General features: G+C 44.9%; 3 protein-coding genes and 2 long non-coding RNA genes across 6 annotated transcripts in view; all 5 read left to right on the top strand.

Annotated features, from left to right (window-relative positions):
* Positions 1-4,429, top strand: part of LOC119383356 (uncharacterized) — a 46,914-nt gene extending 42,485 nt beyond the window's left edge. Inside the window, exons 2-4 of one of the 2 annotated variants that reach the window (XM_049412483.1) lie at positions 87-155; positions 2,472-2,525; positions 4,159-4,429. In XM_049412483.1, the coding sequence (XP_049268440.1) occupies positions 87-155; positions 2,472-2,525; positions 4,159-4,350 (315 nt within the window). In that variant the 3' untranslated portion in view covers positions 4,351-4,429. The remainder of the gene's footprint in view (positions 1-86; positions 156-2,471; positions 2,526-4,158) is intronic. The other variant, XM_049412484.1, reaches the window with a different exon arrangement.
* Positions 4,430-15,870: 11,441 nt separating this feature from the next.
* LOC119381733 (uncharacterized) lies at positions 15,871-18,533 on the top strand. The gene is made up of 3 exons (XR_007415265.1): positions 15,871-15,943; positions 16,783-16,836; positions 18,315-18,533. It is a non-coding gene; the product is annotated as an uncharacterized LOC119381733 (long non-coding RNA).
* A 2,501-nt stretch (positions 18,534-21,034) lies between these two features.
* On the top strand, positions 21,035-31,502 carry LOC119381732 (mediator of DNA damage checkpoint protein 1-like). The gene is made up of 7 exons (XM_037649498.1): positions 21,035-21,218; positions 22,194-22,246; positions 23,169-23,226; positions 23,536-23,621; positions 25,606-25,671; positions 26,465-26,596; positions 28,332-31,502. The coding sequence occupies exons 1-7, from the start codon at positions 21,035-21,037 to the stop codon at positions 31,500-31,502; spliced, it is 3,750 nt and encodes a 1,249-aa protein (XP_037505426.1).
* A 12,017-nt stretch (positions 31,503-43,519) lies between these two features.
* On the top strand, positions 43,520-54,335 carry LOC119381730 (uncharacterized). The gene is made up of 6 exons (XM_037649497.2): positions 43,520-43,660; positions 44,749-45,021; positions 46,443-46,496; positions 49,292-49,661; positions 51,101-51,422; positions 54,308-54,335. Exons 2-6 carry the CDS (start codon positions 45,007-45,009, stop codon positions 54,333-54,335), a joined length of 789 nt encoding a protein of 262 aa, XP_037505425.1. The 5' UTR covers positions 43,520-43,660; positions 44,749-45,006.
* A 13,931-nt stretch (positions 54,336-68,266) lies between these two features.
* Positions 68,267-71,907, top strand: part of LOC119383352 (uncharacterized) — a 3,857-nt gene continuing 216 nt past the window's right edge. The window contains exons 1-2 of the long non-coding RNA XR_005181649.2: positions 68,267-69,250; positions 71,646-71,907. The exon at positions 71,646-71,907 is cut by the window's right edge and continues 216 nt beyond it. This is a non-coding gene — a long non-coding RNA (uncharacterized LOC119383352). The remainder of the gene's footprint in view (positions 69,251-71,645) is intronic.

Here is a 71,907-nt window from a genome sequence, read left to right as displayed (position 1 = left end):
TTATTATTATTATTATTATTATTATTATTATTATTATTATTATTATTATTATTATTATTATTATTATTATTATTATTACATTTCAGGATTTTCAGCTCAAGCGTCTTCTATACAGCAGGGGACGCTTCGACAACCCAGAGTACAGCGCGAGCGTAGTAAGTTACAGCATTTTGGCCTCGGATAAGATTTCAACACGACGGCTTCGGGCGTTATACATATATATAGTTACGATGCGTTTTGGGTAATGTTCAACACATTACGCGTGAAACTGTTTTCGCATTAGCGTCCAGAATTCTATAGATATGTGCCAGAAAAGTGGCTTCACCTGATGGTATCGTCGACACCCGTTGTTGTTTACGCTACAGTGGTGTCAACCTCAGTAGGATTCCCAACAAGAAACTGCGATAACAAGGAACGTGCCCAGCGAGGACGCATTTTCTGGAAAAGTAATATACCTTCGAAAGATTTAAAACAAGATCATGTAGTGTCACATATCTTAACTTTTTCCTTTTAATGAGGGATTTCAATAATGTTTTATTAAGTCAAGTTGTGGGGAAAACGTATATTTGTTCGCTTGCAAGCCAGGAAAATGTTTTACAACCAGCAGTTGACTCTTTACGTCGTGCGTGAAGTTTACGCGCGGACAATGAAACGTTTCAATCAGAAACCACAAAAGTGAATCGACCTCCTCCCATTGGAGTAGAGTGGGGATTACGATCGGAGTCTATGCGCGTTTAATTAAGGCCGATAGCAAGGAACAAGCGCCAAATTTCATTCTTTTTTCAAGGGAAGGCAGTATTGATTGCCTCGATATTGCCCCGATAGTGAGACCTTGTGCCGAGTAGGCTGGTGTCGTCTAATAAAATCGTCGACCGCATTCAGCGGCTGCACCATGACCGACGATAGGGCACAATGCACCGCCTATATTGTACAAAAGTAGAGAAAAAAAAAATCAAGGAGCGATCAGACGCAAGCGAGCTTGAAATACAGAAATAGTAATTAATAGAATCCCGGTTAAGCCGAATTTTCGGACATGCCGGACAGCGTGCAAGGGTTTTTGCTTCCCACAACTCGAGTGGAAACAAAATTAACCACTAATATTAATAAAAACACAAATTACTTAACGCAAGCTTCATGTACTGCTTCGTTCCCGGAACACACGCGCCCGGCACGCGCTCTCCCGCTGCGCCGGTTTGTCCGGCGTAGGATGCAATAACTCGAATAGGCAAGAGAAGAAGAGATAGAAAGAGAGAGAGAGAAAGAAAGAGTGACATAGAAAGAAAGAAAGAAAGAAAGGGACGAAAAAGAAGAAAAGATAGACAGACAGAGTAAGAAATAGACTGAGAGAGAAAGAGATGGAAAGGAACAGACGGAAGAAAGACAGAAAAAAATGAGATGAAGACAGAAAGAGAAAGGAAGAGATAGAGAGAATCAAAGAAAGAGAAAGAAAGAAAGGGAGAGAGAGAAACAGATAGAAACAAAGAGAGAGAAAGCTGATTAAGCTACTTGGGGCTATGATTGCCAAGCGATACCCAATCGAACCCGATCTATACCCAGCCAATACTCGTGGTTTGCAATGTGATCACGCGAACACTTCGTGCATCGGCGTGTGAATGCACGTGTGCCTAGTCAAGCCAGGACCAGCCGAGTGTCGACCAGCCCTGCTGTTCCCCAGCCTTGCGTGACTCAGTGCTAAACGCGCAAAAATTTTTATGCTTTTTTATTTAATTCATTCAGCGCCTTCTGCAGCAGAGATTTTGCTTCTTGAGCTACAGATTTAGGTGCACCTCGTAGTCGAAATGAATACGGAGACTCCGCACTATCCGCTTCCGTCATAACCTACGGTGCCAGTTATTATTGTTAGCATATATATGTATGCGTGTGCTGTCACAAATGCTGACACTTCGCCTCACTTGCTCAAAAATCACAGTTCCTTCGTGTTGCTGAAAAAAAAACACTATGCTAAAGTATTCCGGACATTGTCATGTGCATCACTCGTGAACAACACTACATGGGTCTTGTTAGTTTTTCGTATAGCGACTTTCCTCACCATTGTCAGCTCGCGCCCTAGCACATCTTTCTCAATTTCTTTTCTTCATGCTGTCACCGCCTCGCCACCTTCGACAAGTTCGTACTTAATGTCCACCGAAACACTATATGTGCTTCAATATAGGAGCCGCTGGATAAGCCTCGTAGCAAGCATTGGTGCGTGGCGATCGCGGAAGTTCGGCTTAACAGGATGAAGCGTTTACGTAAGAAGTTAGTGTTAAGCAGAAGTCGCTGACAGTTCGGTATGGAAAGCACGTCATCGTCGCATAGAGGCAAGGACTGCGCGAACTCGTAGCCCGCTGGAAACGTCTTTGAGCCACGAAGCAGCCGAGGAGAGGGCCCCATTGCATACATTCAGTTGCATACGCACTATGGTCTCCTTGTTTAGCGTACGTTAAATGAACCTATGTACATGATCGCAGGTGTCGAGATACGTAGGATTTGCCATCATCAACTTTCTGACGGCCGCGTTTAAGGTAAGGTATGCGTTATCTTGAGCGCATATGGGGTGCAAAGTGTGTGCCAGTAAACTTTTTGTCAGTATGGTTCACGGCAGGAAAATAAAAAGAAGACTGATGTACACTGGAAGCTCTAAAAGAAATTTCACTTTAAATTTTTGTTCTTAGAACAATACTTTCGCTGGGTGTGACGTAGTAGGCGGCTGCTCTCTGTCGACCGCGATTAACTGAGCAGCGGAATCGTAGCAAAGGCTTTACACGGTGCATCCTCTTTTGCCGTATAGAGGCGTTCTACGTTACCTTGCAGTTGAACAGCGCAGCACGAAAGGAACTTTTATGAAGTGGAATTTCTTTCATGAAGTGTTCATGGTGCTTACTTGAGCCCGTTTTAACATGTATGTTATAAAACTGGTTATTCATTGATTATACTTGCCCTAGATGTTGTGCTGTAGTGAAGCTGTTGCTTTACACGTTCAACTTATGGAGCTTAGCTCCGCTTGCTGTGACAAGTCAAAGCTATCCATCTTCAGCATCAGCATGTAACAGATCCTTTTCCTATTTCTGTAACACACACTATTTTTTTCGTTCTTCTTAATTGCTAATTGGGCAAGATTAATTAACCAACTTTTGAAGCAACAAAGCTGGGCGAAAAATTCCAATGAGAAAGTTGTAGATCGATTAGCAAAACGTCCGGTTAGACAGTTTCTAACTTTCTATCTATTAGGTATTAGTGTTTTTCTGCTTACCACAGATGCCCGCGAAAAAAAAAAAGCGGGTCTATGCGCGCCGTTGTTTCAGGGCTCCCCAACGTTCCGCGCTCCATAGCACTTGGCCGGGTGTGCTGCCACTTAAAAGGCGACATGACAGTGACGACGGTGGCGGCTGTGCGATGACGCACCTGTTGCTTGCGGCCTCGCAAGCAGTAACCGCTGCATCAGCCTATCGCCATCATGAGCTGCCACGAGGGAAGCATATCGTTTGTACACGGAACGAAAGGGGACATTGCAATCACGGCGCGCAAGCGGGCGTGTCACGTGATATATTTTTGTATTTCGCGGGCACCTGTTGTAAGCGGGAAAACGCTAATACCTAATATACAGAAAGTTAGCAACCGTCAAATAGGGCGTTTTGGAAACCGATCTGCAACTTTCTCATCAGAATTTTTGGTCCTGCTTCGTTGCTTCAAAAGCTGGTTAATTAATCTTGCCCAATTGTGAAATTAAGCAGAACACAAAAAAGTTAGTGGGACATACTCCATGCAATAGTCAGCAACATGCATTTGGTCCCGTCGACATAGAGTGCGTCGGCATACTTTGAAACTCTGGCTAGAGATAGCTGGGGCGCCCTGTACTATACGGGCTGTAGATCGATATGATGCAATCACATCGTGATAGCAAAGTCGCAATCGACACGAGAACTGGTTCGTTATATCTGATGTTCTTTATAAACGTTTGTTTGTCAAGTAACGGCACGATAACGTATTCCTCGCTTTGTTATGTCTGATAATTCATTATATTTGTTTTCGTTAGATCGATGTTCGTATGTTCGCGCCTTTCACCACAACGGCGCGGACACGTGCACTCCCGTCATATCTTGTGTATGCCTTTGACATGCCCTGTGCTCGACTTATCCACCTTGTCTAATATTTCAGGCCGTCATCATGGTACGTCTGTTCGAGATGTACGACATGAGCGAAACTATCAAGGATGACACGACACTCGCCAAGCTTCGAAGCAAACTGCTCTATGCGGACGATGACTACAGCGAAAGTCCTCCCCGATCCAAGGAGGCCACGACGTTCAACATTTCGGTCAAGATCAGTCCGATTCGACGAGGCGTCTGATCACGCGTCCTCGCATACGCTATCTTTGAATGATTATCTACCGTACGACCAATTCTCTGAATTAAATAACTACTCGCCATACCGAGTAAGAGCTATTCTCACTATGTCACTGCGGCCAGGAGCAGATACAGCAGATGCAGGATTGTTCCCGAAGTAGGGGGGGGGGGGGGTTAGCACCCGAAACGTGCGAGTTCTTTACCTAGGGGGGGTGGGGCGGCAGGGAGGTTGCAGGGAGGTGGGAACTTGTGCGTTGTGTTTCGACTGTTTGATCTTGAGGAAACAGTCGAAACACAAAAGAACGAATGATAGGTGAACATCCTCAATCACCCTTTAACATCATCAACCTCCCTTTACGTATGTTCGTGCGTGCGTTTGTATGTGTGCGTGTATATATATACTCACGAAAAATTAAAAAAATTTGGGGAGGGTTCTGAACCCCCCCAAATCCGCCCCCTCCCCTATGGCTACGGCAATCACGCTTCCTTTCCTGGGGTTTTTCTGTTTCGCGCCTTCTTGAAGGAAGCACGTAGCGAGCGATTCCCTGGAATCTGTCCAACATCTCGGATGTGTGTCGACACCTGACGGTTTCTAAGCAAAATGTTGCTCGCGTCCGAGTTTTGTGCGCTCACGAATAGGTGGCGCTAAGCATTGTTCAGAACTGAGGTATGAAATTAGTTGCTGTTTATGCTAATGCAAGCCAATACAACAAGTCTACCCAAAGTGGGACGGCCAAAGGATGCCGAGACACTTGATGTGTTTCGTTTTCGCCATGCGACCATGGGCTCCGCCAGCCCTACGTACTACGTCGGCATCTCGTGCTCAAAGTATTGAAGTGGTACTCTTTAATTAAATAATGTATGGCGTTTCACGTGCCATGATATGATTATAAAACACGCCGTAGCGGTAGACTCCATATTGGTTTTGACCAGCTGGAGTTCTTTAACATGCACTAAACTCTAAGTATACGAGTGTTTCTGCATTTTGCCCCCATTGCATTTTTGGAGGCATCGTTCATGAAGACTACGATCTCAAATCGGTATTTGAATCTTTTGTTTCAAATTAAAATAGCATAGAGCCAATAATCTACAGCCCCAACTCGTAGGCCCTTCTGCCATTGTTCACATCAGGGGCAGCTTAGGGCATCCGGGGCTCTCTGATAGTGCACACTACTCCAAATCCTTTACCATTGGTTCTAAACAAGCAGCTCCCAAATATGCTCCGTTCCATATGACACCTCCCCAGTAGGAATTATTGGCTGAGTTTCCTTCTCTGCATTTTCCACCTTCTACCCCGCATCCGATGATGCCGTGCGTACGTTGACTACTGGAGAAACGTTCCTATCTCTCTAGCCTAACAATGACTTTTGTTTCTCAAAGTGCTAGCGTACAACCACGAATTTTGAAGGGATCATCGACATCGACGAGGCTTGCAGCTTTACTGCATCGCCTCTTGTCCTCTTCCTTGGCAATTTTCTTTCTCAAAAGGAGTTGGAACAGAAGCGTTGACTATGTCATCCTACCTTGGAGTAATAACAGAAAATTCGATTATGCAATTAGATTTTAATACCTCTCTCTCTTTGTTCAAAAGCGCTATATTGCTGTTTCAATTTATTCGTTATCGTAAAATTGTTTATGTAAGTTCTTTCTCCATTCCGTATTCCTGCTTTCATTTTTTTATTTCTATTATATTCTTCTTTCTTTATTGAGATTTTATACCTCATAATTCGAATATTTTTTTATAAATAATAAAACTACCCAGTTTTATAGGACAAACTTCGAAGAAAGGGCGTGTACTTTGTCTCACGTCGTATCTTCGCTGTTATACTACTCGCTCTTATGTTTATTTTTGTTTACGTTAACTGTTATGATCAACCACCAGTGTCTTGGCGAATCCCTCGTAAAGTGGGTAGTAACAATAGCTCATTAATGAACAACAGAAGCAATCTCAAGGGTAGGTAGGCACCATCGTGAAGACGTGCGAGAAAATACGTAAAACCAAGAAGCATGTAGTATTACACTGGTGAATTATATGGAATCTGGGAGTAGTGGTAGCTATAGCGTGGTTGTCGTTCTTTTTGTTCTTGTTCGCCTAGTAAATATGGTGATGTAAACAGAGGTTGGTTGGCTGGGCTGGGCTGGGCTGGGCTGGGCTGGCTGGCTGGCTGGCGCAACCCACCGCGGGGGATTGGCCATGAAACGGACACTAACTTGTTTTAAAAATGCAACTACTTCATATCCTTAATAGGTTTAAAGATAAATATTTTTCAAACGAACTAATTCGTGCTATAATCAAGGAAAAATTCGGCCAGTAATAAATCGATAAACCAATGCGGATTGTTCTTATTATTTGTCCTCATCACTGACTTAAACCCCCTACCGGGAATTGGCCAAGAAGGAGGCGGTTTCACAATTGTTTTAAGTTAGAGATCAGGAATAATCTCGTAATACTGTGTACAATTTCGACAAAATGTCTAAACAAAATTATAGGTGCGATTAATTTTGATGTAAAATGGAAAACAATCATCAATAAAATATAGAACGAACATATAGTATCTGGAAATTTAGCAAGGTATTTTTTAGTGTCCCAGTTAAAGACGCAAACGGCACGACATGCATCTCTATGACAGAATCTTAAGTGACAATGCCACAAGCGAGAAAATGATTAATGAAGTTAATGTTGGGCCAACTTGACGAAATGTATGTTAAAGTCTTCTAATCAAAGTCTTCTTATCAAATCATCTTAATGAGCCGTAATTTTAGTAGCAGGAAAGAAGCATTTGTGTGGCGTCCTGTCTACAAAAAAGGCTTCCCCTCTGTGCTCTTTCTGTAACCAAGAGGAAATGATTGGTCACTTCTTTCTATCATGTCACCGTTTCACGATTCCGAAAAGAAGAATACTAGTACCACCTCTTTGACAACTGTGCCTGGAATTGACAGAACCAGTTATTCTTTCGTTTGGGGCCACTACTCCAGGATACAGCCACGGGGTTGTTTTGTTCGCCGTTGAGGAATTTATCGACGAGATGGATGTCTCGGTAAATTCTTCCGGCTTTGAATATTTCATTACTATAATGGGGCTTCATAAATTAACATATTTTCTAACAATGACATCTAGTAGTCTTACCCTATAGAACTTAATGGAAAACTCCACCCACTGCTCGGCCAATCCCCTTCATTGGGTATGAGCCATCCTCAGAGGTCAACAACAAGAGCAATAACAAAGAAGGAGAAGAAGAAATGTTGAACGTTTTGAACGGGCTCGAACAGTGATTTGCCTTGGAAGTATACTTGAGCGTAGTTCAGTGTCCTCATGACCAGGGCAGTGGCCCTCAACTTGATAGTTGCCTTCTGTTTTGTAAGTTGATTTCTATGTTATTTTGATCTATATACTAAGCGCTGCGATGCCGCTATATTGCATGGCCATGCGGCAGTGATATGTGTCTGAACTCTTGAAGTGTGGCTGAGGCCGCTCATGAGGAGAAGGTTTATCGTGGGTCACTTGAGCTCCCATAGACTTCCTGGGGAGCTCAACTGAAAGAAAGTTAAAAGCGGAAACGGTTTAGCGACAGTTTTACGTCGCAGACACAACTAAAGCGAGGCTAGCTGATAAATAAAGATTCAACAGATTTTTACCTGCGTGAGTTTCTTGCAAAGAAAGAAGAAAGCAAGCGAAAAAGGACACCTTGTTTTGCTACCGGTGGAATTGACGACCGACGTTTATAGCCCAAGCCGAAACGTTTTGCACAATGTACAGTAGTTACGTGCGTTTAGCTTACCATTGTTTAGGAGTGATGAGAAATCACTGAACACGAAACGTCGCCAGCGTTTCGATAAGTGGGCTAGTCTTCGCTGCCCTGGTAAAGACAATTAGGCTCGTCGAAACTTTGCCCCCGGCGACAATCCCCGTTGAACGATTTCTCGTAAATTTCAGCCTCCGCCTTCCCCTGTACTTCTGCCTTGACTGCATTGTTTACAATGTGTTCAGAATCGACGAGGAAGCCTGCTAAATTTCTCCAGAATGGTCCTAAATGCGCAGTGACTTCTGTTTACCGCAGTGAATACGGGGTCGTTTTTATATGCATAATGAAACTTCAGCGCACGGAATTGACACGGAGAAATAGACTAGACAGGACGAAGTGCTGACTTCCAACAAATGCTTTAATGTAAAAGGACCTTGCATATGTATAGCCTCCTAGCCCACGCATGCGCGTGGACTCACAGCAAAGTGAACAATAATGCAAAGTCATAAATTACAAGAGCTACGCTCTGCCACCTTGATCTCTGTGTTGTCGCGCATGTCTCAAGAATTCAAGTTCTGTGCTTGAAAGTTCAATCGATAAAGTGCTGATGCACGAGTATTACTCTAACAAGATTCTCTATGGTTACACCATTTTGAATAAGCGAATGCCAGAGTTTTCAGCATTTCGTGCAAAGCTACTGGTGTTGACCGACATATTCACAAAATTCACAAAAGGGGGCGTTCCCTAGCGTCTGTAACTTGTAATTCAGTAATGGGGGTGGTGAATGATGAAAAAGTTCTCCTTATTATTGTTTCGTCCTTAGTCATTCACTTCCTTTCTTTTTCCTTTCAGTGTTTTAATTGCTTCTCGGTGCTCGAGAATTCTCAGTCTCTCGCACAAGGAAACCGGCTTAGGGTCAGCCTGGGCAATGAGTCGGCGAACACCTTTAGTGGTAAGCACGAATTTTCATTACTATTAATGCAAAACGCAGCTGGGATCCGGGGCAAGGCTTATTCGAGGGTTAAAGCCACTGGCGTAGCCAGGAGGGCGGGGCTGGGTGGGCGTGTTGAACCTCTCGAAAGCTTTAAATTGTATATATATACACAAACATATAGAAAGGTTAGCTGATCCCTCCCCCCTCCCCCCCCCCAAAACAAAAAAATAATAAAAAATTGCCTACCTCCCAAGTTAGAGCCGCTGTCTTCAAGTGATTCACAAAAGGAATCGCTTTGTTCTTATAGAAAATCGCTCCTTCATATTTTTTACGTACCTGTCACTGCCTTATTTTACTGATCAACAACCGCTACCGTTTTTTATAGCAGTGGTGGACACAGATTACTCAAGATGTGGGTAGCGTTCAGCCCTTGCGCATGGGTTGATCGCGATTTCCACCTATGCATCTTCAATGTAATAATATTAGTGAACTCTGCTTCTACGCGTTGCCTAGTAACATTACTATATATCCACATCACTGTTACTGTTAGTAGGGTAAACTGCCTCACAAGAAAGCTAGCTTGAAGATAAGGACGCTAAGCGCGAGGGCGTGTTCGATTGACGGCCACTGTGACCGCATCTCGATGAGGACGAAATGCAGGAACACCCGTGTACTTAGGCTTAGGTGAACGTTGAGGAAGTGCAGGTGGTCCATGTTAACCCAGTGTCCCCAACTACGGCGTGCCTCATAATCATATCGTGATTTTGGCACGTCAAATTTCCGAAATTATTATTTTGTTACGATTTGGTTTAGGGAGTCTGCAAGCCCTAATCGGACGTTTGCGAGTGAAAATTGTAATTAGTGTGTCTGATGAACAAAGTTACCGCATGTCACATTCTGCCTGGCGACGGCAGCAGTCTTCGCGATGTAAATGATAGGCCTTGTAATTGTAAACCTCACAAGGAATGTGAAGAATGAAACTTGTAGCACCCTCTTACGTTTTAAAGGGGTACTGACACGAATATTTTCAGTTGTCGTTTTTTTTTTTTCGTCAAATGAAAGGTAAAGGCCTCAAGAGCACAGAAAAGGTACTGCTAAGCGCGAGTGCGCCCTGAAAAAGTAATTGCAGTATGTTTTTAAAAGCTAGTTTCGGTTCCTACTGTACCCTGACGTCAAAACACGGTATGAGCTTCTCGTCACATGCTCGCACAATATATGGTGACGTTTCCACGGCTGCTCCGAACGGTGGCTCCGTTGGTGACGCACAAGTGGCCATTTTGGAAGTTTTGATGACGCACAAGCGGCCATCTTGGAAGTTTTGGTACCTAACGTCATCACAACTAGCCAGACTGCTGCGTGAAGTCACCAGAATTTTTACTGTAGCCTGACGTCAAGCTAGTGTCCATGTCAGTAGGTGCGCCACAGAAAAATTGACTTTAATATCAAATTAAAATATCTGATCAGTATTTGCTGAGCTTCACACATGCTCAGAGCCGTCTCTGCACACAGGAGATTTGTATGCCAGAGTAAACTCGCCTTCGAAAAAAGGTGTCAGTACTCCTTTAAGAGGAAACGCACAGAGCTTCTCGAGCGACAAAGCGTGGCCTTGGAGATTTGTAAACGATCTCGGAGGCTACGGGCAGCGTAAAAAGCCGTCTTCAACGCCTGTATGCGGCCGAATGGTCTGTATCAAATAACAGCTAGCCAACGACGGAGACGGTGTCGGAGCAACGAAATTATTTTGAAACGTAATTATCAGTGACTGTAAAATAAGTTACCTTGCGCATTACCTTCCTTTCTAGAGTTTATTTCGGCCAGTATTCTGCTTCTTGTACTTCTCACGTCGCCTGTAAACGTCTCCGCATTGGAGATCAGATATGTATGGGTGCAAATTGAATATTTTGTGGTTGTCCGCGTCAGTCAGGTCCTTGTGGCTAGGATCAATTTTAGCATCAACTGGCCCAAATACGTTCGTGCCTTACCCTTTCCTTTAATAATTTATACGATATTAAAGTAGAAAGACAAATCTCTGTACAAAGTCCGGGTATAGCGATGTATAGCGTAGGAGCCCCATCGGTTATATAGCGAAAGTCTTCGCTTCATTTCTGGCAGTGCCAAGACAAACCCCGAGGACTACTGAACGGTGTTAAAACACCTTCTTTCTGCTTTGCTGTTTTTTGTTGTACGGCTCCACGCAGTTGCTTGGATTAGCATACATCTACAAAGCTTTCTTTCTTCCCTAGTTGGCTCATACTCAGCTATATGAAAGCAGAGATGTGTAATCTTGGCCTTAATGTGGTGTGACACTGTACACCCCGAAAACGTTATAAAAACACCTCTAGAATATTACACCCTGAAGTACAATGTCTTGCCCCCATCAAAGTGCCGTGTGTATTGCGCGCATATCGAGACCCTACACCCCCCCGCCACACACACACATACACAAGTGCCCAAGATTAAGCCAGGATTCCCCACTATGACGTACCTTATAATATAGGATCGCGGTTTCTGTTCGCGAAACCGTAGGCATTCATTTTGGAGCCGGAAACTCGTCACACATGCCATGCAGAAGAAGTTTGGATTGGGCAAGTTGATTCGTTGTCGAACGTTTGGGAAGCAGCGCTAAAAAAAACACGGGATATAGAGCCACGGCCGGAACAACAGGAGCTGTCTTACAGCTCGCCTTATTGCCATCACCCGTACAGAATAATGTTCCACGATCGCTCCACTACGAAATCAGGATCCGACAAAGAAAGTTCGAACGAGTATTATAACGGATGATGGCAATAAAGCCGAGTTGCAAGTCAGCGTCCGTTGTGTTTGTCATGCGTCTCTGTCCATGTGTTTTTTAGCGCTCCTTTCAAAATAGACGCCACGTAATGGGCACCACATACTGCGCACCGGTTCGCAGCTTGAGCATTCTTCGCAGGTCTCGCAGTTCTGGCCGCCGTGCTGTACGTAATCATATTCTCCTCAACACTCAGCTGCATCTCCGACGTGGTCTTCATCTGCTTTCAATGCACGGTAGTGTCTCTCGACTCACTCTCAGTATGTTCCTCGTTCAGGGGCATTAAAATGCGTGCAAATGAAGTCTACCAGACAGCCATTGCCTGCTATCGAAACCGGTAAATGTTGCCCAACGGCCATAGCGTCTTATACTATAAATGTAAAAAAAAAAGCTAATAGAAAACGCAGAAAAGGCGGAAAAATTGACAGGACACTTGTTTGAGTTGTTTTCAATGTGATAGCATTAAAGGGCCTTGAAAGATCTACTTTGTTTTGATGTACTTGTGCAAACGAAAATGGGGGAATACCAAATGCTGAGTCAAATGCCCTTGCATTCTCCATACCGCCTCATCTTTGTACTGCGTACTCATCGTAAGAGCCTCAGCGAGAGCGGATTTGGAAGAGGGGGTGTCTGCGGTGAAATTGCACCCCCTCCCCCCCCAATAGAGGACACTGCCCACGCCTGTGACTACAGATGTGTGAGAAAGTGCACGCACTATTCATATTCTGTCGTGATTAAGATGAGTTGACTCAAGACTCAACTTCCCTCGTCTTAATTTTCAACATTTTCAGGGGAACCATAACTGTTTCAAGGTTTTCTTAATCTGGAATGCCATCGACATCCTCATCACCTTTGTGTGCGACATCGCGCTATACTACATGGTGCAGTCCGTGACCAGTGAGGTGAGAGCGGCATAGGGAGAGCATAAAAAATTAGATATACGTTAAGTTGTGCACTTTTCATCACACTGTGAATGTGACAACCCGGAATATTTACACCGGCGTTACGTGTTTGTAAAGAATACGTCACAGTATCGTAGAGGCATCACGATTGTTGCATGGCAACATTGAAACGTCTGACTTATATTTAATGCGAATACAGAGTACATACTTATGCGTGAATAACCTACAAGCAAACCTATAATCATATTGAGACTGATGTGCTGTCTTTCGCCAGCTATTTGCACTCAAGAAATTAAGTTCAGTGCGCGGCGAGTAAAGAAGAGCTGCATGGATTTGGTATAGTGGCGCACCCTCGTGAATAGTATATGAAAGGAAACACCAAATTGGCAATGGACATAATCTAGCAGGTTTAACACCGCAACTAAACAATGTAAACTAAACAATCTAAACTAAATGCTCAACGAGACACGCACTTGTGCTACACGCGCAAAACAGAGCAGAATTCATATTTCAATTTCGTTCAAACAAACACAAACTTAATGATCCCTCTCCCACCGCTCTCAAGTGTGTGCGGTACATACATCTGTCTCGTAGCAGGAACGCAACACTGGCAAGCGACATCCACTGTTTCGGTAAACAATGCATGTACGAAACGATTAACACCGAAACACACTTCTTTCAGCATTGAAACTAAGCAGCGCCTGCATTTCGTGAGAGCACTCTGAAGCTGGAGTTGTTCGTAAAGGAAAGTGCCAGCCAATCGTGACGCCGGACATGCTTATTAACGAGGACGGTCGGCCAATGAAAAGCTGCTAATTCGAAGTGCGAAATCGGCCCCAGGAGAACTCGAACATTCATTGCAAAACAAGCCTCCACAATCTACAGCAACCAGTTATCCTTGACGACCTGTATTTTGAAAGTTTATACACGTCTTGCTGCGCACGACGACATCTCTAAATGCAGGAATCGACACGAAACTCGATTTTCCTACAGCTTTTCTGTGTGGACACCTATTCCGATTCTTGTCGCGCTGGCAAAATAGGAGCTTAAATTCAAAATAACGACAACGAAAATAAGCAGCTCCAGTGTTTTATGTAGGAAACATTGATCACTCTTAAGTAACCGGTCCATGAAAATAAAAAAGAAAAAAAGAAGACGGTAATGATAAAGCAAAGCGAATGCGTCAGGCCTAGTAAACCCTGCTTAGTGCGTCAATCCACTGTGACGCATATGACGTCAGGGTTTTACTGGAGTTCATTTTCTTCTTGTCGTTTCATAATACGGGAGATGGAAGGGGATGAACATAATGATATGGTATGTGGAACTCTGCCTCTGGCACTTGAGAGAGTTATTCCGATGCCTATACGCGGATGGATTAGTCAGTTTACCGGCAATGTAGAACATACAGCTGGGTGATGTTTGTTCAGACTCGCTCACAAGGGCTGAATGAACATAGATAAACTGGCATAGAGTCATACTGCTGTAGGCTGTGTGCAAGCCCACCATTCGGGACAAAAATGATACAGCAATAAAATGTCTCTGAACATCGTTTTGTTGCTCATACCTCTGCGACAGCAAGCGCTGTATCTAGATATTTTATGTGATAGCTTCTCAAGTTCACTTTCACTTCCTGAATATTGGCGTTGTACAGTACATGCAAAGCTCTGTTTGTGCTTAAGGTCCTGGCATTATACTGGGTCTAATCATGGTTGGCTAAGACGTCTGTTAATTGGCACCTGTTAATTGATAACTGGTCAGTTATGATCAGCGATGATGCGGATATGTAAGCGCTCTCATTTTCCCGTGAACGCTCTATCTGCTTGACGTCCTATTATTCTTTGATCGAACAGAAGTTAGAGTATATAAGAATTACACTATACGGAGAGCCGCAAAATTATCGCGATTTTGAGAACTTCGTTCATATGCCTAAATGTCCGATTCCGCCGCATCGTAGGCGACGGTGCCGGTAACAATGCACGGAACACTTTTTAAATGCGTAAGCATTTCTCTGGTGATTCGACGAGAAAACTGTGTGTAAAGCAAAGCAACAAGGCAACACTATTTCTGATTAACACTATGGCATTTAATTAATTGATAATTTATTCATTGTCACTAGGGTTACAAAGCGTTGCAGGCCGCCACCGATACTGCGGAGGAAGAGGTGGGTATTTTTCTCCCTTCTTTCTATATATAGTAATCTCAGCTTCTTTATGTTTTTTAAGATTCTTACTATTTCAAAATTTAAAACTGAGCTTCACAATAAAGCCGTTGTGACTTCACTCGTATGGCGAAAACAAATTATAAGTGATGATAAATAATGTAGATATATGTAGCTCGACACTAAGAGATAGAGGTGCACTCGATAAGGCGTAGTGTGGGTTGTTAAACTTGACGGTAATCATATCGCAGTACATATACAAAGCTAAGCGAAAAACTGCGCTCGATAAAGAAAGTAACCCATATTAAAAAAAAAACAGAAAAATGAGTTACACAAGGACTTTCTGAGGGAATACATGTCAGGCAACCGTCGCATTGAGCGACATACTGCTAATAACGAATCACCACCAGCACACTAAAAACTTTGAAAAATCAGTCAGCGTAGTCCACGCGACACAAGCCAGCAGTAGCATGTTGCATCGACAGCCGTTCTATAAAGACACGAGGATACATCTATTTATTTTTCTACAGAAAAGTATGTAAGACATCATATGAGCCTAACGTTTGCTTATACCTACTCGATCACATGGACTCATGTCTGATGTCGACCTTGAAAACGAAATCGTCAATCGAATACAGGCTACTTTCAGAGGTTAGAGCACCTAGTTATGACTAACCGACTATGCTTAGAGAAAGGCTACAGCACAGAGCGTGTACAACATGAGCATATATACACTAAATGGAAACACGCGTCTATACCTTGTCTCGATGAAACAAATCATAGCCGTCCGCTAATGTATATTGTTTTTTTTTTTTTTTGCGTTCTATCGAAGGTTACCACTTCATCGTGGGACTATGCACAAGCCACTCTTATGGAAAAATTCCCGTCTGGTCCAGAAGAAGCGGGTCCGGTAAGCTCATCGCTTGCCACACCTTTGCAGTACTTTAAACCTTTTGGTTGCTTTTACAAGTGAGCATGTGGCCGCTCCACTACTTTGCAGGATGAAACCCCTACGGAAGTCGCCACAACGAGAAGCGATTCGAACCCAAAGAAGGTCATAGCATTCACAGAGGTTTGCACAGTATATCCTTCTGACGTATTTAATTCATATGTTTTCAGTACATCCAGTTAGCTTCCAAGCGCCAATACCGAAATAGTGATTTTTTACGCAGTACACGAATGTCTGTGAGCTCGGCATCGAGAATGCCCGGAACGAACATTCTTAACCTTGATCGGTCTTTGCGTGCTGGAGCTGAATGCGATGTAGCGATGATCGACGTTCGCTTCCTGACCACGCAGGGCGCGTTCCAATGGAGGCTGTACTTCGTAGCGTTCACACAGTTATGTTTGAGATGAAATCAATCAATCAATCAATCAATCAATCAATCAATCAATCAATCAATCAATCAATCAATCAATCAATCATTGGGTTAGTGAGCTGAGCAGTAACAAACGTAATCTAGCTCACGGAAAAACTCTTAAGTTGCCGTAAGAAAACGACAAAAAAAAAACTGTCGGCAGACCAACATGGCGCGGAAATGCGTTGGTTCCGAGTTTGAATCCCTGGTTCAGACGAATTTTATGTAAACTAGGAAGACTTGTGAAATTCGTATGGATTTTCTTTGAGGCTTCGTTCTACAAGTGAGCGCACAACAATTTCATCCTTCGATCACATGCCTCCCCCGTTCGGGCTTCCGCGGAACTGATTTGGCATGGAAAGTAGATTGACCCAATCGTATGAGCTCCTCACATTATTATAAACTCCTTGCGTTAGGCCCGATGCTTCAGGAACTTATTGCATTGGTACTGAGGTATCCCCGTTGCTTCATAATGCCCTCGTGCTCGCGTATTTACTCGGTGCCATTCATGCATGCGAGTGTGCCGCTGACAGCCATAATTTTCCCGTTTCAGACACTGCGCCTGAAGCCATCGCTATCGTACATCTTTCTAGCGGCGGTGTTTAAGGTAAGCCGAGTTCAGGCTAAGTCGTGCATTTTGATGCAGTCATGAAGAGTGAGTAAGCGCGACTAGACAAGGACGTAGAACGAAAAGAGACAAGGACAAGGATGTAGTAGTCACTTCGTGAGACCCATTATTGCAGATACGGACAAGCAAAGAATATGTACAGTGCAAATTTTGCTAAGGTGAAACTGCCTTCTGTTAGGCATAATATAAATATACACGCTGCGTTTACAGATTACCATCTAGGTGCGAATACGCATTCGTATACTGACAACAGATGTAAATCTTCGCTCGTATATAGTGTCCGATATACACTATTATTGAAGGCGACGGCCATTGGGAAACCATAATTTCTGGTGTTTTACGTCCCAAAACCATAATATGATTATGAGAGACGGTGTATAGCGGTAGGCTCCGGAAATTTCGACCATCTGGTGTTCTTTAATGAGCACCTAAATCCAAGCGCACGGGCGTCTATTGCCTCCAACCAGACTTGTACACGTTACAGAAAATAAATAACAGATTACAATTGCAATTACTTCCTTTAAAATGTACTTAATTACAGTGGTCAATTAAAGCCCCAAAAAAGTAACTGAGCAATTACAGAAATGTAATTGATTGCTTTTGCGTTACTTGCCCTCAAAATTTTACTGCCGTTAACACAATAACACAGGTTTATTCAAGCTATAAAGAACTATTGCGCATGCATTGTAGATAGAAGGCTGAAGGCTTTCGTGAGAGCTGGGAGGCTTATTGTGGCTTCTGTGAAATAGTGCTACAGGTTGTTAACTTTCAACAGGAGTTGTTTTTCAAAGTTATCGCTGATTCTTCCACGTCTTCTCATTAAAAGGTCAGCTGCTACACTGAACACTCTCTCTATGCATGCTCTGGAAGGAATGGCGGTATTACTACGCAGGAACGCCTTGCACACCAGCTCGTAGTCGCGCAGTGCTTCGATGGTAGTGTCCATGTCCTCTATAGAGAGTCGCGCTCCGCTGTTGCTGGCGCTCGGGTATAAGGCGTTGCAGGTAAGGCCAAGGAAAAGGTGAAAAAATAGGCTCTGCAGGGACCCCCCGTCTGACAGGACGGGGGGTCCATACAGAGCGGTCGCATATCTTTCGGGACGAGAACTGCCGTAGAAGACTAGTTACAACTTGACTTTGAGAAAAAAAAGTAATTGATTACTGGTAACAAATTACAGAGAAATGTAACTCAATTACCTAGAATTGATCACAAGTAATCGATTACTTATAACGCGTTACGTACAACTCTGCCTCCAACGAAAGGCGCCCACACTGGCCAGGATTCGATCCCGCAGCCTTAGGGTCAGCAGGAAAGCACCATAACCACTATATGGACCACCCCGGCGGGTGAACGAAAAGCTTTGTCGGTACGGTTCCGAAAAGGTGATGTCTTGTACGGATGTGGTACGTTGTATATGGAAATCCTTGCAAATCTATACACGATGCGCGGGAACGCAGGGGTTGGTGCTCGTCATGTTCCAGCAGAACATGGACCACGACGACGTCGGAGGCAGCAGCTGCCCGCATCAGGACGCCAGCAGCTCGTCCCTTTCGCGCATCGCCGCCTGGAAAGCCCAGTACGCGCAGCACCGCTCGAGGCTTCAAACTATCTGGGAGCGCACGCTCGAGCTGCAGTCCGCGAGCCCCGCCGACGAGTCGGAGATTCAGCAGCAACCGCATCCGACCACAGAGATCCACGCCGCAGACTCTGCGAAACCTGCACGCGAGCCCCACAGTAGGGGGCTTCTCGACGGGCAGGACGACGTCGAGCTTTCGGCTAACGCCGACAACGTCACCGACAAGAACGCGGACATCGGAGCTTCACCGTTGGGGAAAGAAGGCGAATCTGAAGGCTTCGATCTCTCGTCGAAGGTCAAGAAGGAGCTGCGCAACAACAAATACGCGGACACCAAGGCGTTAAAACCGCCGCGACGGTTTATCAGTGACTCGGCTTTAAGATCGAGCACGTCTCGATAGAATTGAGAATAACGCGGGCGAGATCGTGAAGGACGGCGAATAATTATTGCAGGATTATTTATAAACAATGTATAGCGCTAGATGCGCGGCTCATATTTGTTTGAAATTGCCTTCAGCGATGTTTGACTTGCCTTCGTGGCCAGATTGGCTACGTACCGTTAGTGTTGTCTCGTAGCCTGGAGGGGCGCGAACGTCACGTAAACGGGCTTCCGTCTTTCAAAATATGCGACGCATTGCACTCTGCGCTGGCAAATACCATACGTACGAATCCGCTCGTTGGCCTTCAGGGACAGTGTCGTCGCGATGACGTGTATGTCGACGACTAGTGATTACGTCACGTCAGCTAACGTTCTGCCCATTACCAATCAGCGTGAACTGACTACTGAAGTGCCTTATTCTTGTTTCTTTCTCTATTTTTATAGAAAATACAGTCTTAAAGATTACACGGGATTTCTGATCGCGCACGAAGCATGCGTTGGAGTTGCACATGTAGCAGAGTTGCATACTCGTATACGTGTTCATTGGCGTTTCCGTCAAACAGATACCACGCAACGTATGGGAGGACAAATTACCCTCAGTCTTAACACATTTGTTCTACTTCTTAAACCTGAAGTTCAAAAGAAATAAAACTGGGGCGGATCTCTTAATTGTCAAGCATGAAGGCCACTACAGAGATAGTCTTGCAAAGAGATAAAAAGAAAGCTTTATTACATAGAAATATCAAATATCACCTTGCTTAGATAAAACTGTATTGACTGCCTAATTGCAGCAGAGAAAAAGTGCACGCAGAGAAGCCTACACAGAGTACTGAAAGGTTGCAGGCATTTTATTTTTATTTTGTTACGGTTCAATAAAACTTTTTCTCTTTGAAGAATCCTGGTGAAAATTCGACGCATGAAGCTTTTCTTTCTCGCTTTATGTAGTGCATGTTCAAAATGCACCTTAACGCATGAAGGAAAGAAGATTACTCTAAGGGCTCGTTTTCTTCGTTAGACACAATATTAATGAGAACTAACACACAATAATGCCAAGGAATGTATAGGTGGTGTTATTCGTTGCAATTAGGTTATAAATGTGAAGAAAGTAAAGTGGACGAAAAGATAACTTGGCGCCGGCAGGGACCGAACCTGCGACCTTCGAATAACGCGTCCGATGCTCTACCACCGAGCTACGGCGGCGGTCATCCCACCGTCCACTTTATGGGGTAACGCATGACACGTTTTAAGGCGCTTAACCTTTATTTTAGTGCTCGGCGTGTGTTTTGTGCTACAATATTGCCAGTATATACACATCGAAGATCCCACAAGGGGCAGTGACCTTTAATTGTAGTATATGTTTTCACGTGTATATACCTGTTTCTTTTTTTATTCTGAGTCTTAAGGCATGTACAGCAGAGATAGAAAAGTAAGGTCATCCGCGTGTACCCACTTTCTGCACATTTCCTTGTCTTGTGACAAGATAATCGGGAAGTATAGGGGCAATAGGGCGCGCGTCACAGGCCGGTATAACTAATAAGCAAGTGTTAGGAATCAGTGGGGCACAATTTGGTAGGAAGCGGTTAGATATGAGACAGTGGCTGTAAGATAACGAGGCTTCAGATCGTCGTTATCAGGGGCGTTACCGGGGGGGGGAGGGGGGGGGGAGGCGTGTTGGGGGTTCAAACCCCTCCCCCCCCCGAAAATTTTTCAATTTTGCTTGCGTATAGATACACAGACACATACAAACGCACGCACGAACATACACAAAGTATGGTTGAACACTTGTCCCCCCCCCCCCGAAAAAAAATTTCTGGCTACGCCCTGGTCGTTATCGTGCTATCTACAGTCGATATTGTTCCTATTGTGAGGTCACATTGATCGGCATCAGTTCTAGAGCCAATTAATCGAATATTGAGGTGACTTTTATAATTAAATATTGTGGGCGATCACAGGTTAAACCTGACCAGCCGGGATCCCTTAAAATGCGCCAAAATCAATGTACTCGAGTGTTCTTTGCATTTCGCCCCCGTCGATATGCGGCTGCCGTGGCCGGGAATACGTGCCTGAAGGGGTACGTGCCTTAATTCACTATCATCATCATTATCATCATCATCATCAGCAGCAGCAGCAGCAGCAGCAGCAGCAGCGAGACAGCAGTGACGCAACGGTCACATCGCAAAACCCCCTCCACAGGGCCAGCGTCAGGGCGGTCTACAGGCCACGATGACGGTCGTCCACACGAAGTCTGCATCCGCGCCCCTTCACGCGGCTGCTGTCCATGCTAAGGGTGGAGGCCCCGCGGTCTACCCTAAGCCGTCCCTTGGTTCAGCGGCGTCCACGGCATCCAAGTCCCACGTCCCCGGCTCAGGTGTGCCTTCCACCACAGAAAAGAACCAAGGGCAGCCCGGTAAGAAGCTGTCTTCGGTGTCCTTGCCATAGGCGGTCGTGGCTTGGTTGTTTCTCGCTAAGTTAATCAAATTATTTCTGCATCAAAATATCGACCAAGTTAAATCGATCAATTAAATTGATTTCAAATGAAACCATCATATAGGTATGTATCAAGCCATCGGTTAATTTTGACCACCCGGGGTTCCTTCATTCAAACTTAAATCTAAGTATATGGTGTCCTTGCATTGCTCCACTCTCGCAATGCGGCCCGTGCGACCGCCGACATCGGCAATCGAACCCGCGCCCACGTACTTAGCAAAGCCACCTCATAGCCGCTAGGCGCAACGGCGGTCCACTCTCCGCGACATCTTCACCGAGCTGTGGCTCTGAATATGCCTCATTTCGCCATTAAAACGTCTATGCGACATTAATGTATCGGTCCCTCATTTTAGATCACAATTATCGACAGATGGCCCATAGCAAAGTGTACTGAAACCGGCAAATAACGTGAATGTATCAATAGGAGTACAGACCCTTTGCTTTGAACGTCATGACAAGACACTAATCTTTAGATGAATATGTGAGCGCAACTAGAAACGCTTAAAAAAACGGTAGATGAATGTTTAGTTTTCTGAGACTGACGCAGCTTATAAGTGTAAGATGTCTCAGCGGGGATGTGCGTGAAAAATCTTTAGTTACTCCTGTTAATGACGGTGTAAAAAAATTTTGTGAAATATTTTATAAGAGTTCTGTTCATATACTTTATATGAATCCCTTAGGAAGCGTCTCCACGGCACAGCGAGGACAGGAGACGACATCTGTTTAATATCTGAAAAATAAATGAGGACAATGGTTATGTGTACTGAAACTTTAGAGTGTGCAGGTTAATTATGCGCTTTGAAAGTAAATACTACAACGGTTCTCTTTCATGAATTTCATGCGTCATATGAGGCGTACAGTTAATCAGACTATTCTGACGCTGTTCATTTTACAGATGTGAGGGTGAACGTCACCAAGATCATGATTTGCCTGCTCATCTTCACTATCGTGAGTAATAGCGAATGCATAAATATTTTTTGTAAGGACTGGTGGAAGGAAATTTGCAGTTATATGAAGCAGCAACCACGATTGGGCATACGCTCCCACTTGCGGTCACAATAACTTAATTGCGCAAGATCATTTGTAGAGAAGAAAGTTTTTAGATGCGAAGCAGCTTATGGCGGAGTTCAGTTCGGTGGTGTGCGGCGTTACCACCCTTACTGCGCATGCGCATCCTCCTCCCCCTCCTCTCCTACGCTCTCCCCCTCTCACGCTCCCCCTCTCGCGCGCCTCATTCTCTCCTGCGCAACGCCGCGATGAGCGCCAGCGCCTCCTCCCCCTCTCTCTCCTTTCCTACGCTCCCCCCCTCTCGCGCGCCTGTTGACCGCGTTTCCCGCTCGCCCTGTGAGAATTAACGGCCATGCTAGAGGGAAGACACGACGCGCGTAGCGTTCCTCTTCACGTTCCACGACGCTTTGAATGGATGGATGCAGCTTACGGCGCGGGACTTCGCCCCTGCCAACCCAGCTCCTAAAAAAAATTACACCATCTCCCGCTCAAGCGAACCATCTCCCCGCTGCTTCGCATCCACACATGGTTCCCTTTAGTGGGAGATGGTGTAATTTCTTTTTTGCTCACTGAAGTCCTGGAATAAGTTTTAACACCAAATTTTATTCTGTGCTGATGGAATCACGTAAATTTGGTATGTGCGGTACTTACGCCTGCTTGTTGCGAAGTGTGCTTTGCGCTCTTACTTCTTTGTTTGTGAGTTCGTTTTATCTGAATTTTCTTCATCCTGACAATCACAACACTGTTACACATTTGCAAAACGTCCTAACAGAGAGTCTTCGTGACATTCGTAATGCAAGCCGAGTACTGCTTCTCTTTAGATATTGCAATGCGTGTTCACGCATTCCTCCGCTTATTTCAGATTGTCCAGGTGCTTCTTTTCGGCCACTTCGCCGAATCTGCTATCTTCAGCATACCGGGTAAATTTCGTTGTCGTTTATTTTTTTTTAAAGGTTTACTAGCTAAGCGGGAATTACATTCTGCGCGAAGCTGAAACTGGCAAGTACCACTTGCATAAATGTGACTGCGACTTCCTTCCAGGGGGCTTCCCACAACCACTGAATTGGGGTGAGTATACGAAATAGGTTTCTATAGTAATAACTGCGTTGAAGTATCGCGCCAAGTACGCTTTCAACCATCAATGCTCGCAAGCTCCCTGCTGATTACAGTTAGGATAGTACTGCTATGAAAGTGCAGACTAAGGATCCCATCTCGTTCAACATTTGCAGCTTTTCTCTGGATCTACATTACCATGGCCATCACACGAGCGGGCTTCTTCTACGTCTGCTGCGTGGCAGTCGCTTCTCTGTACTACGTAAGTGCCGCTCGACACCGTCCCAAAAAAGAGAAGATTATATATATATATATATATATATATATATATATATATATATATATATATATATATATATATATATATATATATATATATATATAATCATAGCTCAGCAATATCACTCGGAGTCGACTCACTCAGACTCTAATCTGGCCGTGAGTCTGAGTTTGAGTGAGCTGAGGTGAGTAATATTTTAATGAGTGCGAGTCCTAGCGAGTTCGGTTGAGAAAAAAAATTTAGTAAAATTCCCCGTAAAATCTTTCGCGGGAAATTCTTCATAAAAATATCTCGTGTGACTCACGTATTTAATCATTTAATCAAAAAATGTACTTATTGGATTGTAACTCGAAGGTAGAAGATGAAAAGGCGTGTCGTAGAGCACCGATTATGTGGGATATTGGTGTTATAAGTCATTGACACCATGATCGAAAAAGCTTATTTTATGCTAACGGACTCACGAGTCGACACACTCAGGTTCACTCAGACTCGGGTCAAGCCGTGAGTCTTGAGTGATTCCGGCTGTGTATTATGTATATCGGTGAGTGTGAGTCCGAGTGAGTGTGCTTAAGCAAAATTTTCGCGAGTCTGAGTCGGAGTGAGCCGTCAGAGCAAAATATATTTCTTGAGTGAGTCTGAGTGAGCTCCAATAACTTTGCCGACCTATGATAATAAATATATAATTTCATATATGTGCCGTATAAATAAACATTGTAATAAGCAACATGTAGGATTCCGAGGCCAGAAACAGTGTCACTTAAGCAGTGATTTCGTGTTTATCGGACCAATATCATTCTGTGCTGCGAATGTGAGTAAAAGTGTAGAGCACTTGCATATAACTAAAGAGTGGAAGAAGGTATATGATACTACAATATATTTTCGTACTCGGTTTTTATAAGCGCATGAGCCCTACAAATTCAGCTATATGATGCATTAACGCGAAGACAAGATATTCCTTAACGGAGGCCAATGACCATAGGTCGGCAATCTCACTCATGAGTCGACTCACTCAGACTGAGATCGAGCCGTGAGTTTGAGTCTGAGTGAGTCCGGTTGAGGAATATTTTGGTGAGTGAGTCCGAGTGAGTCCTAAGCAGAAAATATATTACTTGAGCGACTCTGAGTGAGCTCCAAATTTGTTTGCCGACGTATGATGACTACTACTCAACTTCAGCATTACTATCAGCCTTATGACTGTTCACGTTGATACTCACTTCTACTCGCAGATAATTCAACGCATTAGCGTTTATACGCCAGCTGAATGTTTATTGATCAGAGGCCCATGCCTTGACGCCCCTCCCCCCGCAAAATTTTTCAAAGGAAGTTGTTGAAAAAAATATCTTGTGTGAGTCATATGTTGCAATAAAATTGTCCTTGCTGGATTGCAGTCACTGATAACTCGTATGTGAAGGTGCAAGATGAAAATGCGTAACGTAGAGCACCGATTATTCGAGATATTGACGTTTAAGTGCGTTGACATCTTGATCGAAAAAGCTAATTATACGCTAGCTGACTCATGAGTCGACTCACTCGGATTCACTCAGACTCAGACTCACGGCTCGATCTGAGTCTGAGTGAGTCCGAGTGAGTACTATTTAGATGAGTCTGAGTGAGTCCGGTTGAGAAATATTTTGGTGAGTCTGAGTCCGAGTGAGGCATAAGGGCAAAATATATTCCATCAGTGAGTCTGAGTGAGCTCCACATTTTTTGCTGACCTATGCCAATGACAGAGTAAATTTTCAAGGATTAATCGTAATTTGATGAAATTACTTGAATATATACCTGTGAGATGAACACTTTAAGGAGCCGCCGTTATGGCGGTGTGTGTTTATCCAGCCAGCGAACATTAGTTCATTTTTATCTACAAACATTTCTTTTAGCCAAAAACAATCTCGACAAGTCTATGTTGGTGCAGCGTTCACGCCGGCTCACTTAAGCGCAATACTTTCATTATTTCGAATTGCAGAGCTTGTGCTTCTGGCAGGTGGGGGAAGTTCCGGCGCACAGGTACTCAACGTGGTTGATGCCAATGGTAAGTCAAAGATTCTAGCAATACGTTTGCTTCAACATTACATTTTAACAGTTGGTGAACATTACACTTATGAACCTTGACTACGTGAGACGCAGTATGTGGCTTTTTTTTGTATCTTGCCACTTCCAGCTACCATTCGGGGATGTGCCCAGCGTTTGTTACTTCGCTAAGCAGCTGGATGATTATTTTCACAGTGGTGAATGAAACGCTAGTAAAAGAGAAAGATATGCCTTTTTTTAAGGGTTTATTGGAGCACTTTGATAAATAACAGTTACAGCATGAGATATTCATTTATGACCTATCACGCCTATTGCGTATTCATTCATTAGACGTCGCATGACCAATATAACATTGTTGATACACTGCTTCCTGTTCTTTATAAATGCGGAGACATATGTCCCACGAATCCAGCGTCCGTCCGACAAAGGGCGTTACCAACCGATGTCAAGAAAGCTCACGTGACAAAGTGGTGACGTCCTGCAATGACATTTGATGACGTAAACATGGAAAAAAGCGATGACGTCTTGTGATGACGTCGTGTCATAGCCTCACGTAATATGGACGTCGTAATAGTATGGACGTGGGCATAGTCGTCATGCCCACGAAGGCCGTGCTTCCACATGCGATGTAATTAAGGAGACTTAGGTGCCTCTGTAACTTATTTTCATGACTATGTCATAACCATCTCATGACTATATGAACCAGCCGACGCACGTGTGCGGCGGCTGGTTCAGGTCGATTTCTTGTTTCAGTAGTCAAGCAAGTCTTAACGACAACTTTACCATCCCACTAGGCCCCCAAGGCGGCCATCAGGTTCACGGTCGTGAACGGTTTCTGGTTGATCGTGGCCATATTCATTCTGCGCTGCGCCGAGTCACTTGCCCTTGCTTGCGACGACCATGATCACGGCAAGCGGTTGTCCAACGTATGTATATCACTGCATTAAGTTGGCTCATGTGTGTAGCGACAAGTCGTAAAAGTGGTATATAAATTAATGTCAGCATGCAAGACGAGATCAAATATTTATTTTCCCCACGTTTACCAGGTTCACGCATGGATTCGAGTAAGCTGCGTCGACTCCTCTGCTTCGCACCCGTATACAGTGGTAAGCTTCAGCTTGCGCCACCTGGTTGCACGGTGGTATGTTTCACACGATCGTGGTCCCTGTTAATACGGGCAGAAATGAAGCAGTAAATCTGACTTTACTTATAAGTTTTAGTATTTCTACAGCAAAAGAACAGCACTTCTCAGTATGGCAGAGAAACAGGGACCTGCACCATCCGGACGTATATGTGTGTGTGTATATGTGTAATTTTTACTACATCGAATTCGAGCCCAAAACATGGCGTCCACTGATATCACTCTGAGACATAGCGACATTTTGTCGCCTATCTTGCACAAAAGACAATCTCACGTAAAAGAGATATCTTGCAAAAGGTATCTCTTGATAAGGGTTACCTACTGCATGGTAACCCTCACGTGTGACAAGTGAAGCTAATTCGCCCATTTGTGCATCAAATTGCGCGAAATTTAGCACAGGTGTGTCATTCTTTGAGCTGATTTCAATACCTGTCACAAATGTTGTGGTGTTCGAACATTTTGAATAGTCAAAGTGCCTTGTGAATCGAACGAATACCAGGCTATTCGAATCGAATATTCGAAATTTCGAATGTTCGCACACCCTTAATTTTTATATACGCGAGGAACCATATATATATATATATATATATATATATATATATATATATATATATATATATATATATATATATATATATATATATATATATATATATATATATATATATTTAACTACCAGTAGTGTTTCTTCGGCATCCAGTGGAGTCAGAACTGTCCCGTATGTTAGAAAATGTTGGCTTGAAGAGTTTTACAGATTTAAAAAAAAATAGAACAGCAGCAGAGCGCTCATGAACAATCACTAGTAACTATTTCTACATGTCTTCTCTTCCAGCTTTCTGTATTGGTCGCAGACTTCGTGATCAACGCTATACTTTGTGGAATCGAGGTAAGAGGCGTTCGCGCTGCTGCTACGCTTACGGTGAATGTATCAGTCACGAATAGTAGGATTATTGAAAGACGACGGGATTAACAGCGTGTTTGTTGTACGCAATATAAGGAAAAAAAGAAGCAGCTTTTTATGCCTCAAAACCTCGCAATGTCGTTAGAAAGAACACACTTAATAACTGTCCTCGAAGAAAGAAAAAAAAACACTCGTTACAGAAGCCACTGTCTGCGAGCAGACGTAATAAAAATTTGGGACTAAAACTTGGACTTCGGAATAGCTGGCTGAGAGGGCAAGTAAGGACAGTAGCTTCAATTTCAGGTTTCATGCGGCTATAAGAAAGAATGACACGTTCTCGTTTATAAGCTGCTTGTTTTGCTCAACCCACTGTTGTGTGCATCACTTTTTTTTTTGTCGCCTTTCGTTATATATAGTGCTCACAAAAGCGAGCAGCGTTTTTGTGAATAGCTATCTATGCAGCCGGACACCTAATCGTGTGGTTGCGGTACGGACATTCACTTATACTAACTACGTATGTGTCGCAGCCTGCGCGCCAGCCTGTTCATTTTGTCGTGTTCGAAGCATTCGCTTTGTTATTGTTGCTAATTTTAATACATGTACATTTGTTTTATCGCAGATGATGCTGTTACTGTGCCTCTACGGGTACAGCATGGCGATAGCTACAAGCGACGAAAGGGGACGACGCTCGGGCCAGAGCTCGCGTGAGCCTTCCCTGTCAAAGCATACCATGATATCCCCACTCGTGACACCGATGAAGCCTAAACAAGTGCCACCACCAGTACTGCCAGCGTCAGCAATGCTAGCATCAGCAGTGTCAGGATCTGCACCACGAGCATCTTTACTGCCAGCACCAGCAGCGCCAGCATCAGGAGTGTCAGCATCTACACTGCCAGCATCAGCACTTCCGGCATCAGAAAAGCAACCGCCACCAGAACCTCCAGAGAAAATGCCAACGCCATCAGCGGCCCCACAACTAGCGAAGCGACCGTCAGATCATCGAGTACCACCGGAGCAGCCGCCAGCACCCCAAATACCTACGAAGCGGACGTCAGCATCAGTCAGCGACGACAAAACAGGCACGAAAAAGGAAGGTCAGTGTGATGACCAGAAGCAGAAGCGCGAGCCTAGTAGGGCAGCGCAACCCGCACCCTCTCCCGTGATGCAGACCATTGCGAGAATCAAGGTCGGCTTCCAATACGTGCGTGGGCGGTGTGCACAATTTAGACGCACTCCCATCACGGCTCCGGTTGTAAAGCTCGCTAGGTTTCTCGGCACTCCGAGTCAAAGGACTGGACAGTCTGACGAAGACGCAGCTCACATTGCACAGAAAGTGACCCAAGCGCAGAGACAAAAATCCACGCCGAGCAGCACGTCAGCCAGAAAGGCGCAGTTGATCAATGCGCCGTACGTGAATTTGAATGTTAAGTTTGAAAGCGCGCTCTGCGCAGTTGCTCGTGGCAGTGGAGCTGATGCGACAGAAACAGTTGAAAGAATGCCACAAGAAACATCAACGCAGGCATCACAGCACGAACTGATAAAGGAACCTGAGCCATCGGAATCGGTGGAAAGAGCGCAGCTCTTCAAGACACGGGAATTGAATCTCAACGCCATGTTCGAGGATCCACAGTCGGCCTTTCCAGGAGGCACTCAGCGCCGGCTCATGTCAGCGACGACAACGAAGTCGCAGCAACAGCAAGGATCGTGCCTCGAGGTAAAAGAACCAGCTCGTGAAACGTCGGAGTCAGGACTATTGGCAAGGCAGGGTACAACGGATAGGCAAGATGATGCACGAAGCCAGAAAAGCGCCGAAGAGGAGTTTAAGCCGTACGTGCAAATACGGGCCATGTTCGAGCCATTACTGCGCGAGAAGAGTCCGGAAAGAGAAGACATTTCTGCCACCGTCGGAGGGCACCTGCAGACCCGTATAACGCGCTCACGATCACCTTGGATGCACGGAATTGCTGCAAAAGTCGAGAGGCACTTGCAGCAACAGATGCAGCCGCACAGTTTTGTAAGCATTACGACGGGAACAAGAAGCACCGGCGCATCGGCGCCTCAGCGTCCAGCGTACTACTGCCTTCCCCCGCCCCCTAGTGGTGCCAGAACGGCGATAGGCTCGCTGTCACCGCTTCCGCGACTTCGCGATGATGGTGCACAGACAAAAGCGAACGCCGGTCGCCGATGGCCTGTAGTAGTGCCGCCATCGCACTTGCCGCAGCCGCGAACTGCGGGAACGGGAACAGTACATCAGGAAACACCGGTAATATTGGGACACGACGCAGACGGGCAGCTCAAGCAAGCGCCGTGGCGTGACCCCAGACTAAAGGCCCTGCAGTCGGTGCTCATAAAAGCCAGCTTCACTCCACTAGTGCAGGATAAAACGGTACCGGCAGAAGGGCACAGCCATGCCACGACGCAGCCAACACAAGGCCTCTTCGGAGTTATTGCCAATGATTCACCAACGTCGCCACCTTCATTGCCTTCGGTGCCACCACCACCGCTACCGCCGCCACCGCCAAACCCACGCCGAAGAAATGAACCATATTTCAATCTTGCCGAGCTGGCCGAAGAACATCACGTGCCGACATGTGTGGTTCGAGGTAGCATCACGAAGTTTCTTTTTAAGCAGGCAGAGAAAAAGTCGCAGGAGTCACAACAGCCTGCCGACTCTGCATATCTCCAGACAGCGACGGAAGAGTTGCTGAAACCCCCAGAAGGTCCGCCGAAATGTGTGGATGACTTGCTCAGAGTACCGCAAGAACTGCCAAAACTTCCAGCTGGTCAACCGCAAATTCTGCAAAAACTCCCTCGAGCTGAGGCAGATCCACTGGAAGCTCCATCGGCTCCGTCAGATGATCCGATGAGCGTTTCTGGTGCTCTGAAAGATCAGAAGAAAGCGCCAGTAGAGCCACCACAAGCTGCAGAAAACTATCCTAAAGCCCCTCAAGACGATCGACGGAAAGCGCCGGAAGAGCCACCGAGAGCTGCAGAAGGCCAGCCTGTAGCCCCCCAAAAATATCAACAGGAAGCATCAGAAGAGCCACTGGAAGCTGCAGAAGGGCAGCCTAAAGCCCTTCTAGAAGATCACCAGAAAGAACTAGAAGGACCACCGCAAGCCGCAAAGGGCCAGCCCGAAACCGCTGCAGAAGAGCGACAGAAAGCACCAGAAGGGCCACCGCAAGCTGCAGAAGGTGAGCCCAAAGCTCCTCAAGAAGACCGGAAGAAAGCAGCAGGAAAGTCACTGCAATCTGCAGAAGGCCAACCTAAATATCTTCAACAAGATCACTGGAAAGCATCAGAAGAGCCACTGCAAGCTGCAGAGGGCCAGCCCGAAGTCACTGCAGAAGAGCGGCAAAAAGCAGCGGAAGCGCCACCGCAGGCTACAAAAGGCCAGCCTAAAACACCTCAAGAAGAGCCGCAGGATGCAGCAGAACAGCCACCACAAGCTGCAGAGGATCATCTTAAGTTTCCTGAAAAATATCAGCAGGCTAAAGCTCCTCAACAAGAACACCAGAAAGCACCAGAAGTACCACCGAGAACTACACAAGGCCAGCCTAAAGCCCCTCAGAAAGATCAGCAGAAGGCACCAGAAAAGTTACCAAAAGCTGCAGAAGAGGTACATAACACCCCTCAAAAAGAGTGCCAGAAAGCAGCGGAAGAGCCACCGCAAGCTGCACAAATCCTGCCTAAGGCCTCAGCAGAGTTGCTTCCCAGAGCTCTGCCAGAATTGTCGTCAGCTCGGCCGGAAGCCGCCAGAGAGCCACTGGGCGCTGAAGGCCCGAAATAGCCTACGGAGTAAACTTCGCTCACTTTACGTTTCGTGCTGCGAAGTGAATGGCTGCGTCAGTCTACTGTGGGCCGGAAGAAGAAATCGGAGGGTTGAGTGACTGAATGAATTGTGGAAAGAGGCAACAGGGAGCCCAGAGCGTGGCTTTGATGTCTTGAGCTTGCGCGTCTTCCCACAACTCACATTTCAATCTGCTATCGCGAATGCTATTCTCTTTCTCTAAGCACGCGCGTTCGCTACGTTAATTTCTACACATAATGAAATATGATTTTGTGCATAATGACAAACTACTGATTAGCTCGCATGTCGCGACACGCTGTCATTCTCTCTCTCTCTCTCCGTCTCTCCTTTTCCCTATCTGTGTATACGCATGAATTGTTTCAATGCCTGGAGTATTCTTTTCTAAAGCGCGATATTGACGTATAATATCCGCATTTTCGTTTATTCCTTCCTTTTCGTTAAACTGACATAAATATAGTCACATTTTCTTTCCTCGACATAATCGTTGACGTATACATCTCATGTACTTGTGTCCCCAAACACTCTTACGGCGAAGGTTTTTTTTTTTTTTTTTTTTTTTTCGTACTGGCACAGTTGATCTCAAAACGCGGCACGTAGTTTCGCGCAGAACAGGACACATCTAGGCAGAGAAAGTTCAAGGCAAAGGCATTGCGTAGACAGTACGAATATTGAGAAGAATGGCTTTAAAATAAGTAGACCCATTATTTTAGTTGGCGTCAAATAAGAAAGCAAGAAAACAACCTTGAGCTATGGTTAGGTCTGCATGCTCCGCGATAATGAATGTATCGACGCTGCATTTCGGTAACTGGCGTAAGGCCCCTGCGTCATATCACTCGCTTACAAGCTTAAGGCAGTACCTTGTGGGCGAGAGAGAGAAATACATTTACTGAAAGGCAGTCCTTCTGCCTGTATTTATTTGCTTATTCACGTAACTCTGCCAGGATGACAGAAGAAGTAAAATATGTTCTGAATAGATACGAATTTTCATAAAACTTTTCGACTGCGTTGTAGATTGAACAAATGTTTGTATGCTATGCAATGTATCGTTACGGTGGAGTGAAGAAGGATAACGCCGACAACATTAAATACGACGGAACATCAACACAGCCTTCCTGGGCTCCTGGTCCTCTCCGTCAACAATCCCGGTTTTGTAACCGTACATCCTATGGGTTTAGCCAATATTCTTAAAAGCAATTGTCAGCAGCTGCTTGTGGCTGGCTGTATATGAGTCATTACATATACGTAACGGTTTGATATGAAGATACAGCCCTACATTTCCACAACGTGCGCTGCTTATCAAACAAATATGTCATTTGTTTGCTTGTAAAAGGGAATTATTTCTGAATCGTTAACGTGGGGAGGCTATCTATTTTGAAATAGACTGAGCCACATGAATCTTCAAGACAACGCTAGCAGGGGACATGCGTTGAGCGTTTTACAGCAATAACTGTCAAGAGTGCTTAGTGTACTTTCGTGGCATTTTTCGCGAATGTCGTCATCACCATCATAACATTTCTTATCGTCACAATTATTTTTTGTTGCAGAATATGTCGCAAGAAATGATTTATATTCTCCGAGAATTAGACCCCAGCACCACAGAATTTTAGTCTTCGTGCCATTATCGTTATAGTCGGATTTCTCACGATTAACTCTAATTGCATGGTTGATTGATAAGAATTTGTTGCGTCCGAACCAACTGGTTAACGCAAACAGTGAAATGCCGAAATCCACGTCATATTGTTCACCTTAGGGTGCTTAACATGCGTTAAACAAGATGGCATGTATACGGGTATATACTCTGCAGTAAAAAAAATTTGGCCTTAGTCGCACACGATTACTCTACCATCCTCGCTGTTCTCATTGCCGTTTTTTGTTTTCGTGTCATCGTGTCATCGTCTCGTCACCGTGCTTCCGTTTTCGCCTTTGTGTTCATCGTGATGGCCGGACCTGCTACGGCAAGTCTCAACAACACTAAACTCTTTCCTATTGTGATCACCTGCATCCCACCCTCTTCCTTCCTCCTTCCCCGTGGAAAAAGAAATGAAAGAATGCCAGTTAAGGTGTCTTTCCTGCTAATTCAAACCCATAGAAATTGACCCAAGTATGCAATTCTGAATGTATTAAATGCGAAGTATTTCTTAGCGAACCTTTGGCACTTTGAGCCTTTCTATCTATCTATCTATCTATCTATCTATCTATCTATCTATCTATCTATCTATCTATCTATCTATCTATCTATCTTATCTATCTAGCCGCCTACGTCTGGGTGCTCTCATGATAACTTGGTGTAGGCCAAAACTGCCATGGGAGGGTAAGAGGACTTGAGGAATATGACTGTCGGGTCACGACATGAATAACGTGAAAATCCTGTCGCGTATGTCGTCAAATCCTCTCCTCCAGACACGTGTGCCACATACCCGTTTACCACGGGACGCGGTGTACGGGCATGCGCCACAGGTGATTGACAGTTTATATCTACCCAGGAACGGCGAGAACAGACATTGGTAATTTAAATGCAAGAGCGTTAAGAAAAACCTACATGACAGCGTTGACCCGACAAATGGAAATAAAAATTGGGATCCCAGCAGGAATCGAACCCAAGAATTCTGCGTGGCAATGAGGTATTCTACCACAGAGCCACGCAAGTTCTACAAACAGGTTTGGAAAAACAGCCTACGCAGGCGTAATGTCGGTGCAACGCCAGTTATGGTTGTGGTGCCGGCTATCTAATTTTACAAGAAAGCAATAAACACTATATGCACTCCTAAGATGCAGGCGTAGTATCAGATTAACGTGTGTGGTTCCAGTGTTGGCTCCGCATTTATAGCAGTCTAATAAACATTATATTTGTATTCCTATGATTCAGCAAGCTAATTGAAGCGTTGCTCGACACCGGAGGAATACGTTAACGAAAGTTACGTATGATATTCACACGACTGCACCATAAAGTGCACTTAGTTTCGATAATACTGGAGTATGTGCCCTAACGTGAGGGCAGACGTTACGTCGCACCATAAGTTACCCTTTAAACGCCAGTGTTGTCGACGTGCCTGGCAAGCCTACGATGCACACAGCTACTGCACTTAAAAATGAATACACTTGCAAAAGCACGTCGATCCACCTCGTAACGCTTGGCTCAAAGCCATAAAATACGGCATAGAAGTACTCGCTGACTGCTTCGCACGAAACCGATTCCCACAACGCGTGGGATCTGCCGAATTTTTTTTTTCGCACCATAGTTTTCGGACCATGAGATCGACGAAGTAACAAAATTTTGTGTCGGTGAACCAATACGCGCCTTTCTGAACTGAAATGTGGGCCTCTGCACTTAACTTTAGGTTTACGGGTTTTGAAAAACAGCAAGAAAGAAATGTAAAATGTTTTCGCAGCATCTGCACTTATTAGGTTATTGTGGTAAGAAAACGTGAATCAGAAAAAATCACGGCATTGCCAAGAATGATTCGGTGTAGTAGGTCGAGAGATCCTTAAATGAAGAACAGTCACCCTTGCTCTTATTCTTGTTCGCCTCCCCCATCGTGGAGGATTGGCCAAGGATTGAGCGGTGATATAATTTTACACGAGACTAAAGAATAGGGTAATCCTGCAGGCCTACAGCGTTCGGTTTTCTTTACTTCGTCTACTACTTCCAGAAACGGCAGTTCCATTGCCATCGGTTCACGCGATGCTAGTGTTCTGCGTTACTGCGAGTGGTCATCTCCAGCAGCGCCTAAGAAGTCCGCGAATTATTCTGCGCCAAGTGTTGTTCATTATGAATTCGTACTAGGAGCGAGAGAGCGACCCAGTCTTCCATGTCCAGGGCAGTCGTTCTCAACATGATCGTCGTCGGTTGCCTTGTAAGTCGCATCCTCGTTCGCTTTGACTCCGCTTGAACCCTTCGTAAATCGTTTTAGCGAGCGCTACAGGTGACTTGCAGAAAGTTTCTGAACGCTAGAATCGAATACGTTCTTTAGATACCATGTTGGAATCCACGTATGATTCCTAAGTGTGACGTTAGGCCTATACGGGCAGAGATAGAGAGAAAGTCAAAGGAAAGGAAGGAAGATTAAGCAGGTTGCACCCGGTTTGCTACCCTACATGGAAGGAGGAGGGAATGGGAGGAACTATACGACGTTTGCTATATGAGCAGACATCGTAAGAATGCCAGGGTTACCTTTCCTTTACGCCTAGTCTTTTCAATGCTAATATGAGTAAACCGTATTGCGTGTGTGTAGAGGTATGTGGCCGATCTATCAAATGTGACCTCATCGTGGCATAAAAATTTGACGTGAATTCCTATTGTAACGCAGCTGGTTTATCGTAGATCCTTATTGTTTTTATCACAAAAAAACGTTATTACTGACCGTGATTTTATTTTTATGGGAGCGGGCTCACCAAACATTGATTACCGAGAGAGCGTGGGGTGATTATAAGCGTCAGGGAACGAAAGAGGTAGTAGGTATTATTTCGCGTTTAGCTTTTTTAAACTAATTTTTTACATGTTCTTCGCGCTGAAAAGAAAATTGGAGAACAAGCAGAAAGAACGCTTTTCTAACTCTTATAGGAAAGTTATTTTCTGACTTTATTTTTGTTTTGTTTTTCAGTGCACGAACTGTTATTTGATTTTTGAAAACTCGCAATCGCTGGCCGAAGGGCATCGCCTCCGAATTAGCATACGCAGAGAGTCTACGAAAAGTTTTAGAGGTGAGCCTTTGTTTTATGTCTTGCTTGATCGCCCTTACAGGAGAGCTTGGCATCTGCTGTCAGAAGACATGCTTTCATTCGTGTTGACAACAACGTTTCTTTTTTTCCTTCTACAACCGCATGCGCGAGTCCCTTGTACATTAAACGTGCGCTAGCATACAAAACTATATCTTGTAATTATATCATGCGGACCAGACAGTCCTTACTATGCGATACCTTTTCGATTCGAGATTGAATTAATCAAACTCAGCGAATATTGTTTTCATTTTTTAATTTAACGAGGCATAACAACAGCTAATTGTTGCAGTTTGCAGAAAGAACGATCGAGGCGCGTGAAAACTATAGCTGCGGGAGATAGTATATATATAGTCCGTGGCTGTTACACAGAACCGCCAGTTCGTCAACGAACGCACTGCGGAGGTCACTTCCGATTCTGAAGAATAGTTTTCAGCACTTAGATAAACCTGCCCTCTTGTAGATAGCCAACGAACTCGTGTCGATGTATGCAGACCACGGTGTAAGAATATACTCAGGTGATGACACTCTTCCCCCAACGCATGGGAAACCGCAGTCCACGAGCGTCCAGATAATGTTCGGTTTCTTATCAGGTGACTTGGAGGGCGCTACGAAAAGCGGGGCAGTCGTCTCCATAGCAACGCCCATGCTGCTGATAACGTGCATTTTTCTGTGCCATTTTGCTGGATAATGTGCATCCGCCAAGCGGCGTCGAGGGACGAAATCGAGAGAGCAACAGGAGAGGGCACGGCGAGCGCGGCGGCGATGACGTAGCACCACCGTGATTCGGCTACTCGCGGGCGCTCTCCGCCTCAAGCCATTAGATGGCGCGCCGCTCAACGGACCGACGACCGAACATTTTCTGGCCGCTTAGGCGAGCGCAGTGTCAACACGTGAATATTCTTACACCGTGATGCAGACTAACTTAATTTCCCTGTTTAACCACGTTTGAGTTCCCTTCAAACAGTGTAACTGGGGAATGCTTTGCACTTATGACTTTCAGCGAGTACAACTGCGTACACCGACGAAGTGTCCCTTCATGTTTCATTACTGTCACATGCTATATTCAAGCGAAGCTTGTTATGACTCACGTACAGTTTCATTGGCGTTGTCGTAAGCAAAAAATCCCGGCGCCGGCGACCGTATATGCCCTCCTAGGTGCTCCGGTGACGCACGTACATGTATGCGCCGTTTTCCAATAATCGATGCTCTCTCGACCGTGGGCTTGTCAGCGATCAGTCGTTTCTGATATGGCAATCTGATCTTTTGATCGACGTGACTTGTCATTTCACGTGGCCACATTTCATTGTTGCCTAGATATGAACGCATTATCGCCGCTGTTGCCTGTAGCAACCGAAGTGGTGCGCTGCTGGGCACGTGGATGATGGTCCAATGAAGGAAACGCTTAGGAGGGAGCATTGCGCAAAGGGATAGAAATAAATAAATACGTATGCGGAGCATGACGGCGACGTCGACGGCAAAAATGAGCCGAGAGAGTCCCTATAATTGCTATCGCAATAACAAACAAACAAATAAATAAATAAATAAATAAGTAAGTAAGTAAATAAATAAATAAATAAATAAAAGTTGTGGGTCAGGCACGCAAGCGCCAAACGTCGCTTGCCCTCATTTTCCAGACAGGGGAAGGGATCCTGAATTTTTTTAAAGTAATATACGCATTGGATAATACTAATTGCCAGACCCAAAGCTCCGACTGCCCTTTGCCTCATAGTTGATCACGACCGCCAAAGAAATAAAGAAACGAAGTTTTCCCATCTGCTCGAACCCAGCTGCTCAAACTTTATCAAAAGCCCGCCTTCAGATCGGTTGCATTCATACCCGCGCTGTGCAGTTTCCGGTTGTCCCCACTCAAACGCTTATTTGGCTGAAGACAATCATTGTTCCATAAGTGCGTAGCGTGTGTGCAGAAACTGTGTGAGTTTCCACTTTGGTCTTGTCCCTTTCCAGACCTAGCAACCCTGGCGGCCGTGTTGTACGTCACCGTAGTCTCGTCCACACTCTGCTGCATCTCCGACGTGGTCTTCCTTTGCTCCCAATGCACCGTAAGTGATTTCAGCTCCTCGTTCTCCCGTTTTTTTTTTGTTTTTCACTACTTGAAGTTCTCACTTCATCTGCGAATCGCGGTCAAAAACCTTTACAGCTATTTGCTCGTTGCGGCGTATGCCGCTTCCGTTAAAGTCAAATAAAAACGTATATAAAGAATCTCTGTTATTATTAAACTCGTCTAGCGGACAAGGAATTTTATGAATCTATGCCGTCTAATTCGTGTAAACTTGTCCTTGAAAAAAATGTTTGGCATTAGCTAGTTTACCGGTTGTCCTCCCGCTCATGTGATTGGCTTTCGCCAATTACGTATACACCGTGAACTCTAACGTATACAAACTGTATTCACGAATGTGGGTCTCACTCATATCCATTTTGCATCTCACGGATGTTCTAAAATAAGTATAAGCAAATACAGAGACTGGCATAAAAAGGGCATTTTATGATGTAAGAGGAATCTCGCGCAAGTGCTTCGAGAGATATAGATAAGTGGCCTCGAGAGCCCTTATCTAGTGAAGCATCCACTGCGTGAAAATAAGGGAGTCTCGGAGCCGTAACTTTGCATGGCCTTCGGAAGCGATTGAGCGTTGGCATGGCAACAAGAGAAAAACACAGACTTCGTCGGAATACAAAAAAAAAGAAGTTTTGTCTCCTCTGACGTGAGCCTTCCCCTTCATATGCGCACCGGCACACAGGCGGCTGGTTAGAAAAGCGGGCAGAAAGCGCTGTTCTGTCCACATTTTTTACCCTCTCGTCTATAGGCGTGTGCAAGGTTCCCCATTGGAGAAGGGGGGGGGGGGACAAAATTTCATAAGTTTCATCATAGAGGCCCCCCCTCCCCTTCGTTGGTTGAGTCCAAAAAACAACATGCCTCGCAGTGGACGAAACGAAATGAAAATGAAGCGATGAAGAGCTCTCACAATGGCCTGCCTTTGGTCCCTGGCTTTCCGGTAGTAAAGATGGGAAGTAAACAGTTCTTGGAATGCAACATCAGGGGTTTGCTGACCCCCTTATTGTCAAGAACCTGCATCGCCGTAATCCTAATCTTTAAAACAATGACGAGACAGAGTAAACGTGTGGAGCAGACTTTACAACACCCTCCCCAAAATGCTCAAAGGAAAGGCAGCCATCCCCCTGCACCCCCCACCCCTGCGCACGCCCTTGCAAGAACCGAACGGTTCTTGCACTCAACGCGCACTCACACAGCCAGACTCTCTCGACGTAGTAATATTCCATTAATTGGTTGGTTTCTCATCGCCTTTCTACGGAATCTATAACGCGCCCCAGTGTGATTTCTCCCTGATAGCGGTTGTCATGCAAACCTTTCAGGGAAACCAAGTCTGCGTCAGAGTCTTCCTTCTCTGGAATGCATTCGACATCATCGTCACCTTTACGTGTGACATCGTGCTGTACTACCTGGTTAAGTCCGTAACCAACGAGGTAAGAGGCAGGAAGAAGTCACAACATAAAAAACAACAAATAAAGACGACGATTGGCTGCAGTTTTCAAAGCGTTCTACTGCTCGTTGCCACTTAAAGGGACACTAAAGAGAAAAAAGATATTTCTCGTATTAGTAAATTGCTCTTCACCATGCCAGAATCACTACGCTTTCCGCGAGGAGACGCTTGGTAAACGAGAAAACGCGCAAAAAGAAAATGCGGGTGGCGACGCCACCTTGAAATTCCCGCACCAATCGCCGTGACGTCACAGGTTTTGACGGCGCCTATACTAGGACCTGCGTAGCTTCTAATCGCTAAAAATGATGTACGTTGTCTTCTGAAGGGGCCAGAGACAGCATACCAAGTTTCAGAAAATTTCGTAGAGCCAACGTCGCGAAAGTACGAAAGGTACGCTTTGAAATCCGTGACGTCACGCGCGGAGATTTCGGCGCGATATCTGATGAGACATTGCCCTTGATTTTCTCCTCTATTAACTAATGTATGATGGTGAAATTGATGTCATTAAATTTTTCAGAGTACAATTTATCAATCTAAACGGATTCATTGTTTCACGTTAGTGGCCTCTTAAACTCTTAACTAAACGGCAGCGCAAGTGCGGGATGGCTAAGCTTAGACTCATAAACCGATTGGCTTGTGCGTTGGAGATCTCAGCATGTTAGTACAGTGTTGCTAATACATTCGCCTCGTGATTTATTCGTCGTGTTTTACATCAATATATTCCCTTCTTTCTTTGCTTTCGCGGATGAATCATGAATTCAGTAACAGACCTTCGATCGTGCTTTGCACTTAGCCAGCGCGCCTGTTACCGGAAAATTTCCACTCTCTGCCTTTAAGCGACGCAATGGGTAGAACGTGTTCTTACGTAATACCACAAGGTCGCAAGTAAAAAAAAAGCGTTGCATTGAGTCATCGAAGCGACGTTTTTAACATTCAATACCCTCCGCCTTAACAAGGGTTTGTTCTCTGTTTGAAATCAGCGGAACCGTATGAAGAGGTGATGCCACACGTTACGTCTCCTGCACATTTCTTTCACGTTCAGTGTATACGTCCCATTCCCGGTCAGTAATGCGCGTCCTTCCCTCGCTTATTCTTTAGCTGTTTCGTATCGCGGAAGAAATATCGCTATCACAGACTGGCCCGAAGGCCAAAGAAGTGAAATAAGAGAACGGCGGCGCAAGTGGGTCGTTTAGCGCTATGCTGCAACAATGGCCAAACGAAGAGACAGCAAAAAGGAGCATTCGATTTTACCGTGTTCGTACGACCTGAACTTGCGTGCACGATTGTATAACAAGTCGCTCGAAACGCGTTTATCGCAGTAAATGCATAAAGAAAGCGGTATTTTTTTTTTAACTTTGCGTGCACACCTGAGCCTCTTCCTTCTTAATCGTGTCGTGTATGTTTTTGCGTGTCTTGGAGTAGCGTTCGTGTACCTTGTATATTTTTATAGATCTTGCACGTAGACGCGTGTAGGCTTTCCTTTAAACTGACCACAACGATGACATCCTGAAGCACGTGCAATGCTGAAGTGCAGTCTGAAAAGTAGACAGACTCATTTATTTATGCGCTAACTGTTAATGAGAACATCGAAAAATTGGACTAATCTAACGAGTCTAGTGTCCAAACGAACTGATGACGAAGGGCTAAAAGTATGAAGGTATATTTTAGCAAATGCTTCCTTGTATGAATACGTAGCACTCGCGCGCCAGATGGGCTGAGCGTAACGTAATCTTTCGTTTTTCTTTGACAAAGTCAGTGAAAAAAAAAGGTGGAAAAGTTGCCACAGTGACAAAATGAATGCGTGGGCACTACCAGGCCAGGGGCGTAGGCAGAAACTTTTTTCGGGGGGGGGGGGGGCACCTCCTTGATCTGTAGTGGGGACGAGCAGGCAGATGTGGTCGAGTGTCATTTTCTGCTCTGTATGCTATGGCAAAAAAAAAAAAAATTTCGGGGGAGGCACGGGCCCGGTGTGCCCTTACGTGGCTACGCCCCTGTACCAGGCTAACGATAAAAAAGAAGTGCCCAAATGGTAATGATAATAAGCGTAGGCTATGCGTAGAAAGGCCCCTAAACAAGCGGAGTAATTCACGTTTGGAGTTCGCCTTAAAGTGCACCTTATCTGAGTTCGAACACCAGCGTTGACATTTCGGATGATGGCTGAACTTGCTACCAACATTGACAAAAAGATTGTTCGAAACTAGTATAGACGTCACTGTTCCTCGCATCACACCTCGCGTCAATCCTTGGTTGACGTGAGGTGCCCACTTAGCGTCACCACTGTGCGTCATCATTTCTTGCGCTAGGCTAACGTTCTGACGATTTCTTTAGTTTGATCTCGTTTTTGAGAAGTGGAATATGCGTCTTGGGCAGCCGGCAGTTTTAGAACAGATTACCCACCGCTTTGCGTACGCATTCGCTTTGCGTTGTGGCAGCTTTGCATGCATGCGTCATACTCAAGCCTCACGGTTACGCACGCTATTTTTCGAATACAGCGTGCCTTGAGAACCAAGGGACCCAAGGCCTTGGTACTCAATTTAGAGCTTTCTAACGAAACAGCCGAGGCCTTCACGAACTCTGAGCGATCGGAGGTTGACAAGAGCAAGGATGTAGGCAAAATTGCAGTCTCCGAGGAATAGTAGAGTGTTAAAACATAACCAAAATTTGCTTACAAGCTACTGGGCGTACAGTAAAGCTGGTTTGACGCGAAGATTGAAGCTTTTATGATGCCGTATTAAGCTGTCCAGGTAAAATTAGCTGGTCACCGTCCTCGGTATCAATGAGCAAATTTATGATTCCAGTGACAATTGAGTGCGAAGAGACCGCACATAATTTTGTTTGCCATACAATTGTTATAAACAGCCGCATTGCGATTCTGGTGCCACGAGTGATGTAATGCGCAGTCCTATTTGAAAGTCGTCGGTTTGGTTTTCACTAACGGTGGCCGAGGAATGCAAAATAAAATAAAATAAATTAAAATAAATAAATAAATAAATAGACTCCGCTACGAAGCATCGGTACGAAACCTATGTGGTCAGAGTAATTTCACAGCTCTACTTAATTAATTGATTAATTAATTAACGCGACGGAAATACGTGTACCATTTGCAGTCTTCAAATGATAACAGCTGTTTCTATCAAACTATGCAGTTTTTTTTTAATAACCAGTAGTACATAATGCAATCTTCTGCATTAGTCAGGTTAATTTGAAAAAAAGGAAAAAAAGCGCTGCAGTAGCTTGGTAGTCATGAAGTTCGGCTGCTGTATAATTACAAGGTTCCGGGATTGTTTCCTTGGTCTTCAGCATGACGCTCGCGTTTTAATGAGGGAGGAATGAAAAGACTCCTGCGTACTGTGCTTTCGGTGGACGTTATAAGATTTCAGGTTGTCAGATAATTACGAAGCTCACTTCATATACGATCCGTATACAGTGGACCTACTGTGAAGCTTCGGGACATTTAACGTGTGCCATAACAAAGGAATTAAAAGTAAAATGCACAATGCCAGCTTGCGCGCGATAGAAAGTGCAACTAGATAAACAATAAATTTTTTCAACTATTGCTTTAAATATATTATAATACGTGTCTTTAAAAATGGGTTTCCGCGTAGGCCTTCGTACCGAATGAGATATGTTTAAAGCAACTAAATTCGATTTTTTTGCAAATACATCATGTACTTCCGGTCGTATAACTTATCTTGCAAATCATATGACAGGACTTCTTCGAGGCCTGTTAAAACCAATCACTATGCCCGTATATACATGTTTGTCTTTCTTATCTTGATCCAAGTGTGCTATATGTGCTATATAACTGAAGTAAAGCGCAAACAGCCTTGATAAAACTTCTTGTTCTTTTTCAAGGGCTTCAGGGCCTTGCAAGTCGCCACAGAGACCACGACGGAAGACGTAAGCAAGCCTTTTTTTATTTTTCCTTTTTTTTTCGTTCCACCATTACCAGTATTACCTGCTTAAGAATATGAAGTTTATCACTTTATAGCTGTCAAGCAAATATAACAAACCTATCATGTTCTGTAGACCGTGGAAGATATGTCCTTAACGATTTTAGTAATGCTTTTTTTGTACTTTAACGGCCGTAACGTTACTTAATGCATTTGAAAAGTGCTTCATGATGTCCACAAAACCAAGGTGTATAGTTAAGAGGAATGAAAGCTAGTCACTTGTTAATTCAATGGTTTACGTACTTTTCTGGTAATTACAGTCGCGCTGTACTAAACCTCGTACCTGAGCGTATCGACCCGACGCAACGCTTGCAGCAATAAAAAGGCTCTGTACAACAACAATGCGTAACTATGCTACATCTTTGCGTCATCCTTTTATCGCTGAGTCGCTTATGCACGCATCTTCTATTCGTCTACAAAATGACCCAAGCAGGTAGTCACTTCCTCTTTCGATGACGCAATATATACGAAACATTTCGAATATAACCGAAACGAGTACATACTTGAAGGCTTGAATCACGTCAAGAGGCAATGAATGCAACCATGACGTCATTAAAAGAACATTTGCGTGTGAGGTATACTGGCTGGCTATAGCTTGCTGCACATTGTCTGTATAACAGCAGCGCGAATGTCGAAGTTCAGCGCCTGTGTTGTGCGTGACTCTGATTGTCCTTGTCACCTAAATTCGGCGCTGCTGTTTCATAGATCGTTACGGTGTTCAGCTGCTGGCCCGAATGTCGCGGGTTCGATCCCGGCCGCGGCGGTCGCACTTCGATGAAGGCGCAATGCTAGAGGCCCGTGCACTGTGTGACGTCAGCACACGTTAATGAACACCAGGTGATCGAAATTTCCGGAGCCCTCCACTACGGCGTCTCTCATAATCATATTATGTTTTTGGCACGTAAAACCCCAACTATTATTATTATTCATAGATTACGTACAACTAAAAAGACATTGCGCAAGACGTGCCGCCCCCTGAATAACGACATTAGAAACTATTTTCGATGCCTTTTTTTTTTACTTTTACAACTACAGACAACGCCGTCGTTGGATTACATGCAAGACAACGTGATGGAAAGATATCCCACAGGACGCGATCCCTCTGATTCGGTGAGATGCTCGCTGCGTGCGTGTGCGAGTGTCCGTTGGGACTTCAGCAAGAAAGGAACGAAATTCGCGACATTTGTATAGTTGCTGCCAATTAAAAGGTAAACTTAAACGTACGCGCAGGATTACGAAACCACGACTGAAGGCGTCACTACCAGCAGACAACCATCGTTCCCTCGTAAGGTCATGGCCTTTGTTGAGGTATGTACGGGACCTTAAACATGCTCCTTATAAATAACTAAATAAATAACTAAATACATAAATAAATAAACAAATAACGCATAAACACGCGCGCATAAATAAATAAATAGATAAATAAATAAATAAATAAATAAATAAGGTGGCAGATAAGAGGGTTATTTATTTATTTATTTAAGACATACTGCCGACATGAAGTCCAATCAGGATGGATAAAATACATTAGATAAAAAAAGTGAAAAAATACGTTGTCTACGAAGGAATTATTCCAGTCATTAATAGTGCTCGGAAAGAAAAAGTATTTGAATAGATCAGTCCGGGCAAATCAGTCCGGATCAGTTGAATAGATCAGTCCGGATCAGTCCGGGTTAGAGCATTTTGATCATGTTGGCTAGTAGGTGTCGTCATTAGTGGACTTGCGTGCATTGCCGGGTTGAGGGTCAGCTTTTTTTTTTTTTGTAATGGGTTTCTTACTCGGAACAGACAGACGTTCCTCGCACGAGAAATACAGGCTCATAACGCACTAAGTGAGGAAAATCATCAACTACCTTTTCGCACTAATCACATTAAGGTGTATATTGGGAACTACGAATTGAGAACAGTGAAAAACAATGGCAAGCACTCGTGGTATGAATTCCATTTGTAACGTCATGTTGATCGCAGAGCCGCGGCCTCGGCAGCTACCTGCCTGTTCGGGATACGCTTTTAGCAGCGAAGCTTTTTAAGCAGGCCGTAATTTGTGCGGCCTATCAAAATACTACCATCATCGTGAACGGGTATGTGCCACAGGAATTGAGGAAATCCCACTGCTCACCGCTCGTTCACTAAGAGAGAGAGAGAGAGAGAAATTGAGAGAAGTAATGGGAATAAAGACGTAAAAAGATGGAAAGACAGAGAAATACGTTGAAAGAGAGAGAAAGAAAGAGAGAGAAAGAAGCAGAGAGGGAATGGGATAGAAAAAATATAGAAAGATCAAGAGAGAAATAAAGAGAGAGAAAGAGAGGAAACAGAGATAAAGAAAGGGTAATTGTATGAGAGGTGCGAACGCTCGGTTCTGGAGTTAGGACACACGTGTCGTGACTAACCTAGCTAAAGCCTAGCAACAACCTAGAAGCAACCAGGTTAGACTTCAGAATCGTTCAGTGTCGCTGTTTCAAGCCTTGCGCGACTTAGTGCAAGCTTCGCCAATTTTTCTGTTCTCGTGCAATTATATGGAGACACCTAACGCACCACGTCATTGCCTGGACGAGATGTCCTGATAGCTTGTCTGAATTTTTTTTTTTTGTTACGCTTGCGGAAATGCGAAAATGATGTTAATATTTAGCCTATCATTCTAGGCATGACGGTTATGTATATGCAGCTAACGCACGACTTTTACATCATGAAGCCAAGGTGATACGAACACATTATCCTTTTCTTTTCAGAAAATCAACTCAAAGCCGTCACTTCCTCAAATATTTCTCGTGACGATATTTAAGGTAAGTACCTGAATTAATGGCGAACTAACGACCACAGCAGGAAGGCATTTTTGGAGTGAGTCCTTATTTCGTGCAGTGAAACAACGACGGAGAGACACCGGCAGAAGTAGCACTTTAAAGCGTGAAGTGAATTTTAGGAATAAATTACGTCAATGTGGTTTGAAAAAGAGGGAAGCTTATATGTCTAATCAAATATTCAACCACCTCCAATGGTCTCCAAACGCGACGAAACGTCGTGAAATCGCTAAATAAAGCGTCCCCGTGCCTGGGGTCGTTGTTTTCCTCGGCTGATGGGCGGTTGCGCCACCTGAAAGAAGACTGCTGCAATGAAGGGCTGTTTTCACCTGGTACTCTGCGATATTAACGTGTTCATGGGGCTGGTCATCTTCATTATCACAATAATAATCAATCAAAATAATTGTGTAAGTCGTGTTCTTTTACGGTCCGCGAGCGTACGTCAGCATATATCTAGCTCCTCTCCTGTTCAAAGATTCCTCGTCGCTTTCCATCTGCCCACTACAGTTTAAAACCTACGATATTCTTACGACATACGCAAGATAACAGTCTGATTCTGATAACCAAATGGGCGGCGTTCCGATTGCAGAGTGAAAAGAAACATTAGAGTTTTGATGCAGATTAAGGAAAGCCACGGGAACAAGCCCGAGCCTTTCAATGAGCTCTCTGTCGTATAGTTCTTAGTGCAGTTTCTGTCACGCTTGCCCAGTGTATACATTTTCTATGTCGCGTAATATCGTCTTCTGAAGAAAACAAAAGAGGAGCACACACATGGTAGAGTACTTAGTGCTCTAAATCGTCGAATATTCTTTCTAAACACAGGTTTGATCCCTTGGTATTGACAATTTGGTTTGGCTGCAATGGGAGAGGGGTTAGGGCAGTGGCTGTTTGAAATTGTGTCTATACGTCACTCATGCGTACATGTACAGAAGTATGCCCTATTGAACAAAGTTTCTCATTTGGCCAGATGGAGAGAGTATTGGGCTTCAGCATCACAGCCATTGTTTGTACGCACTGGACTCGGTGTCAATTTTTAAGCGAAATTTTTACAGGCACCGTCCACTGACCAGAGGGAGCTGCGTTGCTCGCACTGGCCCGTCCCAAATTCGCTGGCATTGGCCGTTAGGGGCACGCAGAAAACAGACGGCCACAGTCCGCCCACTCATTCAGGGAGGGAGACGCGCACATCGCGTTCCATTTTGAGCAACCCCGTCTCATTATTGCGTTTTTTATCCGCTAAATTTTGCGTTCTGGCGCTGCAGTCACACTAGAAAACTCGACTGCACGGTGCCTATACAGATTTTGGTGGTGGCGGCTGCTGCACATGTAGTTTGCGAAAAACCCGACGCCGGCGAGTGTGCAGAAATGCGAATGTACATAAATGAGGCCCTCGAAGATGCGCCGCTCGCATGCGTATTTGTATGCGCTGTTTTTCAATAAATAATGCTCTCCTGATCGTGGGCTTGCAGGCGATCAGCCTTTTCTGATATGGCAATCTTTATCTTTTATCGAGGTCACCTGTAAATTCACGTTGCAACTTTTCCTTGTTGCATTTCATCGTTTAACACATAACCGTTGTTGTTGCCTGAAGCAACAGAACTGTTGGGCTGCTAAGCACGTTGCTGAAGGTCCAATTTCAAGCTCTGAGGAAGGAATAAATTTGGAGGAAGCATTGCGCAATGCGACAGAAAGAAAGAAAGAAAGAAAGAAAGAAAGAAAGAAAGAAAGAAAGAAAGAAAGAAAGAAAGAAAGAAAGAAAGAAAGAAAGAAAGAAAGAAAGAAAGAAAGAAAGAAAGAAAGAAAGAAAGTCAGGCACGCACTTGCAAAGCTTCGCTCCCCCCCCCCCTTTTTTTTTTCCAGATAAGGGAAAGGCTCCTAGTCTTCTTTTGTATAGTTGGACAGGTCCACTATAGAAGCGGCCACGGAAAGAACTGAGTGCTGTGTGCGAACATGCACTCATGCCTGAACACAGCATTTACCGACAGCGTCTACCTAACGCGACTTGATAGAGATGCGAAACAGTGGTAATTACGCACAAATTTCAGCTACAGCGACGACTGTCACCGTGATCCACTATATGACATGGCTTAGCTCGGCCATGGCGCTGAACTTCTAATTCATTCGCACCCATCGATGGGCGCGAAATGCAAGAACATTAGTGTACTTTGGTTTAAGTGCGCGTTAAAGAACCTCATGTGCACGGTCGAAATCCGGAGCCTTAAGAATATCTTGGTTTTGGCGCATGAAACCCCAGAATTTTTGTTATTCACAATGCTTTCAGTTTTCCTACAGAAAAACCAAAAGGGCCAGGACTAAAGGCGCTAACATGCAACTGACTGAGGCCCTGACACCTGTGTAAGCCGTGCTTTGGCGAAGCAACACAACTAAAAAAGAACAGCAAAAGCACACACTTAAGCATGATCGTTGTGGTTAATATTAAAGTTACTAAAGTATAACATATAAGTCAATCTCCAAGAGTAGCATAAGTAACATAAGTAACAAGATAACACTGTAAAATATTATTCAGCCTGCAGAAGTTTGCACTGATAACACAAGGCGCGCAACACAACTAACAATATCTACATGTTTTTTTATACAGTTTTATAGAAGGTGATTCTCTTATTAGATGTAACAGTTCTTTGTTTTCATTTAAGGGCTTAGGAATTCTGTACCTCAAGCATTGCATCCCATAATTTGCTATAGTTATTCACACGAAAGTTGCGGTCTTTGGGTCGTTTACAGAGGCCGTCTCTATACGACGTTGGTTCACTCCTGCGCAGGTGCTGGTGCTGATCATGATACATCAGTACTGCGATCAACCGCCGCCGCTAGTGGAAGACAGCAGCGACACCGAGTCTAGCAGCGCGTCGCGCGTGTCCACGTCGCAGATCGCCGCCTGGAAGGCGGCGTACGCGCAGCGACGCTCGACGCTGATCTCGATACAGGAGCGAACGCTCGCTGAGGTGGAGGCCAGCTGCACCGGCGAGACGGCCCTCACGTCGCGTTCCGTCGTCGCTACCTCACCCACTATTACAAAAACTGCCACAGAAGTGCGCCATGGATCGCCTAGCCCGAAGGAGTCTTCGAACACACAAAGGCGTGCTCATGAACGCTCCCCGCCACGCCTGAGCTTATCCCGCGAACAAAAAGGTGAACTGCACTCGACTGCTTACTTGGGCCGGTTGGTACATGTCCATAGAAGACACGTGCATGGTATGCATGTCCACTGTTCACGCTGTTTCTCGTTTAGTATGGACAAAGGTGGAGACAATGACGTGCTCTGAAACGTTACCCATTGATAATACGGTCCGGTCCCTAGAACTTTTTCGAAGCTGGCGCTTATGTTATACAGTCGAACGCCTCTACAACTCCTCTACAGCGAAATAGCGAAATAACGAAATATAACGAATTATTTCTTTTCGTCTCGGCTATATTGTGAACGTTACGGTGCGCGACTCTGGAACGCGATGTGACCCGCGCAATGAAGAGTTTTGAAAGTGCCTAACACTTCGTTAAAGCACGCGTTAGACTATATAATTTTGAACGAGGAGGGCGGCCATCGCAGCGCTTAGCTTCGGTTGTTGGCTGGTGTGAGCAATATATCATATTTCTCGCAATTCTGTCGCGACAACCTAATATTGCAGCCTTCTTACTGCACAGGATTTGTAGACAAAGAGGCGCAATCTATTTTAGACACCGCCCCTTGAAAGGTCGCAATATGCCACTCGTGAGCTCCTCATTTGCCTAAACAAAGATCAAAACGCCGAAAGTATAGCGTCACGACACCATTATTAGACGATGGCAGGGTTGTGGTCTTGTCGGTTGATGACGTGAAACAAAACGCAGGCAAGAAGCACTTCAATACCCTTCACAAGAAGAGCCTCACAGACACAAGCGCTTCCTTCCAAGCGCAATATTGCTTCGCGTGTCCTTGTTCCTGCCACTATCTCTGATAATTCTTTTTGCACGTGCGGTACATTTTTGTTTGACTTTGCACATGTTCTACTGCCTCTATATTGTGGGTAATAATAATAATAATAATAATAATAATAATAATAATAATAATAATAATAATAATAATAATAATAATAATAATATAATAATAATAATAATAATAATAATAATAATAATAATGGGATTTTAAGTACCAAAACCACGATATGATTATGAGGGACGCCGTAGTGGACGGCTCCGGAAATTTTGACCATCTGGTATTCTTTAACGTGCACGTAAATCTAAATACACGGGCCTATCTAGCACTTCGCTTCCATCGAAATGCGGCCGCCGCGGCCGGGATTCCATCACGCGGCCTTCGGGTCTACATTGCGGCTGATTTCGCTGAATAAACTTAGTTGAAAGTTGGCACCTCTTATATCCTCTTTTTTTTTCTTCTTTAATTTAACTCTTGAGCCCTACACCTTTAAAATTTAGCTATGTGCCAACCACCCCAACCTCGCCCGCTACGGATAAAATATTTTCTGTATCGTACACATTACCATATCGCAGAGGCGAAAACGTTTTTCTTTTTTTCTTCTGTCGTTCAGCTTATCTTTAACTTTTCTGAGACGCCCGTCTTGTTGGTTGCCTAGGATTGCCCGCGAACCTTGGTACCAAACACAAGACCGTCAAACCTGGCGAGCAGGCAGGCGACCGCAGCAAGTCGACGCCTTCTAGACCGGCAGCTCCGGGCCAAGGCGTCGGACCCGCGACCAAGAAACCCACGCTTTCGCACGCGACTGCGCCGAAGAAGAGCGGCGAGCACAGTGACGAGGAGAGAGAAGCGAGAAGGTCCGACATCTCCAAGCGCACAGCCGACCAAGTGCCGACGGTGTCGGAAGAGCCGAACATCTCTACCAAGGTCTTCCTCACGGCCGACGAAACGCTAACTTCAACACGCGCGTCTTGCAAAAGGTTGCCGCGTTAAGTGAGAGGCAGACGCACGAGCGCTTCTTCAAAGCGCGTTTATTACTTTCGCCGTTCTATTCAGAATACGTATTTCTATGGTCACGAAGTCTGCTTGTTTGTTTATTTATTTATTATTTAAAAGTGCTCCACCCACGACGTGAAGATGACCTTACCAATGAGGAAGGGGCTAGAATTCGCAATATAATCGCTAATATTCCCGGAATATTTTTGGGAATAAACGAGAAGTTGACAGCATGGACCAGGTAACAAGGAATTTTTGAGAACGAGACTGGCCTAACCGTGAATTTCACGACGGTCCGGATAAAATCGAGAGCGTACGATCACTTTGATAGAACAAAATATTGAAAACTTGGGCTTCTTTATGTAGCAGTGCAACCCACCAGCGCACAAACATCACGAGGACAGGAATGTGCGTTCTTCCTTCTTGTCCACGTCGTGTTTGTGCGCTGGTGGGTTGCGATGCAACACTTCGTTAGAGCAATGAAAACATCACTACATCACTACTGCATGTGAGGGGAAGAGGGTCTGACGAATATTACTGTCTGGTCATGACCTGAATAACGTGAAAATTCTGTCGCGTACGTTGTCAAACCCTTTCCTCCAGACACGTGTGGCACATACCTGTATACCACGGGCCGCGGTATGCGGGTATGCGCCACAGGTGATGACAATTCATGACACTTCAAATGCGACAGCGTTAAGAAAACCCGACATCCAAGCAGCGTTGGCCCGACGAATGCAAAGAATAGAAATCAGGATCCCAGCAGGAATCGAACCCAAGCATTCTGTGTGGCAGTCAGGCATTCTACCGCAGAGCCACGCATGTTCTTTAAGCTGCTTTGGAAAAACACCTTATGCAGGCGTAATGTCGGTGATCGTCAATTGTGGATGTAGTTCTGGCTATCTAAATTTATAACAAGGTGGTGAACATTGCATATGTATTCCCATGATACAGGCGTCACGTCGGGTTAGAGGAGTCCTGACACAAAAATTTTCGCCCCGCATTTTTTTTTTTTTTTTGCTGCAATGTGTTGCTGGGGGCCTGTTAGTCATAACACGGCACATCGTTTGCTGCAGGGCGCGAGAGATAATTAATTACAAGCTCCTCATTACAGACACAGCCTCAGTTTCGGTTTGACAGAGCTCCAAAAACGACAAGCCGCCGGGTGCAACTATCACCACCTAGCGAGTGAAACGCTCGGTCACGTGAGCACACAGAACAGTGACGCATTTCCGCGCGGTCTGTCATCGTCGGGCTCATCGTCGTCTGATGGCGACGATTTTCTTGCGGTGGGGATGGAAGAAATTTTCGACGTGGCGAATCACTTCAGGTTTGACCCGCTGGCGAGGAGCGATTCGTCGGGAAGAGCGTCAAAACAGAAATGGCGGCTACGACGTCATCATAACTTGTACCGGCTGCAAAGGTTACGTAGGGGAAGTAGGGGGGTCACCTCGGGTCACCTCCGAGGGTGTCAATGCACCAGGTGCGGCCTATAATGCTGGATCGCGCTCGCGAACTTCAAAATTCATATAAAATACCTTCCAAGCTTTATTCGCTTGTAAATTTGTATTCCTATGATTCAGCAAGTTATACAACCGATTCCCACAAGGCGTTGGATCTGCCGAATTTTTTAAATGCGAAGCATTTCTTAGCGAACTTCTGCGACTTTGAGCGTATCTATCTATCTATCTATCTATCTATCTATCTATCTATCTATCTATCTATCTATCTATCTATCTATCTATCTATCTATCTATCTATCTATCTATCTATCTATCTATCTATCTATCTATCTATCTATCTATCTATCTATCTATCTATCTATCTATCTATCTATCTATCTATCTATCTATCTATCTATCTAGCCGCCTACGACTTTGTGCTCTCCTGGCCGTTTCGTTAATCGGATGTATACCAAAATTTGTGTGTCATAACATGGCCTTATTACGAACATAAATGACAGGTCATATCATGAAAATCATGACACGCATGTCATGAACAGCATGATTTACATTTTTTTCTTCTCTTTCTCTTTGTGTCTTGCATCTCTGTTTTGTGTCAGTTTCTTTCAATTTCTTCCTTTCTATTTCTTTCTCTTTCTCGCTCTTTTTATCTTTATTTCTCTTTCTTCCCCTTTTTTATCTCGGCTTATTTCTCTCTTTCTTTGTCTTTATCTGTCTCTTGAGCTTTGTATCTCTTTCGGCTGCATTTTCGACGGAGGCGAAAATTTCTTAGGCCCGTGTACTTATATTTAGGTGCACGTTAAAGAACCCCAGGTGGTCCAAATTTCCGGAGCCCTCCACTACGGCGTCTCTCATAGTCATATCGTGGTTTTGGGACGTTAAACCCCAGATATTATTATTGTTACCATCTCTTTCGCTCTCTGCTTCTTTCACTCCCTTTCTGTGTTTCTCTTTCTCTGTCTTTCTATCTTTTTATGTCTTTATTCCCATTATTTTTCTCTATTTTTCTCTCTGTCTTTCTATAACTCTCTCTCTTAGTGAACCAGTAGTGAGTAATGGGATTTGCCGAATTTCTGTGGCACATACCCGTTGATTCGCATAAAAAATGGCCAGTTTAAACTGCTTCGCTGTTAAAAAAAGAAAATAGAACTTTCGCTCTCTGTTGGTTTCACACACGGCCACGGAACTTTATTTCTTTATGTGTATATATTCTTTGTATTCAATGTTCGTTCATATTTATACTTCGTGCAGTGTGACAGAATTGGGTCAAGCCTGCCTTAGACTGAAGAGCATAGGCTTCAGCATCATATCACAATAGACAATATGCGATCGATGTATCAAATGAAGCCGAATAGTCATACATAAGTGTTTGTATATGTGTTATTGTGTGCCAATTTTTCGTGAAGGTGTGTTGTTGAAGAGCTTGTCATGTGAGCACTCGATATATATTGGTTCTTGCCTTTACGCCTATTTTACAGACGTGCAATTATACATTCCTTTTACTTCACCCAACTAGCCCCGAAATAAAAACCAAATTTTAATTGACTACATAGTTGCTTTATCTATGCACGTTAATGTATCTCGCTAGACAACAGTGCAGGCAAAAAAGAGCAAAAAACCAACAATAGACTGAAAAGCGCCTTGCACAAGCGCTAGGAAGCATTGAGGTCAGCGCTTGGGGGTTGCGTTCTCTTTCTTGCATATGTCGCCGTGTTTTCTTTTTTTCTCGCAGCTTTTTAATCTGCAAAATGCATATTGCAACAACTGACTCGGCGATGCGCACTACTGCAACCGTACAGGAATACAAGGCTTTAAAAAAGCCTGGCACTGATGCCTTGTTTTTTACAAAACAAGCTCAATCGAGCTTGTTTTGTAAAAAGAGGGCATGTTAATCCTGGTTTGCTCGAACACTCTATTTCTACCCAGTCGTTGCTTGCCAGCAAACGTGATCTTACATTTGTTCCCTACAGCAGTGCACTACATTGCGATAGAACAATGCGAGACGGGGAACATGTGGCCCACGAGTGCTATACCAACTGTGAATATGCCGAAGCTAGGCATCGTGTTTCATTGTCTTCCACGTGCTTTTCAAAGGCGTGATTTCGCGCTATACAATAACGAGAGCACGTGGCAAGCACAGCACTGTAGATGGTGTCCTTCTGAAGTCGTGTTCCTGCGAGATAAAACGTTTCCCTAAAACCTACACAACAGCAGCAGCAGCCGGTGCATGTACGAGCTCGTATTTGCAAACAATGGCCGGTCATTCTCAATTTCAAACCGCGCATTGTTCGTCATCTCGTTGCCGTGGGCTCCTTAGGTGCGTGGATACAAACATCATGTGCATAGCAGACGCGCGACAGTGTGGCGCGCATGAGATAAAATATTACGGTAGCAATAGAGAAATAAATGCCTAATGATAACAGAGGCACTGAAGTGTTGGCCTGAGGCCCATTTCTGTATCCTTCATAGAGCCAGGTGGCACTATATTAAAGGGAAAGGGATGAATAATAAAACAAGAGTGGTGAGTACGACGACAGTCTGAAGAGGCAAAACACATAAATGGCATGTTTATACGCATAACCTAATGTCCAGAACCATGGCTTCTAAAAGAACCGGGCAATATTGCTTTGGTGGACTGAAACGTTGCTTTAAAGTCGCACGAAGGGCCAGACAAACTGTCCCCTGACAGCAGTTGGCTCTCAAAACACGAAAAAAGTATCAGCCAGCCGCTATAAAACCCGCCACGGTGGTCTCGTAATTATGGTGTTCGACTGCTGACCCGAAGGTGGCGGGATCGAATCCCGGCCGCGGCGGCCGCATTTCGCTGGAGGCGAAACGCTACAGGCCCGAGTATACTTAGTTAGGTGCACGTTAAAGAACGGCAGGTGGTCGAAATTTCCGGAGCCCTCCACTACGGCGTCTTTCATAATCACATCGTGGCTTTGGGACATAAAACCCCAACAATTACAGCTTGACATCAACGGCTGTCGATCTTCCATGTATTGAGGCGTGCACTTGATACAACCCGCACAAACTTCCAGAAAACGAGCTGTGCCGTACGTCGAAAGAATAAATCGTGTGCTATGCCAAGTGTTTCGTTTTTGTCTTCAATAACTTTTACTGTTTTCAATTCCTGCACGAGATCTGGATTGGAAAAAGCCCGGTTTCGTAACGGTGCTTTGCGACAGCGCTCTGCAGTGATTATGTATCAGCTAGCGTCGTGCCAGACAGGCGGCCTCCCCATCCGAGATAAGCGAGCGAACGTGACGCGCAACCTTTGGAGCGTACCCAAGCTCATGCGTGTCACCTGATCTCCTTGCTTCTTTGACCTCCAGGAAAGCGCACGCCTTCGTTTTTTTATTTTGAAAGCGTGGTATTGTAACACGTGCGAAAAGTACCCGCTTCCCCACCTACTTTTTCCACGGTGGTCAAATGAACCATGCATTAAAGAATATTGTGAACGATATTATATTGTAGTTTTGTAACTGTCTTTGCAACAGAGCAAGTAGGTTGATTTTGATCATATTGAGATGTGCCACAACACGTCCACAGTTCCTCACTGAACAATGAGAACAAGTGAAAACGGCAAGGAAATATTATCAAAGTGAAGAAATACGCGTGAAATGAGTGTTTATGAAAGAGAGCAGTCGCGATAAGCGTTCAGGCTGAAAGCAGGTAGTGACCTCATGCGTATATATGCCTCGTGAGTGGAGTCTTGTGTTCAGAATCGCTTTTCCGCGGAAACTAGTTTTGACTCGTCAACCATCAGAGCGACAGGCCGGTACCCAAGGGGTGGGGGTGTAGAATGTACAGCCAGCCAATGACGAAGGGCTGAGAGAAAGGAAAATGAAAAGAATCAACGTAATACGGCCGCCACTTAAATAATGTTTGCGATATGTTCTCTGTTCCAAGTTTACTGCGCTGTAATACACTTCGTCATGGAATACTTCGACTCTCGCTGGCAAGACGTCGCGCTGGTCCTCTGAGCTCTGACGGCAGTGACAGGCGAGGGCCCATAAAAAAGAACTGCAAATGACAACGCGCTCTCCAAGACTCATAAATCGCGCTTTTCCGCACTGTTTTTCAACAGCATCTGTTTCTATGAGTCACCTCGACGACCCGACTACGCGGCGAGACTTGCCTGTAACAGCTGGATAACACGGCTGTTTTTTTTTCCCTTGAAGCAGCAGCGCCCGCGCGCTCGGTCGTCGAGGGAATGATACCGTCTGCAAAGCGGTGTTATTTCTCGTACGGAGCTTGTCTACAATGGAGTATTTAAATCGAGATGCATCACTGCTATAATTAACTATTATCTGAACGGCCTAATCTCCTTTCTTTGTCTTCTTCTTCGTCGACTTAGTCGTAGTTGTTGTAACCGGTGCCACATGCATATGCGTGCTGAAGAGCTCGAACTCAAGCCACACAGCTTGGATTAAGCATAACGTGAAAGTCCTCACGCAGTTTTCAGAAAACAGTATTAAAAGCACAGTTACGCACGCACGTATGCAAGTACAATGTCAGAAGAGGTATATTTGAAGCACACATCTCATTTAATAAAATAGCGCATGGTTTTCAATGGCATGTGTGCTCTTGTTTTCCTTTGACGCCATCAAGTCGTTGACGACTCCTGGTGACCCCATGAGTGCGTCCAGTCAATAAATGAGGAATCGAATCCGCGCCATCATAATCATTTGTAAAGTCATGTTAAGCGTTACGTAAACCTACGCCGTACACATAACACGCCAAAGTGCGCATGGAACACGCAAACATACCGAAATGCAAAAGTGCCGTATACTCTTAGCGGCAGTTCTGAAAATCAGAAAATTGCGTCGCACCGCCATTTCAACGAGACCTGCGACTGAGCTTTTAATGTTTGCAATAGAAAATCGAATATAACGAACACGCGTGCGTTAAAACTAGTGCGTTGCACTTTCTCCTTCCCACCCTTCGTGACCTTTAAATACCGCGCTTGCTTTAGAACATAGAGAGCAGCGGATACTATACTTTGTCACATACAGGTGCGTCTGAACATTTGACAACACGCGAATCGATTGTCGAAGGCTAACGGACCGCCTCCTTACTCATCAAGCGACGCAGCTCAATACAACTGCGCGGGCGATTCTCGGCGCCGCCTGCTCGTGTATACAAATGAACGTGCGCAGGAGGAGGCCACACGCACCAAAGTGACCGCTATGCAAATCCAAAGATATACAGCAAGCTACACGTTGTTTGCTTCCCCGAACTCGCTATCGTTCCTCGAGGATGCACGTTCGGCGTCTGTATGAGATAGGACGCGCGTGAAAAGACGCCAGGTAAGCTAAAGGGGTTAGTCGATAAATCTTCGTCACCGCGCACGAATGGCCCTGGAGAGCTGCCACGCGATATCGTGACGTGATAGGGAGGTATTATAGTCGCGTGTTCCCAGACAGAGCAGCTTCATTTCTGCTAAGGGGGATAACGACTTCGAGGAGGCGGCACCGCGTCGCCCTTTCTCGTTCGCAAAACGACAAATAGTCACAATTTGTGCTGTAGCGTAGATATTATTCTATATAGGCGCTGCGCTAGCTTTTGATAGTTAATGATGAAGACCGTGGTTCAGGAAAAGATGGAGATGGCTTGAAGAGGTTAAAAATCCTTGAACAGGAGCTTTCGCAGGAGTTAACGTTTTGACGAGCGGTCTTGTCTTCTTCAAAGCAAGACTATTCGAAAAATACGACACCGCTTATCGCAACGCTGGCTCCAGCGACACCCCGTGTTCAAGGATTTTTGACCATGAAGAGTGTGATAACGTGCCTGCGAGTTCCTGTGTCACTTTTTGACAGCGAGTATGTCAATGAATACGTTCACTGGGCTTTTCTGACTTGAAAAATATGGTAAAATTTTGATAAGACCTGATTTAGATCAAGTTATACATACAAAAATACAGCAACACAAAGTTTCCAGTGAAATTTTCGGAAGCGAACGAAATTAGCATAGAACAGAATTGGAAGTAGAATTAAATTTCTTAGAACAATAGAAAGTTGAGCTAGTTGATAATGATCCAGTGCGAAAAGAAACGTTAGCCGTGCAAACTGCTTGCCGTGGGCCTGACTGACGGGTGTCACTGACGCTCCTCATGAGCACACACCACGGGTGTCTAGTGGTTATGGGGCTCGACTGCTAATCCGTATACAGGCCGCGGGATCGAATCCCGGCCGCGGCGGCCGCATCTTCGATGGAGGCAAAAATGCTTGAGGCCCGTGTACATGGATTTATGCGCACGTTAAAGAACACCAGATCGTCGAAATTTCCGAACCCTCCACTACGGCGTCCCTTATAATCATATCGTGGTTTTGGGACGTTAAACCCCCAAAATTATGTTGACACTCCTGAGCATGCGCGGTAAAGTTTTGTGTCAACTTTCTCGCCAAAGTGCAACCTTTCTGTTGATGGTCGCAGTTCGTGTTGTCTTCCTCTGTTCTCTTGTGTCCACGTTTACGCATCTTAAGTTTCTTCTACCATGAATAAAATTGGTTTAACGATAAAAAAACGCAAAAGAAAACTTGTTGTTTAACAATGCTTGCCCTGTGACGCATATAGCTAGTTTTGTGATCTTTCTTAAGTGCATACATTAGAGCAATCCCATCTTGGTTTATTTGGGTGCATGCGGCAGAAGGGGTACAGTAGCCTTAAGTATATATATATATATATATATATATATATATCTGGGGTTGAACGTGCCAAAACCACGATATGATTATGAGAGACGCCGTAGTGGAGGGCTCCGGAAATTTAGACCACCTGGGGTTCTTTAACGTGCACCTAAATCTAAGTACACGGGCCTCAAACAGTTTCGCCTCCATCGAAAATGCAGCCGCCGCGGCCGGGATTCGATCCCGCGACCTTCGGGTCAGCAGTCGAGCGCCATAACCACTAGACCACCGTGGCGGGGCATATATATATATATATATATATATATATATAAGAGTTTTACCATAAGGCTAGGGGTCACACTTCTCTCAGCATACACCTCTCCTTACCATCATTTTTTTTTAGAGACACTGTTTCGGCAAATTAAAAGTTTATTTCATCATCATCATCTATTTTCTATTTTCTCGCGATGTCGCCGCGTGCAGAACTATATACACGTCCATGTGATTTGATATTTGCAGTTCAGAATATGCATTGCGGAAGGGGCAGTAGCATAAACCACCCATTGCGTGAGACTTGCACACAGCTATCTTTATTATTTTTTTTTTCACGTAAACGACTGCGGAACGCCATGTGCAAAAAGTGTGCGTACGCATGCTCTAGGTCTTTTGTTACCTTTGTGTCAGTTTTGTGCAGTCATTCAGCGCAGTACTATTATAAGGATTCGCTAAATTACCACTGTTGCGTACGCACAGAAAGGAAAAAAAAATTCGGTGGGCTGTTTCCTCCTCTTGCCAACCTATTCCCAGAGCACATAATTACGGCTCGGCGTGTCGCAAGCGGAATATTCCGTATTAAACGACCTGCGGCGAATGCGGTCATTTTACGCTCCCGGCTGCGGTTCCCTTAGTTCCTCGCCTTTCCTTTGTTTTCTTTCTTTCTCAGCGGTGTTTTTGATAACGCAGCTGTGTCACGCTATGTCCATGTCCTGTGCCAGGTATTAGGCTTGCGTGTTGTGGCAGCCTCTGACACTTCCTCGTAGAGTTACGCAAATAACGTCGTTCTGGCTTCCTCTTCCTCCACCACGCGTCATCCCAATATTTTTGTCGCTCGCATTCCGAGGCCTAGGCGCTTGTTATATTGCAGTGACACACGCTATGAGGCCGGCTGTCGCAACGGCTTTGCGCAGGAGTCATCTGTTATCAAGTGATAAATGAAAGCAGTTCGAGCAGGTGTGACCATAGAGAGGCCAATTGTCCCTTAACACAGTACAACTCGTAATTAGATCGTTATTTCGGCTCATAAAACCCTAGCGATCTGTTTTGTGCAACGAAATGTTCGAAATAATATTCAAGCTAAATATAATAAAAGAAAATGGTACGCTGCTGCCTATCACTCCGGCTCCCGCTATGCACTTTATTTTTAGCGGCAATATGTACCGTAGTACAAATAGCTATAATGTTTATTAGTGAAACTAAGTTCATTATGATTCGTTATACGGGTTGAACTTTTGCTGCTTGGAGTAAATGAGGTGAGCGATATACGTTTATTCTGTTGTTCACAGTTGATTTTTCTTTAAAAATGCTGTACTGAATGACTTGAAGCCTTTATTGACTGAAAAAACAGCTTTATAACTTCCCTCACTCAGGGCAGTCTTTTTTTTTTAAAATCACCTGCGACAGATAGCACAATCATGCAAAAGGGTACGACGTTAGGCTAGTCGGTGTTGAATAGTTTGAAATGAACGACAGTGCGTAGAACAAGGACGAAGAGAGAACGAAGGGCAACACCAGAGCTGACCAACAACGTTTTTCTTTATTTCACCAAGGCAATCTATAGAAACAAAAACAGCCTTCCCCGCATGCGCGACACCACGCAATCGAATCTAAACAAAGATGACGGAAGCATCTTTTAGTCGTTATTAAAATCTTTCTAATCGCAAGCCCCCACCAGACTTCCACGCATGTAGTGTTTTGAGCAGGCATAGGCAGGAAAGCGTGCGTCTGATTGAGGAAGCATTTGCCATTCACAAAAAAAAGGTTGTTCATGTGTAAGCATGGTGTCTTTATCACTAAGAAAAATAGAAATCGCGTACCTATAAAAGGCGCTCCTTAGGCTTGCGATTAGAAAGGTTTTTAATCACGACTAAAAAGATGCAGCCATCATCTTTGTTTAGATTTGATTTTGTGGTGTCGCACATGCTGGGCAGGCTGTTTTTGTTTCTATATATTCTCTTGGTGCAATAAAGAAGAACGGTGCTTGTAGGCGCCGTTGTTGCCCTTCGTTCTCTCTTCGCCCTTGCTTTACGGGCTGTCGTTCACTTCAAATTAAGCATAATCATAGTCCTTAAACTTGAATACTCCAAGTGGTGGACATTACTTGTCCAAGGATATCGATGTGTAAAATCGACTAATTAAGTAGAATTATTACTTTTACATCCTAATTAATTTACGGTGTATATTGCAGAAGACGAACTGCAGCCGATTAGTTTACACAACATGTTGATTTGGAATAGGATCTGATGGGGGCACGAGTTTCGTTATATGCAGCATTAAACTTGCGGCAAAAATGCACTGTTGCTCCGGTTAATTTTTTATCAAAATATCGTCTCTCGAATCGAAACGCAAGAGCAACTGGAGCGCCTCCGTACTTCGTCGCGCACTTTGGGAATGACCATCTCGAAACAGTTCGACACATTGAAAATTCGTTCAAAGTGGAGGGTATACGCCTTGTAAACTCATCGGCTACAATTCGCGAACCATGGTAGGCAATTAATTTTAAAGCTAATTAACATTTTTTTGTTGTTTGGACGATGTCTCGCCCATGTATTGTGCACTGTTTGGCGTTATAGAAGTCAAGTTCTGCAACTATGCTGTGTCGAACACTTTTAAGAAATTCTGCATTGTATCAAAAACAAGAACAATAGAACGCGCACCGTGTACCGCTTTGTTATATCGTACGCGCATGACGATAGTCGAATTCGTGACCGCACGGCCTGGGACCACGATACATTGTGTAGTTGGCCGGCTGTTTAATAAGTAGCACAGCGAGATGTATAGGTCACGTCGCAGACACAGCGCACGAGGGACGACGCCAGAGATTTCTAGAACGCGACTCCTCCGCCAGCTGCTGCCGTAACGCACGCTTTTCGGGACTGCATGCATTGGCGAGCCAGCTGCTATATAGAGATCGCCTATACGTCTATCTGCAGGCGACGCTGTTAGCTTGCTAAAAACAGCGAGTGCTCGAGCGCTTACTTTCTCCTCTCTGGAAATCTTTTGTTTCAAACGGATATGAAAAACATCCTGTGTTACCGTGTCCCTCTAGGGTCATTATCGCTCGTCCCGAGCAACTGTGTAGAGCGGCTACTATAAAGGTGCCTCATAGCTGTTGTAACATGCGGTTCTGTTTGTTTTCTTTTCTTTTCTTTTCTGCGTAAGGAACCATCTACTGAAGCTCACAAAGCGTGATGAAATATATATATATATATATATATATATATATATATATATATATATATATATAATATATATATATATATATATATATATATATATATATATATATAGGCATCGTGGTGGAGTGGCCGTAGCGTTGCAAGTAGTCAAGTAGATCCTCCGTGAGAAGTCACAACGTTGTTTATTTCGACGTTTCAGCCAGAGTCTGGCCTTCATCAGGAATGAGGGTACAGTTTGTTGGTGCTCAGCTTTATACAATCTTAGAGGAGTGAGGGTACGCGGAATAATAATAATAATAGAAAAAAGAGGAAAAAAAAAGAGAAAAAAAAAAAATATATATATATATATATATATATATATATATATATATATATATATATATATATATATATATATATATATATATATATATATATAACGTTTGAGAAGGTCAGGGTTGAAGGGGCGGGGGGGTGGAGGGGGTGCTTTAGATACCACTATATACATTTATCATATAACAATGACCCCCGTGAAGACGATTCAGTGCTGGTGAAGCTTAAGACTAAATGAAACTTGTTGTTTGCCAGAATACTTATATTACGCAGAATTCGCTTTTTTTAATATTAATGTACCACCTGGGAGATCTCACTGGCATTAATACACAATTATTACTCTGGCTATGCCAAGTACTATGGTATCGCCACAAGGCAACAGCGACTTGAAGGTGCCACGATAACAACGACAACTATTACTACTACTATAATTATGGCAGAAGTTCGGGGGAAGATGGCAGCTTGAATTGGTAAAAAGATTCGCGAACACAGGGTGTCGCTGGAGCTAACGTTTCGACAAGCGGACGTATCTTCTTCAAGGCCTTGAAGAAGACAAGACCGCTTGTCGAAACGTTGGCTCCAGCGACGCCCCGTTATTTTACTACTACAATAAGAACAATAAGTTTTGGTCCTCAGCAAAGTCTCATGGGACTGTCAGAACGCCCTGATAAGGAGGAGGCGTCACTAGCCAAAAAATAACGACAGTTATTCAAGCATATTTTAAAACTAGAGGCTATAAACATTTATGCACTCGAGCCCTTCCGCGGTCATATTGTGTCTTGGATATTCCTCTATGGCTTGTGTCCCTTATAAAACACAGGCAGTTTTCCCTCCGATATGCTTCTAAAGCGCATATGTCCTGTCAGGCGAGCGACCTATGTACTCTAAAAGAAAAAGGTGTCTTTTGACTCTTCTTTGCGACACAAGTGTATATCCCATGTATAACTCTCTTTAGAGAGTCACGTTGATTCTCTTTAGAAGAGTCGTGAGACGCACGACTCTCCAAAAGAGAGTTAGCGTGCCTTTTTAAAGAGAGTCATACATCCCACGAATCTCCTAAAGACAGTCAGCGTGCGTCTCTAAAGAGAGTTATACGTGGGAGTGTGACATGTGTAGCAAAGAAGAGTCGACGGACACCTTTTTTTTAAGGGGCGAAGGTCCTCTTAGTCTAACCTTGTCACGCGTCCGGCGTAAGGCGTAACCGGCAGTATACTACGACCCATCACCGATCCCTTGCAAACTGCCCACTACTTCGTCTTTGCAAACATCCCACTACGATCCATCACCGATCCATTACTTCACCGACCATAAAGCCGTTATAATGAAGAGGAAACGGAAGCCACCTTTGCAAACTGCCCACTACTTCGTCTTTGCAAACATCCCACTACGACCCATCACCTATCCATCACTTCACCGACCATAAAGCCGTTATAATGAAGGGGGAACGGAAGCCAAGTCTAGCTACCACTTACGATTAATAAAATTTCTTGTATAAATATATACAGTGTCTGTCACGTCTTTGATGATATACTGGGTTATCGCTTTGATTACTGCTGGGCGAAACCACTGAAGATTTCACGGTGTAACCACGATTGCTTCAGGAGCTTCGCCCAAGCTCTTCATCATTCACCCGTGGATATGCTGTGAATTTTTTTTTTCTCAGAGTGAGGGCTGCTGCGCGGAAGAGACGAACAGGGTACGCAGAAAGAAAACGCTCGTCACTTGCAGAACGGTGCATGCTGCAAGACCGCGTGTTTCTTGGCCAACTCTTTGTCAGTTCGGTCGGTGGCAACGCCCTCCGCGCACTAAAGCAACGGCCACAAGCATGCGAAGGTTGCCAAGACTGACGGCTATAGCTCGCCCTCGCGCTACCGTGTTGTGAAACACTTTCCAGCAGGAAGTGCGGCTTCCGTAGCAAGTAAACACTCCCTTTCCCATCGACATATACAAGAAAAATATTCCAACATTCCAAATGCAAATACACATAGAAAGATGCGCGATGTATCCCTCTCTCTAAGAGTTCTCTCTTTCTCTGCGGAGTTATCTCCCTTTCTCAGAATGCGTCAACAATGATTAATGTTATTTGTATCCTTTGGAATGTCGTAAACGATTTCACGGTGTTAGTGCGGCTGTATTTCTTTCTTGGCTACTCTAAATCCGGTAAAGCCGTGGAGACGTTTTAGTCATTCAGAGGGTATATAAATAGCGTGAATCACTGTTCATGGGGGGGGGGGGTGCATTCGTTCTGCCATATGTTTGAAAAACAGTACCTCTGTATATGCTCAAGCGAAAGTTTATGAGCGGGATTACTGCAGTGAAACGGACTCAGGCGCGCGTGATCTCCTTTGTTTAGCAAACGTGCAGTGGCCTCCGAGCATGTTTTGCTGCTGCTTTCAGGCTTCGCACTTAGCAACGTGTCTACAACTTGCACGACTTAAACGGTGCTCCGTATTTACTTTATTTCTCGTGCGTAATAACATGACAAGAGTATATGAGAACATATATGTATACACAACTGAGATAACATTCGGTGTTATTTTGATGCACGTGTACGTCGGGCCGACCGACATATATGTGCAGGTCTAGACAAAGGGCCCAAAGGACAATAAGGAAGTCGCGATGACAATGGTGAAAGCGAGTGGCACACAACAAATGAGTCGTCGAGCGCGACTCAGCTAGATGGCGGATAACGGTTGCACCGCTATCATACCTATTATTGCAGCCACGTGGGTCGCGGAGATTACAGATCCGTCCCCGCTAAGCATGAACGCGACTTTCACGAACGCCGAAGCACTGTCGTGCGCAGTGCTTTGTCCATACAAAATAGCGAAACGTGAAGTAATAATATGACTAGGACGTTTTTTGCGCTCCAAGAAATGCGGCACTCAAGATATAACAGAACTCCGTGTTGCCCTTGTTATATACGGTGTTGATGATTTACAAGTAGAATTCTGACCATCCGTGGTACTTTAGGACGAACAAATTTTTCTATATTTTCTAATGGACTAGTAGACCGCGTAGGTACCGGAGGGCGCGCTGAGGTTTTGGAGAATCGGGACCCTCTCACCTCGTATAACGAAATTACCAAGCATTTTTACGTGGGGCGGAGACAGTAGCCTCCACCACGCAGAAAATTAAGCAGACCACAGGCTCTGACACTCAGGCTACTTCAGGTCGGGGCGTACCCTAACCCCGCGCTATTACACAAGATCTATCCTGAAATACAGCCAACTAATGCATGTTCATTATGCGCAGATATTGCTAATCTCGAACATATGCTCTGGTGGTGCCCCGCGTTACGCGGCGGCGAAGTCATCACGCCGTCAAAATGGGAAGATGCTATTACAAGCTCCGGACTCGATGCACAGATATATGGGCAGTCCAACGGGTCCGCGCCGCAGCAGAGAGACTTGGTCTTTCTGTTCCGACGTGGGAGCGGCCCGCAACGTGCTAGGGCGCGTTCCGAGGGACCGAAATAAAGTTCATTCATCCATCATCCTAATGGCTTTGACGAAGAGCGTTAGGAAAATGTGCTGTGCAATACCAACGTGCGGTCACCGAAGAAGATTGTATATATAGCTTGTACCCTCGAGCCGCAATCTCTGACCGCTGAGCCGTTGCGAGCTAGCGCACATTTCCTCTCGTCACGGGCAGTAGCGTTTCCCCGCATCCGGCGAAGGGTATCCCGCCACCGCAAACTTTTTGCTGCATGCCATGCCAGTGCGGCGAGAAACGTGCAGAGACTTGTTTTGCTGCCCCGCCTCTGCGCTGCAGCACTGGAAGCTGCGTGCGCGAAGTGACTTTGCTATTGTTTTGGTTACGACAAACGCCCTCATGGAAACTTCTGGAGACGTCAGGGAGCATGATGCGAAACAACAAACTGTCACTGTTTGTTTAATGCTTGTGGAAGGAAAACGGTTGTTTACATGTAAACACACCAGCCTGCATTGCCACGTTAAACGTCGTGTTTCTGCTTTCTTTGATACTGAACACGCATTTCACTCCAGCGCAGTGAACCCCTTTTGAACCTTATTAAAATATGCTTCGTACTGCGGTTAGATTCCATCTGTGCTTCGGTTGTTTATTGCTCAGCTTGACATGACTCAGAATAGGTTTCACGAAGGGACAATAGCAGCGAGTGAAGATGTCGCAGTGGAAACATGTTTTACATTCGAATCAACATACCGCCATGTTTTATGTTTCTGGTCAACATGGACTTTTTCACCCTTTTCCTTAGAAGGCAGGTCGCAGGTCATCGGCACCTGAAAAGATCACCTTCGTTGAATAACGACTATTCAAAATTTCAATATATATATATATATATATATATATATATATATATATATATATATATATATATATATATATATATATATATATATATATATATATATATATATATATAATGTTTAAAGCAAATATAACTTACAACCCGATTCATGGCCTGTACATGCTGGACTTTATCCTATATACAAAACTTTCATTCCAGTCGATTTCTTTTGCGGAGGTGGGCATTGAGGCATGAGTTAATTAAAATGCTCATTAACGTACGACACTTCCTCTACTGTCATACTTTACAACATATAAATAAATAAATAAATAAATAAATAAATAAATAAATAAATAAATAAATAATAAATAAATAAATAAATAAATAAATCACGGCATAGTTATGAAGGTAACAGCCTCGCCTTTCAGCAAGAAAAGCGGGCATATTGGAAGCACGCCACGTGCTTTCAGTAAATGCAAAATAATGACGCAATGAGAGATCTGTATTGCACAACAAGCACATCTGCAAGCAGCTTCTTACTGTTCCACAAGAAAAACGTTTTGAAAGCTGCATAAAGCGCGTGCTCTGGTTGATCTCATACACTTGTAAGAGCTAACCAACGCACGCTGACTCTGAGTCATCTAACCACCGACGTCAGTTCAGAAACAAGTCTACCTCTATTTGCTCTTTTTTATATATATATATATATTTCCACGTCAGAGAGCACGCGCCTTGCAAGCGCAACTCAGCGAGCGAGGTCACCACACAAGGTGAATTCCTGATCGCCTCCACGTACGCAATCAAAACACTTGTAGACTGCCCGAATAGCCGCCAGTACATGAGCTTTCCTTACTGTAGCCACGCGAACGCCCTTCCATTCATTCAAGGTTAGCGGGTGTGAGTCACGTTTGTTTTTATTTACTGCTAGGGGCGAGCGAACGTTCCAGAAAATATTCGCTCATATCGTATACGTGTACGCTGCGTCTCGCACGGCTGGGAGAGACGAAATCCCTCTGTTTTGCTGCAGCGCACGCCGTCAGCGAGCGGATGCCGTCACAGGCATGCACAAAATCAAGAGTTTAGAAATAAAACAAAATCGGAAAAGCCGGCGAAGTCGACAAACGGGCGCCGTGCGAGCCCGGGCAAGCTCACCGCCGAGCTTATCAGCGCTAGCGCCAGATGGCGAGCGGCGCGTTTGCTCCCATTTTGCGCTTTGTAGCTTGTTTTGGCTGGCGCGTTGACGTCACCGCCGGGACGGCAACATAAACGCGCCGTCGCGGGCCAGCGTCTGCGTGTATCGAAGAGTCTTCTCTGAGAGAAGGGATCGAAGCAGTCTCTTGCAGCGTTCCAAACTCGAGCCTGCAAACTTCGTTTGCCTGCCTATTCCTACCCGCTGCTGAGTTTTCTGCATCCGTTTAGTTCCTTCATCGAGTTCCCGTTGCGGCAATAAGTGAGTCGTTCGAGATGTCTGAAAGCCACTTTGACGAGTACGAGCACTACAACTTCGACCACGACAAGTTCCTGTATGCGGGCCACAGCGGTAAACAGAGGTCCAAGAGGGAGGTTTCGGAGCACACCAACCACCATGACCCGAGCGGCCACGTTCGCAAACTAGTCACCAAAATGGCCAACACCGAGAGGAACCGCAGGAACTCGGGCGGCAACCGGCATTGAAGTCTGGTAAGAACGCGTTTTCATTTGGCCTTTCATCAACTTTCACCAAGTGTCAGAATAAGCTTTGGATATCGCTATGACGGATGTTGTAGACGACAGTGGGTATGCTTCGATGCGCCAGTAGCGCAGTTATCGTGTATACCGCGTGTGTGTCCTTTGTTGCTGGCGCCATGTTCGTCTCCCGCCTCCAGCGCGAACGTCCTTGAGGGCTTGACAACAACGCAATTTACCTGCTTCAGCACCTGACATTCAACACCTGTGTTGTGGGGAAGGAATAACGCTGAATACCGGAAATGCGTAGTATGAGATTGCTTCGTAATGGTACCGTTACCTCGAAGGAGCTTGTTTTTTAGCTAGAAGTTGTCGCTAAGGGCGGTCCATCGGCCCGCCCTCTTCTTTGTTTATGGTATTCTTCGCCAGAGGCGTGGCCGTTGGCATCGATATCGTTTGCTAAATGCAGCGAGAGCGCGAGTGTGCCTCTCAGGGCTGTTTACGGAGAGAACTTTGAGCATTGTTTCGAGGATAAGTTCTTTTATCTATCCGTCTTTTATGCGTTGCCTCGTCTTATCGTGAGAAATTGAGTGACCCTTAGGAAGAGAATAGAGGAGGGTGTCACGTCGTATTCTTTTGGTGCCGAGACAATTCTACAGGCACGTCGCGATAATTTCAGGTACCTGCCTACCGTCGCGAGTATTCTAATGAATGTACCCCATACAATACTGGCTTCGTCGTTCTGAAGTCAGGAGACCTCGCATGCGGCGTTTTTCACGCGTTGTGCACGCGGGGCCACGTGTTAGTGCAGTGCGCGTGCTCTCTCAAAACGAGTCCTGCTTCATGGGAGGACTGGAATTGCTATAGCTTTCTAAACGTGCCGGCCCATTGCATTTAGGCCGCTGTCCCCTCCCTCCCGATCCGTTCGGTCGCGACGCTGATGCAACAACCGCCGAACTGCGTGTGTCCTCTTTTTTTATTATGTAAGCGTTAAAAAGCTGTGCCGCGGGTCTCGGCAAGAACCAGTCTGGTCAGCTGCACCCAGGTCGATCGACGTCCCTCGCGGTGAAAAAAAAAAAAAAAGGGACCTCAATAAGGAAAGGCTTAAACGGCGAAACAGGGCCAGCTTTAGAAGAAAGGCAGGGAGTACAAAGGCAACTTTTCGGCAACGTTGTCCTTGCTTCGGAAGAGGCCGAGAGCTCCCGGCGTAGTCGTCAAGCGCGTCCTCTTAGGATTGTGCGCAAGTTTTTATCACGGCCTTGCCGCCCGCGCTGCCTGCACTTCGCGAGGATGGCGACTGGAAGGAGGAAGCTGCGTGGAGAGGCGAAGGGGGCAGCAGCGGTTATCGACGCACGCTGGCTCGCTTCCTTGTGCGTCGTGGAGGCCTGCCAACAGATCTTTCTTGGTCGCGCTGCCTCTGGGTCTGCTTTTGTAGGAGTTTGCAATCGCCCTCATTTTTGGCACGACCTCTCGCCTTGTGTTGGGCCTTGTAGTTTTGTTTACTTTGTGCAGGGCCCCGTCTGTGACGCCGTCACCCGCACAATTGGTCTTAGCGGCTAGCGTTGTACGCATAAACATTGATTGGCATTGTCGTCGCTACAGACTTTGCATTTCTTAAATAACAAAGTAAGGGTCGGAATGTTTTAGGACAACGGGACTCAATGCGGCCAGGCACGTTTTGCACACTGTTTTATGGGGTGTTTTGTGTTTACCCGTCGTACCGAACAAACCCCTACATCCTTCGAGGCCTTTAACTTCGGCACGTTGCTTGCTGACGCAGTTGCCAATTCTATATTGGGTCCTGGCAGTTTCATTGTTTCTTCCGTAGCCACGCAATTCCAGATTCGCACAATATTCCTACACCTTATAGGAAAAACTTTAATAGGCTGTTAGCCTAACTATCAAAACACCTTCCATACTATCTTGAACATACGTTAGAGGAAGTTGTCATCCATAAAAGCGTGAAGGTCATACGTAATGATTACATTCTCTTGTTGTCCACATTTTGTTAAATGTAGCCAAGAAGTAACTAGTACCATGCACTTGACATTATTAAATGATTACGGGTGACTCCAAAAAACATTGAGCTCCCCATCTGCACAGGAGGCCATGCTGTGGTATTCCAAACTGGTTCATAACGCTAGTTATTGGGCCGCGGGCTGGTCTCATCTGTGTAAACGGTAGTGTAAATTGAACCGGGAGTTTATCGCCAAAGTTGTTATTGTTTCCCCTTCACTTAAAACAGAATCAAGGTCAAGCATGCAGTGGAACTTCCAGAAGTTGTAATAGTTTACTTGGATCTCGATAAGCCTTGATGTTTGTCCTGCCACCTTAATGAGTTAAGAAATCAGTGTATTCGTTTTTTCAAGGCTCAGTTGCTCAAATTGTTGTTTTCGTTCCCGCCTCACAGGTCGTGTGTGGCATCGCTGCCGGGCTGTCATCACCCACCTGAGCACGGTTGTCGTGTGCCGCATCTAATTTATGCTTCAACAACGGAACATTGGACGTCGACTGTGATCTTTACAAATACCTTGGACATTGCGTACTCACCGGGCCGGTGCGTGTGCACAGACTGTTTGCCTTTTCCTCCCTGGCCCTCTTTTTCTGTGATGTCTCGTCGCTTGCTTTGACGCGCGGTGTGTGTTTCATCTTTATCCCCTCATAAGTGTCGA

The sequence above is a fragment of the Rhipicephalus sanguineus genome, chromosome 2 (genome assembly GCF_013339695.2).
Source record: "Rhipicephalus sanguineus isolate Rsan-2018 chromosome 2, BIME_Rsan_1.4, whole genome shotgun sequence".
Classification (NCBI taxonomy): domain Eukaryota; kingdom Metazoa; phylum Arthropoda; class Arachnida; order Ixodida; family Ixodidae; genus Rhipicephalus; species Rhipicephalus sanguineus.
Note: the sequence above shows the minus strand (reverse complement) of the source record. Positions and strands in the feature narration are given on the sequence as shown.

Excerpts from the sequence above, each read along its gene's own strand:
- LOC119381730 (XM_037649497.2), top strand. Across the intron at positions 49,662-51,100 it reads CTTATCCCGCGAACAAAAAG|GATTGCCCGCGAACCTTGGT; the intron begins GTGAACTGCACT and ends TTGGTTGCCTAG. Across the intron at positions 51,423-54,307 it reads ACACGCGCGTCTTGCAAAAG|GTGTGTTGTTGAAGAGCTTG; the intron begins GTTGCCGCGTTA and ends TTTTTCGTGAAG.
- LOC119381732 (XM_037649498.1), top strand. The coding sequence starts at position 21,035 with ATGACGGTCGTCCACACGAAGTCTGCATCCGCGCCCCTTCACGCGGCT. Across the intron at positions 25,672-26,464 it reads CAACGTGGTTGATGCCAATG|GCCCCCAAGGCGGCCATCAG; the intron begins GTAAGTCAAAGA and ends CCATCCCACTAG. Across the intron at positions 26,597-28,331 it reads ACGGCAAGCGGTTGTCCAAC|ATGATGCTGTTACTGTGCCT; the intron begins GTATGTATATCA and ends GTTTTATCGCAG.